This window comes from Scardinius erythrophthalmus (genome assembly GCF_964197995.2).
Source record: "Scardinius erythrophthalmus genome assembly, chromosome: 1".
In the NCBI taxonomy this organism is placed as follows: domain Eukaryota; kingdom Metazoa; phylum Chordata; class Actinopteri; order Cypriniformes; family Leuciscidae; genus Scardinius; species Scardinius erythrophthalmus.
Window position 1 is genome coordinate 61,625,720 of NC_138221.1, and position 57,161 is coordinate 61,682,880.

General features: G+C 43.1%; 1 protein-coding gene across 1 annotated transcript; it reads left to right on the forward strand.

Annotated features, from left to right (window-relative positions):
- The first annotated feature begins 9,210 nt into the window (after positions 1-9,210).
- Positions 9,211-50,221, forward strand: LOC308702648 (tripartite motif-containing protein 16-like). The gene is made up of 6 exons (XM_081385657.1): positions 9,211-9,883; positions 43,707-43,802; positions 43,898-44,131; positions 48,415-48,574; positions 48,875-48,922; positions 49,170-50,221. Exons 1-6 carry the CDS (start codon positions 9,311-9,313, stop codon positions 49,694-49,696), a joined length of 1,638 nt encoding a protein of 545 aa, XP_081241783.1. The 5' UTR covers positions 9,211-9,310; the 3' UTR covers positions 49,697-50,221.
- Positions 50,222-57,161: the final 6,940 nt, after the last annotated feature.

Below are 57,161 nucleotides of genomic sequence, written 5' to 3' on the forward strand. Positions count from 1 at the left end.
AGGTGACACATGATTTTTGCCTGGTGGACAATAAAACAGGCCAAAAAATCCTATAGACTCCTAGAAACAATCTTAGCAACACTCTGGTATCGCATTTGGATTGGCAAACATTTTCAGAAAATGTTCTGTATATTATTGGGTTTATTGAGAATTATTTGTTTAATTGGCAGCCTTGAGTGCCGGCGATGCAGAAAGCGGCCTGAAGAAGGCCCGTGAGCTCATGAAGGTGGTGAAGGAATGGTCTGAGCAGGTGCTGCCCAATAAGAGAGAAGTGCTTGGGAACCTGCACAGCTGCATTGGTAGAGTCTGGGAATCTCATCGGCCCAATACTTAAATATATAATATCAATAGCACAAGAATCAGAGATACAACATTTTCTTTTATGTCCTGTGTAGGCAATGCATTGATGGATCTTGGGAATATGGACAAGGCTCTGCATCATCATGAGAAAGATCTGGAGCTGGCCAAGAAAGGGTGAGCGCTCATGAGAGCAGGAAAACTGCATTTTGTTTTTCTTGGTTGGTTAATTTGGCCTAGCTTTAGCCTAGCATACACATAACACATTATAGACTTCTCATTTCATTTCATTTATGCATTTGGCAGACGCTTTTATCCAAAGCAACTTACATTGCATTTCAAGATACACATTTACATTCTTATCAGTTCTTGCTTTCCCTGGGAATCGAACCCATGATCTTGGCGTTGCAAGCGCCAACGCTCCACTGTTTGAGCTAGCCTACTTGTTACATGATAAGAAGGATGGCGTCTACGCTAATATTAGTCTCTCAGTGTATCCGAGGTTTACCGCAGTCCGCCGGATCCAGGCCGTATCTAGATCTGATGAAGGACCTGCGCCTGGACATGATGACAACGCAGTCCTGAAGTGTCAACCAGTCCCAGATAAAATGTTGTCGGGATAAATCCGGTTCGCGTGGCTATGCAGACGCGACAAAGAATTCTTTATTATAAATGTTTAAGGCCAGACAAGTAGTTTATTGAGGGTTGATTTGTAAAGAAGGACTGCACGCCTGCACACATATATATTCAAACGCGCATACCTTTGGACTGAACACGTAATGCTCATGTGCGTCTGTGTTTTCGCGGGTTTGCGCTTTTGAGGTTTGCGCAGAGATAACAGATAATCGTTTGCATATTCGAACCTATTTCAGGGAGTGCGTTCTCGAGACACCAGACACTGTTTTGTGCGGATGAGCGGTTGGAGCGCGTTAAGGGTTTTCCTGTTTTCCTGTTTTGTGTTAGCGGCCCCTAAGTTAATAACTAATGATCTTCGCAACGGAAGTGAATCAATCAATCAAAACTAACTTTATCTGGACAATAACTTTATCATAGAGCTGTTGTAGAGCCTAAACAATCTGTTACGTTAATTTCCTATTATCACTGTAAAGCTGCTTTGAAACAATCCATATTGTTTACAGCGCTATATAAATGAAGGTGACTTGACTTCATAAACTGCTATTCATCAGGTGTGTTTGGTTTGTGCTTCGTGTCATAGCGACCTGACGGACAGTAAATCCAGGGCTCTGGACAACATTGGCCGTGTGTACGCACGGATTGGCAAGTTCCAACAAGCTATAGAAGTGTAAGTGCATTTGCCTTTAATTAATATTGATGTACACAGACAAGTCTGTTGTAATAGTGATTTAATTTAGTTCTGTGTGTGTTTATGTATGTGTTTGCATAGCTGGGAGGAGAAGGTGCCTCTAGCATGTGGCGGGTTAGAGAAAGCCTGGTTGTTCCATGAGATCGGCCGCTGTTACCTTGAGCTGAAGCTCTATGGCGAAGCACGAGACTATGGCTCCCGCTCGCTCACGGCAGCGGATGACATCACTGATGAGAAATGGCAGCTCAATGCCAGTGTGCTCATGGCGCAGGCCGAATGTGAGTTCAAACTACATCGCCCAGAATCCCAGGAAGTCAGCAGTTTAATGCACTCTGTGACCATGAATAATCTGATTTCCCACAATGCTCAGAATCAATAGGATGTTAATGTGGTCGTTATGCATATTTGATCTACACCATGCTGTGCGATTACATCACTTTACATCCTCTTTCTCTCTTACATAGTGAAGCTGGGTAACTACAAGGCCAGTGTGTTACACTTTGAGAGAGCACTGGACCGGGCAAAACTGCTGCAGGACGACTCTGCCAGCGAAGCCATCCAGAAGGTCAACACAGACATCCCTATCCTGCTCTCTCCCTCATCCCTCATCCTTCTCACCATCCATCTCGCTCGCGCCCTTTTCTATAGTCCCCTTCAAACTACATTAAAATGACTGAGATTCTGAATCACACAGGATGCGTGCTATTGTTTCTGTGTATGTCACAGAGGACCAATATGGAAGTTATTGTCAGTTTGACTAAAGGTGCGGTCACATTTTAGCCTACATCAAGATGTTAGGTCTGGCAACTCACCATAGACACGGCTCAATCCGAGGGGCGGGATAAACGGCTGTCTTTCAAATTCGCTCTGCACGCAATAGGACAGCGCTACAACCAACCAGAGCGTTTTCCCAACAGCGGAGCTAGTTGAGAGATTAAACTTTTGCCGTATCTGGACGGCAAAACTACGAACACATCTTCTTGTTTTAAGAATGACTTAAGTGCCGTTCTTTGTTCTTTTCTCAAAGAAAAGCTTAACTCCAAGTCCTCCAGAGTCACGGACAAAGCCGAATTTCGAAAGACCGCTGTTCGCCAGCAGCAGCAGCCATTCTTTGTTTTCAAGTAGCAGGGAATTCTCGCGGAACCGTCACAACTCTGTTATCATTATGTAAAGCCCGCCCACCGACTCTATACACAATGTGATTGGCTTGACTAGAGTTTGGTTTTTCCAGCTCGAAAGTCAACGGAGAGTTGCTAGACTAATAATATATAAATAAATTTTGCTGCCGCTAGGGTGCATCTAGATTTCTAGGCTAGTCACATTTACCATTGTTCGGCAAATGTTTGCAGGCAAATTCCAGTCATTTCAACTAGAATCCATGCGATCAGAAATTTTGCAAGAACAAATGATTTCCCCTATGCAGATTTAGCATTGGGTTTATATTGGTCACACTTGGTTTGTAAAGCTGCTAGGTTTGAAAGTGTGAGCCTATGCTTCATACATTGCTACTGACAATGGACAACTGACCTAGCCTGGGAAAACCCAGACAACTTCCGGCAAATTTAGATTTGCTCTGCAAGTAGTCTGGCAAAGAGCTCATTCAAGCCCATTTCTAATCCGTCGTAATCGCGGCACCAATCAGAAATGTTGGGGCGGGCTTTACACGATGACGATCGCTCTGTTTTAGGTCTATCCAATTGCGCCCAGAGGCATTTGAGCGACGTCCGTTGGTGAAGCGCACCAACTTTTAAATGCATTATTATATTCAAATTGCAAACACATGAGGACAGTCTCTATGAAAGACCCACTGGCAGATGAACGTGCTACTACATTTCTCTCCGAAACGGTAGGAAATTAAATTAGATTTAATAGAGGATTTTAACTGTGACAAGATGATTGACAGGGTGACAGGATGCACGCGACAGATCTGTCCGATAAAGATGACAAAGTAGTATGTCCCAAAGCTTGCCTACTTTTTTGCTACACATTCAAAAGTAAATACATTTTCTTCACAAAAAGAGTACATACTTTTATGGCGTAGTGTAACTTAGGCGAATTGGGACGCAGCATATGGCTTTATACGATGACGATCGCTCTGATTGGTTTTAGGTCCATCCAATTGCGCCCAGAGGCATTTGAGCAACGTCCGTCGGTGACGCCCCTTTGGAAATGAGTTATTAATGAAGCTTTGCCAGACCATAACTCAGTTACTACTGAGAATGGTCTGGTTTTAACCAGGCTACAACTGACCCTTTTTGCCAGCAAAATTTTGCCGAAATTTCACTAACGTGAGCACACCTAAAGCCTCACACCTTGAGAGTCTGGTTAGTAATATTCTGCAATGTCTATCCTGTAAAATTCCCTTGAAACTGTTACTCATTGTTAGTCACTCATTTAAATGGTCTCCGTCAAGCCACACTACATTTTGTCTTTCGCTTAGTTTCTACTTCTATGGCATCACCCCGTGGGACTTGTGCATATTAAACATTAAAAGTGGATAAAAGGAGATTGATTATGGAAGCTAAGAAATATTAGCTTATATTATATGACAAAACCACCGTGACTTCCGTAAGAAAAGCAATGACAAAGATTATGCTTGGAGAAGCATTTTAGAAGTCATGAAAATAAAAAGTTACGAAAGTGTTGTCTTAATTTTATGGCAGGAAAACAGCTGTTCTGATGTTGCATTGCACGCATTACGTCTCTGGAATCTTGTTGTGTTGTGGGTAGTTAGTACTTGGTGACAGAATACTCATCAGTACTAGTTGTTTTGTCATAATACAAACTGATAATTGTAATATTTACATTTTCATTTTTTGCATGTTACCTGGTTCTTGACTATCCCGTTGCTCTAATATCATATTTCTTCATGTTGCTCTGCTATTATTTGACTCACTTTAATCAACTCCTCAATTTCTCGCCCTGCAGGCTCTTCGTGAAGCAAGACACAGAGTGACCCAGTAAGACGAGGAACCCATCTGAATAAAATGTCTGCAATCAAAGTCAGAACTGATGCATCCTTACTAGTGGAATAAAATCTGCCTGAGGAACATTGTGTTGGATTGCATTCGGGTGTCATTGGTTAAGGATTACTTTATGACTGCCTTCTCTGTGCTTGTTTGCATATGGTAAAAATATATTTTGCATAGTATTACATAAACAGACTGTCACAGTTTGAGTTATAACAAATCATGTCCAAGCGATGTTGCCCAGATACTGTTAAGGTTTTGCTATAGACACACACTTGTGCTGTTACCTTCTGTTGATAAAGAGAAATACTCATAATCCCAACATGTCTGAATTGAAAATCATTCAAATGAGTTTAGGTTACACTCCATCTATTGAGTCGATATTGACTTTGGTATGTGCTACAAAAATGAACACAAGTATATGCCTTGACAGATTGCGTACACAAATTGCTGCCAATTTGTTTGTGTGAGAGAGTACGTTTAGATTTGAATCCGATCGCTCAAACCACATCAGGAGATGATCTGGGCCGCATTCCAGACAAAACTGCCTACGTGCATCTGGTTGTTGAAACTACAAATTTTACTCCTCCCAACAATGCTTAAAAATAAATGTGTAATAGCGTGTTATATGACATGTTATAGCCAGATATGACGCCGTTGCTGCAACACACATCGCAGTAGATGAGCAGATGAGGATCTCTTCATCAAGCCAACGTGCAAACTACCGCAAATGAAAAATAAAACTGAAAGTAAGGCCCAACACGGACGGAACTGAGTCATAAAAACTGAATGGGGGAGAGCGAGGTATGTTGTCACACTTTTCACACTGTAACATTTACTGAGCATCACATTCACAATGGTACACATGTCATACCAAATGAAAGAAGGAAGTCTTGGGCACATATGTTGTATTTATAACATCTTAATATCTTATCTCATTATGGAGTTGTAGACTGTTGAATAGAGAGTGTGCACTTGTGACAATTTTCCCCATCGGCGGGTAAGTTGTCACACTAGATTATCTAAAAATAAGAACTCAACTACTTAATTGTGAATATTGATTTTCATTTTTAAATTCAAACCATAACTGGAAATATAAACAATCGTGCCTGGAGAATCTGGAAAAACAATTATTTCAATCAAAAGACATTAAGTGGCAAGAACACTTTACTTTGAACTTTAAACTCAAACGTTCTCTGGCTTGCACATAGATCCATGATAACTGAATGGAATGCTGCAGATAACTCACATAACTAAACATGTTTAAGCTCTGAACAAAACAGATGCCCTGTCTCTGACTAATCAGACTCATCTTCAGAGTCACAATTCTGGCACACATAAATTGCCTGGCCTGAGGTGCAAGCATCATGGGCCCAATTGTTGCATTTTACACATTTTACCCAGGTCTCTTTTGGACGACTGTTTAAAATTGGCTTTATACAGACGAGGCAGAAGCACTCTTCATCATCTTATGATGACTCTCATAACTGGGCATGCTAGGCAGAGCAGAGTTGGTGCTGGAGCCTGGCAGGGCAAGTCAAGTCAAGTCAAGTCACATTTATTTATATAGCGCTTTTTACAACACAGATTGTTTCAAAGCAGCTTCACAGTGATAACACGAAAATAATACAACATAGTTTGTTTCTAGAAGAAAATTGCGTCATCATCCACCTTAAGTAAGGGAGATCAATAATATTGTTGAATATTAAATGTCCCCAACTAAGCAAGCTAAAAGCCAAGGCAACAGTGGCAAGGAACCAAAACACCATCAGGTGACAGAATGGAGAAAAAAACCTTGGGAGAACCCAGGCTCAGTTGGGGGCCTGTTCTCCTCTGGCCAACGAGCGAACAGTGTATGATTATGATCCAGGCAGCATGGCAGAGTTGGTGCTGGAGCCTGACAGAGTAAAGTTGGTGCTGGGATCTGTCAAGTTAGTGCTGGAGCATGGCAGAGCAGAGTTGGTGCTGGGGCCTGGCAGGGCAGAGTTGGTGCTGGGATCTGTCAGGTTGGTGCTGGGGCCTGGCAGAGCAGAGTTGGTGCTGGGATCTGTCAGGTTGGTGCTGGGGCCTGGCAGAGCAGAGTTGGTGCTGGGATCTGTCAGGTTGGTGCTGGGGCCTGGCAGGGCAGAGTTGGTGCTGGGGCCTGGCAGAGTAGAGTTGGTGCTGGGATCTGTCAGGTTGGTGCTGGGGCCTGGCAGAGGAGAGTTGGTGCTGGAGCCTGGCAGGGCAGAGTTGGTGCTGGGATCTGTCAGGTTGGTGCTGGGGCCTGGCAGGGCAGAGTTGGTGCTGGAGCCTGGCAGAGTAGAGTTGGTGCTGGGATCTGTCAGGTTGGTGCTGGAGCCTGGCAGAGGAGAGTTGGTGCTGGAGCCTGGCAGAGGAGAGTTGGTGCTGGAGCCTGGCAGGGCAGAGTTGGTGCTGGGATCTGTCAGGTTGGTGCTGGGGCCTGGCAGAGTAGAGTTGGTGCTGGGATCTGTCAGGTTGGTGCTGGGGCCTGGCAGGGCAGAGTTGGTGCTGGAGCCTGGCAGAGTTGGTGCTGGAGCCTGGCAGAGTAGAGTTGGTGCTGGGGCCTGGCAGGGCAGAGTTGGTGCTGCTGGGATCTGGCAGAGTAGAGTTGGTGCTGGGATCTGTCAGATTGGTGCTGGAGCCTGACAGGGCAGAGTTTTGAATGGGGCGATCTGTGATGTAGGATGGTGCAAATGGCAAATGCCACAATCCCAGGAATGTCATAAATTGACATTGTCTTCCTGGGGTTGTTCCTCATCCAGGCATCACGCAATATTGATGTGCCTCTTTAGTGGCCCGTAGACAGACCTGTCTAATGGTTGGAGCCGATGTGAGCAGTGGGGTGGGAATGACAGCATGATTATGCCATTTTCTTTGGCATAATTAAGTCCATCAATGGACAGATGAGACTCGTGGTTGTCCAAAAGGAGTAAACAGGGCTTCTCCTTTGAGTACTTTGTATGTTCACTGAAATGTTTCAGGATGTCAACAAAGTGCGTGTCTTTCATCCATCCAGAGGAATTTGCCTCTCCTTTGCTGCCAGGTGGCCCGTTGATCAGGAAATGATTGCGGAAGTTGACACATGGGAAAATAAAGTATAGAGGTATACTATTCCCTGTGGCTGAGACAGCACAGGCCAGTGTGACAAGGGTTCCCCTTTCAGCAGAGGTCAGTGACCCTACTTGTTTGAATCCACGTCTGGCCACCACTTTGTCTGGTTGATGTACAGTATGTGACCCCAGTTTCATCAACATTACAAATGTCTCCTGGTCCAAACTCACACTTTCTCTAAGTTGTCAAAGAAAGCTTCTCTCTGTTAAAGCTACTTGCCCTGGCAAGGCTATTTTGCCTCTGGCTTTCTCAGTGATAGCGTTGTATGCCACTTTAAGAAGCCTGTAAACCACTCTTTGCTGACCTTTTCTTTTTCTGGCCACAAAGGCGCAAACTTCAGCTGGTGTGCCACAGCAAACTGGTAAGCAAGCTTTCTGACCTCACTTGGCGACAGACCAAAATAAATGTCAGCTGACCTAGTAATATACTCAACAAGCTGCTTTTCCAAATCAGGTGAAAAAATCTTCCATTGCATTGTATAACCAACCATTGTTGTTGGCATGGCTTTCTGACTTTCAATTTCTTCTCTGGTAATCTTTTGACATTACCTTTGCTGTACTTCTGATTGATTTGTTCTGCAACTTTACCTGCCTGACTGCTTTTAATATTATGTCAGGTGGTGTACTGCCATGCTCTTCTTTCATTGATAATTTCGAACCACCTTCCTTCCTTCCTTCCTTCCTTCCTTCCTTCCTTCCTTCAAAAACCTTATTGCAATTACAAATAAATTACAATATCACAATATTTTATCATGTTCTATGTGTTTGTTTTGTATGTCACATGTGACGACTTGCCCCAAAGTCATTGAGACAACTTGCCCCAAACTGACATGTGTGGTAATGTTGGCTAAATCTCAAGGTTAACTCAACATAGCACTTTAGTTAAAGTGTCAAAAGACACATTATTGTCTCCTCTATTTTGTGCAAAATAATCATTTTTAACATTCATACCTAACAAAGTTGTATTGCATAAAATGTAAAGTGCAAATGTTTTACTTTTTAGGCAGAAAATGTTGAAAATTATGCTAACCTCAGATTAGAGTGATCTTGACCACATATGAACATAAATTTGACTATAGAAGAAATCACACATAGTGGCTATTTGATTTTTGAGACAGAGCGCTCTCCCTACTGTATAACGCAAAATTTAAGGCAGTGGTTCTCAACTCCAGTCCTCGGGACCCACTGCTCTGCACATTTTGTATGTCTCCCTTATTTAACACACCTGAATCAGATCATCAGCTCATTAGGAGAGACTCCATGAACTGAACTGAGTGTGTCAGATAAGAGAGACATACAAAATGTGCAGAGCAGCGGGTCCTGAGGACTGGAGTTGAGAACCACTGATTTAAGGTATTGATTTATTCATGAGCTTGTAACTCGTAATTACAGTGTTTTTGACTCCACTAGAAGAGCACATAAACACAGCAGTAAAGTGACTCTCCTTCACCAGGAATGAGGAAGCTGCTTTACAGACACTCCTGTTTTACACACGTCACTCAAACACAGAAGCAGGAAACTATTTCAACTCCTCAGTTCAGAGAAACAGAAACTGAAGTATTGTTGAGCTGTTGTGTGTTTGTGTCTCTCTGTATTCATGCAGTAAAATGGCAGAAGCCAGAATATCTCAGGATGAGTTCACGTGTCCAGTGTGTCTGGATCTCCTGAAGGAACCAGTGGCTATTCCCTGTGGACACAGTTACTGTAAGATCTGTATTACAGACTGCTGGGATCAGGAGGATGAGAAGAGAGTCTACAGCTGCCCTCAGTGCAGACAGACCTTCAGTCCAAGACCTGCTTTAGCTAAAAACACCATTCTGGCTGAACTGGTGGAGAAACTGAAGAAGACTAAACTTCCTGCTGACTGTTACGCTGGAGCTGGAGACGTGCAGTGTGACGTCTGTACTGGAAGAAAATACAAAGCCGTCAAGTCCTGTCTGGTGTGTCAGGAATCTTACTGTCAAACTCATTTTGACCGTCATGAGGAATATCACTCTCGTAAGCCACACAAAGTGATTGATGCCACTGGACGACTGCAGGACATGATCTGCCGTAAACATGATAAAGAGCTAGAAATGTTCTGTGTCACTGATCAACAGTGCATCTGTGTGTGGTGTAAGGAGAGTGAACATAAAAACCACAACACTGTATCAACTGCAGCACAGAGGACAGAGAAACAGGTATGAACTGAGAGAGATTGATCACACAGAAATGAAAGTGTCTTTATTTACTCACTCATTTACTCATGTTGTCCCAAACCGGTTTGACTGAGTTTTTTCTGTTGATTGTAAAAGATGATATTTTGAAGAATGTCTCGTCTATTTTAGTTTATACATTGAAAGTCAGTGAGAAAGTCATTGTAAGTCAATGGAGTAAAAAAGTTTCAAGCTCCAAAAAGGAGAAAAAGCATAAAAGTAACCTAAAAAACTAGTGGTTAAAGAAAGAAGTGCGCTTAAGTCTATTGACATAAAGAATTGCTTCAAATTAAGTGTACTTCAAATTAAAAGTATATATAAAAAAAAAAAAACTGTACTTGCAGATAAATATAATATTAATGAAATGAAAGGCCACTTAAGTGCACTTAAAGAGAGTCAACTTTCATGACTGTTTCGTAAGTACACTTTATAAAGTACACTTTTTATAATATAAAATTAAAAGTTTTACTTTAAAGTACATTTTAATAATATTTAATATTTCAATTTAACTCAATAGAATTATGAAATTACATTATATACTTAAATCTTACTTAAGTGTGTCAAAAAGTCACTCTTAAGTTCAGCTAATTGCTTTATATTTACATTTAAACTATAATACATTTTCATTTAATAGCAATTAACATGCAATTATGTCGTGTCTGAAAACATTACGTTCAGTTCACAGTTATTTCACAATTATATTCTTTTAAAGTATATAATTTCCAAAATAAGTACACTCTTTAAAATATGTTACTTTTAAAAGAGCCTTTTATACTTCACAAATCAAATCATTGATAAACTCATGTATGTGGAGCCCAAATCAAATATGATGACATCAAAAACATCAAACTTCACTGGTGTTTGTGTCATGACATCATGGTGTTTAGTCATGTGACTGTGACATGAAAGAACCAATGAGGTTTGATGTTATTGACGTGTCACCATATTTTATTTGGCCTCTGTAAACCGCTTCTGTTGTGTTTCACAATAGACAGAAAGTCATACAGGTTTGGAGCGACGGGATGAGGGAGAGTAAATGATGATACTAATGATATAAAACTAGGCACTGATGAAATACTGCTGACATTCATTTCAGGAAACCATGAATCTGTGGTTTGAACCAGACAGTAAAAACTTACCATGCAAGATCTTTAACCACTTCACCAACTCTGGATTCATGTAACTTTAATGTTTGTGTGACAGTAGTTTTATCCCAGCAGGCACCGGACGTCAATATGACGTTAGATTGACGTTGGACCCAAACGTTGGAAAGACGTTGCATTTTGATTGAAAATGAAAATCGGGTTGACGTCATAACCCAACGTCAGTCTGACGTCAATATCCAACGTCTGTCCAACGTTATGTTATGACGCCAACACGATTGTCATTTTCAATCAAAATGCAACGTCTGTCCAACGTTGGATATTGACGTCAGACTGACGTTGGGTTATGACGTCAACCCAATTTTCATTTTCAACCAAAATGCAACGTCTTTCCTACGTTGGATATTGACGTCAGACTGACGTTGGGTTATGACGTCAACCCGATTTTCATTTTCAATCAAAATGCAACGTCTTTCCAACGTTGGATATTGACGTCAGACTGACGTTGGGTTATGACGTCAACCCGATTTTAATTTTCAACCAAAATGCAACGTCTTTCCTACGTTGGATATTGACGTCAGACTGACGTTGGGTTATGACGTCAACCCGATTTTCATTTTCAACCAAAATGCAACGTCTTTCCTACGTTGGATATTGACGTCAGACTGACGTTGGGTTATGACGTCAACCCGATTTTCATTTTCAATCAAAATGCAACGTCTATCCAACGTTTGATGTAGACATCAATCTAACGTTGAGTTATGATGTCAACCCGATTATCATTTTCAACCAAAATGCAATGTCTGTCCAACATTGAAAGTAAACGTCAGTCTGACGTTGGGTTATGACGTCAACTAGATGTTGGGTAAACCTCCCATGTTGGACATTGCATTTTGGTTGAAAATGGAAATCAGTTTGACATCAGAACCCAATGTTAAGCTAGACATCAAACTCACATGTTGGGCCAGATATCATTCAAATCACAACATCAGCTGTCAAATTCCAACTTAAAGAAATATATGGTTATTTTGTTGGCATTGGCATTGGCAAAGCCAGGTTCTCTTACGAGAGGTCTCTCGTACTGCGTAAGATATCTTACGCTAGGGGGGAAAATCCTTTTTCCGCGAGATATTGAAGCCAAAAATTATCCTTAATTTTGTAATAATGCAAAACGCGTTGCGGCAGCATGCAGACATAGGCGAGACAGCTCGCGCGCCTATTGGCTGCTCTGCGGCAACTGCAGCAGCCTATCGAGCGAGGCCTGGCGTGACGCCAGACCCAATCAGGGCACTTCGCGCCCGCTGCGTCACGTCCCGCCGAAATGGGCGTGGTCTAGGCCTATAAATACCGCTCGCAGGCAGCTATTATCTGATTTTTCATCCTTCAAGCGAAGCACACGCATCGCTGGAGCCGGAGAAGAAGCCGCGCCGTCTGAGAGAGAGCACCTTCAGCGGGACGAGTCACTGAAGTCGCTGGCCGCGCCGCCTTCCTGCCTTCCTGCTGCGCTTTCCGGCGCTTATATCCTTCCCTTTATTACTCTGTACTTTTGTGTGTGTGTGTCGCCGCCGCGACACACATTCTAAAAGAGCTAGCGTCTTTTTAAAGATGCCTTCCTGCGGCTCGTGCAGAGCCACACTCAGCGACGGGGACCGCCACGTGGTTTGCGTTTCCTGCCTGGGTGAGGAACATGCAGTTCTCGCGCTCGCTGACGGCGGCTGCCCTCACTGCGAGCTGATGGCAATGGCGACTCTGAGGACTCGCCTAGCCTTCTTCACCGAGACTGCTCCCCCGCCCGCCGCGGCGTCGCGCCGTAAAAAGCGCCGTGCCCAGCGGGCCCCGGAACCCTCCCTCAGCCGCCAAAGCTCGCCGGTTCGCCCGCTTGCTTCCCCGGCTTCGTCAGCCTCGCTTCCTGACGGACAGCGGCCGCCGTCTGCCGCCGCTTCCGTTGACATCGTGGATGAGGAAGCCCTGCTGGGAGAGGATGATTCCTGCTCTATCCTGGCGTCAGGCAGTGAGGATTGGGCGGGCTCTGAGGACCCCGCGCCCCCTGCCCGCATGTCTTCAGGCAAGAGAGCGTCCATCGAGACGGAGCTCATGCGAGTACTCGCACAGGCCGCGGCGAGCCTCGGTCTCGAGTGGTCTTCGCCTGAGCAGCCCGCTCACAACCGGCTGGATGGATTTTTCCTGCCTGGGGAGCGCGCTTCGCCTGCGTCCAGACCGGCGCCTTTTCTTCCTGAGTTACACGAAGAAGTCGCCAAGTCCTGGAACGCCCCCTATTCGGCTAGAGTGCGTCCTGCTGTTTCTTTGGCATTCTCCGCTGTTGACGATGCCAAGAACAAAGGATACCTTTCGCTGCCGCTGGTCGAAGAGGCGATAGCGGCCCACTTATGCCCGCCCTCTGCTGGACGGCGTGCTAAGTCGGCCCTACCCTCTAAAGCTTGCCGCACGACGTCAAGCCTGCTCCGCCGCGCTTTCTCCGCCGCCGGGCAAGCTGCGTCAGCGCTGCACACCATGGCAACGCTTCAGATCTTCCAGGCCGATCTCCTCCGTAAGCTGGATGAGGAAGGGCCTGACGCGATCTGCGTGCCGGACTTAAGGAGTGCCACGGACCTCGCTCTCCGTGCTACTAAGTCTGCAGCGCAAGCCATTGGACGGAATATGGCCTCTCTCACCGTGACTGAGAGACATCTTTGGCTGACGCTCTCGGAAATGGCCGAGTCTGAGCGCACCGCGTTCCTCGACGCCCCGCTTTCCGCCACAGGCCTCTTTGGATCCTCCGTCAAGGATTTCGCGGAGAGATTCGCAGAGGTACAGAAAGCGTCACAGGCTATGAAGCACTTCCTCCCGAAGCGCTCCAGCTCTGCAGCAGGCCGTGCGAAACCGTCTGCTCAGAGCTCACAGCCACAGCCACCGTCCACTGCCTCCACTTCACAGCGCCGCCAGGCCCGAAGCGCGAGACCGCGCTCCCGCTCATCCGGTCGCCGCCCCGCTGTACGTGGCCCGCGACCTAGGATTACGGTGAAGCCCGAGGCCCCGAAGTCGTCCTAGCACAGCTAGGAAAACGACGGTGTTTAAGTCCCGCTGCGGCCAGACTCACACCAAAGCTATTCGCTCGTCCAGTTCCAGCAAATGTGACTGTTCCAGTGTTTTCTGCAGCCAACAAGTCGGTTCTGTCACCCGCTTGCCTGCACACAAATGCCGTTTTCACGGCTACCCAGATAAATCCCCAAAAGAGTGTATTTTCTGGTGTCCCGGCCACGGCCGATGGTGTTTCATGTGTAGTAAGAATGCCCACTGCCCAGTGCCCATCCCTACACACAAGCACAGCCTGTCACACAGGGCTCGCGCACATAAAACCGACTCAGATCGGTTGCGCTTCAAACATGGTGAAAGTGCCCACTACCCAGTGCCCACTAACACCGCGTTGTGCATGTCTCACGGTTTCTGTAAAAACGAAACCAACGTGCACTCGCTTCACGCAAGCGAACGATGTTTTCGGTGTGATAAATGTGCCCGCTGTCCCGCGCCCACATCCACACATAGACATGACAGTTCCCACGGGAACCGCCCAGCCCTCCCCCTCGCGGCTGACCACCGCAGAGGAGTCGAGCGCGGGCAATCTGCCCGCTGTTATCAGCGCGCCCCATGCCTCAAATGTCACGAGCGCGATGCTTGTGTTGCAGCACGCCGAAGCCTCTCCATCGCTGAGCGAGCGGAGCGCGCTTCGTATTCAACCCCTAGCTATTCATGCAGACGCATGGGCAAAGCTGCCCGGGGTTTCGAAGTGGGTGCTGAACATTATAAAAAGAGGCTATTCGCTGCAGTTTCGCCGACGCCCTCGCCGCTATGTGGCGCGCGTCGAGACCACGGTAAAAACAGAAGTAGCACATTTACTTCGAGCCGAAGTGACGAAACTATTGAGCAAAGGGGCCATAGAGCCTCTCTCTCAAGTTCAGAGCGAAGGAGGGCTATACAGCAGATACTTCCTGGTACCGAAAAAAGACGGGGGTCTCAGACCCATACTAGATCTAAGGCAACTGAACAAAGTGCTTGTGAAGCGACAGTTCAGGATGCTCACGACCAGACAAATCCTTATGCAGATTCGCCAAGGAGATTGGTTTGTGTCAATAGATCTGAAAGACGCGTATTTTCAAATACAGATAGCGTCACGTCACAGGCGATATTTGAGATTCGCCTTCGAGGGCCAGGCATATCAGTACACAGTCCTGCCATTCGGTTTGTCCCTGGCACCCCGTACATTTACGAAGTGCATGGACGCGGCGCTCGCACCCCTCAGAATGAGAGGCATACGAGTGCTGAACTATTTGGACGATTGGCTGATTCTAGCGCAATCTCGCGCAGTGCTCATAGAACACACGACCATTTTACTCGATCACCTCGAGGATTTGGGTCTCAGTGTCAATTGGGCGAAGAGCTCTCTGTTACCCAGTCAGAAGATATCTTTCCTGGGCACAGAATTGGACTCGCTGTCCATGATAGCGCGACTATCACCACAGCGCGCGGTGGACATTCAACGCACAGCGAACGCGTTTCGCTGCGGCGCGTCTGTCCCGCTCAAGAAATTTCAGAAGATGCTAGGTCTCATGGCCTCCGCATCGTCAGTGCTCCAGCTGGGCCTGCTCCGCAGGCGCCCGCTGCAGTTTTGGCTGAAAGCGCGAGTCCCACGCAGAGCGTGGGCATCCGGTTCGCTTCGCCTCAGGGTCAATCAGAAGTGCGTCACAGCTCTGAAACCTTGGAGAGCGAACGACTGGTACCAATTAGGTGTAAGCCTGGGGACTTCCTCGAGGGTGAAAGTGGTGTCCACGGACGCGTCCACCTCGGGATGGGGAGCGCTGCTCGAGGGCAGACCGTTCTTCGGCCAGTGGTCGGAACGGGAGAAGCTCCTGCACATAAACTGCCTCGAAATGCTGGCAGTAGACAACGCGCTGACGCGTTTTTGTCCCCAGATAAAAGGACGCCACGTCTTGGTCCGTTCGGACAACATGTCTGTGGTGTCCTACATAAATCGCCAGGGCGGCCTCAGGTCCAAGAACCTGTACAGGCTGGCAGAACGCCTCCTGGTATGGGCTCAGTGCAACCTGCGCTCGCTCAGAGCAGCGCACGTGCCAGGGCTCCTGAACATAGGACCGGACAGACTGTCCAGGAACAATGTTCCGGCAGGCGAGTGGTCTCTACACCCACAGACAGTCCAACTGCTGTGGAAGAAATTCGGCAGAGCGGAAGTAGACCTGTTTGCGTCTCAAGAAAACGCTCACTGTCAGGAATTTTTCTCAAAGAGCAGGAGCGCGCTGGCCCATGTGTGGCCCCGCCGCCCGCTCTATGCTTTTCCCCCCGTCTCTCTCCTGCCTCAGGTGATAGAACGGATCAGGGAAGAAGGATGCTCAGTATTGCTGGTGGCACCGTTCTGGAAAAACCAACCTTGGTTCCCAGTCGTGATGCAGTTAGCAAGTACTGCCCCGTGGCCAGTACCAGTGAGGAGAGACCTCCTCTCACAGGCCCACGGTTCGATCTGGCATCCTCACCCGGAACTGTGGTCCCTTCATGTCTGGGCCATCAACGGGTACATGTTGGACTCCCTGAAGGAGTATTAAACACGATCACGCAGGCTAGAGCTCCGTCTACGAGACGACTCTATTCCTCGAAATGGTCAGTGTTTTCGGGCTGGTGCACAGCCCGTGGTGTGTCACCCACAGACTGTGGTGTGGCGGAGGTGCTTTCCTTCCTACAAGAGCTGTTGGATGGGGGCAGGGCCCCCTCCACGCTCAAAGTTTATGTGGCGGCTATAGCAGCGTTCTCAGAAACAACGCTTGGTCAGTCAATAGGAAGGAACGATTTAGTCATCCGCTTCCTTAGAGGGGCTAAGAGACTGAATCCTCCCAGACCTCCCTCAGTCCCCGTATGGGACCTTTCTACGGTTCTGGAAGCCATGAAAGGTGCGCCATTTGAGCCTTTACAGTCAATCGATTTGAAACACCTGTCTTTCAAGACGGTGTTTTTGCTGGCTCTCGCTTCGGTGAAGCGCATAGGGGATCTGCACGCGCTCTCTGTGAGCGCGGCGTGCATGGAGTTTGGGCCTAATGACTCAAAAGTTATACTCAAACCTAAGCACGGTTATGTTCCGAAATCCCTCAACACACCGTTTAGGGCGCAGGTTATCTCCCTGTCAGCCCTACCGGTCCCTGATGAGGAAAGAGACGCGAGCCTCCTCTGCCCAGTCAGGGCATTACGAGCTTATGTGTCTCGCTCGTCTGGTTTCAGACAGACGGAGCAGCTCTTTGTTTCGTTTAGCGGACGTTCTAAGGGACTAGCCGCGTCGAAACAGAGCCTATCCAGATGGATAGTTGATGCTATAGCGCTGGCATACGCCTCCAAGGGCATGCAGTGCCCGTTGGGTGTCAGAGCGCACTCCACGAGAGGCATGGCCTCTTCGTGGGCCTGGTCAAGTGGGATTGCCTTGCAAGATATTTGTATGGCGGCAGGCTGGGCCTCCCCGTCTACATTTATAAGGTTTTATAACCTAGAGGTTCCCGCCCTGCAGGCCAGGCTGCTGTCGGTCTAAGTTTACCAGTATTGTCTGACCTGATGCGATCAGCTCAGAATGCTGCGTCTACTGAGCACAGCTCAATGTTCGACAGTAAAAAAGTAGCAGCACGAGATGTGCCTGGGCAAACTGTGTAAGACCCACATTCCCCCATCAGTTCAGGCCGTACCCCGCCCTGTCTGTATGATGAAATTCGCGTCTCAGCGACGCTACCATATGTGGAAGAGTGCGGCTTCGCCCCTCCCTCTTCCTGGACTCCCTGTGAGTTCCCTGAGTGATTGTGCACTATATGTACCCCGGGCTTTCGCCCTTGGGTCTTTGGTGTCAGATCTCAGCATGCACGGCGTTTTGCATTGGGTCCCCTAGCGTAAGATATCTTACGCAGTACGAGAGACCTCTCGTAAGAGAACGTACTCGGTTACTAACGTAACCTCGGTTCTCTCTAGAAGAGGGAACGAGTACTGCGTATCTTGCCGTGCATGCGCACGCTCTGGTTGCTTCGATGATGAAAAACCAGATAATAGCTGCCTGCGAGCGGTATTTATAGGCCTAGACCACGCCCATTTCGGCGGGACGTGACGCAGCGGGCGCGAAGTGCCCTGATTGGGTCTGGCGTCACGCCAGGCCTCGCTCGATAGGCTGCTGCAGTTGCCGCAGAGCAGCCAATAGGCGCGCGAGCTGTCTCGCCTATGTCTGCATGCTGCCGCAACGCGTTTTGCATTATTACAAAATTAAGGATAATTTTTGGCTTCAATATCTCGCGGAAAAAGGATTTTCCCCCCTAGCGTAAGATATCTTACGCAGTACTCGTTCCCTCTTCTAGAGAGAACCGAGGTTACGTTAGTAACCGAGTACGTTTTCGTTGTAAAATAAAAATCAACATACAAAGAAACTTCATGTAACAACAAGATCGAACAGAGGGCAAGATCCAATGCGAGACAACCCAAAAGTATTTATCTTAAGACAAGAGCAAACAGAAAAGTAACTTAAAAATCTTAGTGAAACTGGAATCCACAAATGTTGTTTATTAGATAAATGACAAAGAAATTAAATGGATTATAAAATAACCTTTTATTTTATTTTATTTACATTATTTTAACAGAAGGATTTCAACAATAACCATTTATATTTAACATTATCCTTATTCTAAAATCGTACAAATGTTTTTCCTGCCATCTCCGCCCACCCTGTCTGGGGCATATTTTAAACATAAGGCGACAACCGCTCCAATGTTTGCCTCCGTCTCCTTTGAAGTCTTCTGGACACTCTCTGTAAGAAATATTAGAAAATTAAAATGTATGGGGAATATAGGATATGATGCACTACAGTAAGCATTAAAACAATAAATATTGCGAACAGTCTTAATGCTAGGGTAGGAAATTTTACAGAGGCTAGCAATAGCAAGCTAGCTTTGAAAGCATATGATCCCACCCTCCCTTCAGAGTGTCTCCAAAGCCATGCCTCCTCTGCAAAGAGCCAGGAGGAGAGACAGAGTTGGTGGAGGAAAGTGCAACGCTTTTAGATTACCTCATGTCTTATTCACTGGTGAGACATAACAATAATAATGAATGTAAATAATGAAAAAAAGGTTTAAAAAAAAACAAACATTTTGCAATAATATAATGTCATAAGTTTTTTTTTTTTAATAAAACCTTTTTCACTTGTTGGTTCAAGAGGAACTGCTAATGTTTGGCATGTATTCTCACTTTCTCTGCACAATGAACACGCTGATGACATGTTTGTTTTTGCAAACAAGTTGCGTAGAGGTATGCAAATGTATATATTGACAAACAGGTAGGACATCCTATATATATATATATATATATATATATATATATATATATATATCTACCAAGATAGGAACACACTTTCAACCAGTTTCTGGAAAAAAAATTCTACCCTAGCTTTAAGGGCCATACACATGTAACATTCTTGCATGTACATGCTGTAACTCATCAAAAGAGAGAAATTTTAACTTTTGATGCTGTTCACAAATAGCGATCAGACATTCTAAGCAGAAAAATGTGAATGCACAGGTGCAAAGCCTAAGTGTTTTTGCAGAGTGTCTTAAGCTAAAATGAACATTTAAAAGACATCAGAATGAATGTAAAAACAACAGTTAGAGTAGGGGTGGGGGATCTTACAAAAATTTCAAATCACGATCTTATAAGAAACAATCACGATCCATGATCATAATCGTGATCTTCCCAAATTTGAGATGAACTCTCATCAAGAAAATTCAGACTGGCATCGACCGATACCAATCTGATATACTAAGATATGAATTCATATTTAAATAAATAATCTGAAAATTAATTAAACAAGTTAAAAAAATTTATCTATAAATTAAACAGCCTTATTTTAGATTGTAACTTCTTAATTCTGTAATTATAGGCTATTACCGAATTTTTCACATATAAAAGAAATCGCTTTAAAAAAATGTGAATAAAAATAGTGTAATTAAAGGACAAGTTCTGTATTTTTCACTTAAAGGTGGTATCAGTGATTTCAAGCCCAAATTTTTTATTTTATTTTTTCCTAACGATCCGCTAGCTGCCCGCCCCATAAGCATGCCATCAAAAAAACGCGTCTCTGTAGGCAGCTTAGGCTCTGATATCTGCACACAAAAACAAATGGTTTCACCAAACACTCAAAACAAAAACAAATAGTGTTCCAACCAATCACCGACAGGGGGAGGGTGTTGTGAGGTTTTGTGCTCGTGCACGGCTGCACGCGAAGTCAGAGCTGAAGAAGAAGCTGGCTCAAAACCTCACAACACCCTCCCCCTTTCGGTGATTGGTTGGAACACTATTTGTTTTTGTTTTGAGTGTTTGGTGAAACCATTTGTTTTTGTGTGCAGATCTCAGAGCCTAGGCTGCCTACAGAGACGCGTTTTTTTGACGGCATGCTTATGGGGTGGGCAGCTAGCGGATCGTTAGGAAAAAAAAGATATATATTTTTGGGCCTGAAATCACTGATACCACCATTAAAGGTCCTGTTGTATGCCCCTTTTCACAAGATGTAAAATAAGTCTATGATGTCCCCAGAGTGTGTATGTGAAGTTTGAGCTCAAAATACCCAACAGATCATTTTTTACAGCATGTTTAAATTGACATTTTTTGGGGCTCAGAAAAACGAGCTGTTTCAGTGTGTGCCCTTTAAATGCAAATGAGCTGCTGCTGGACGACCCAGGGGGCGGAGCTTCATGAGCTCGCGCTCAGTCTGTCAGGACAAATTCATCTCATGGAATGATGATAATATCAGAAACTCTCAGTAACGGCGTTCATTTCGAGTCGGACAATAATGCCTACAGAGTCAGAGTGCTGTATAGAGATGAAACAGGTATGGTTTAGTAGTTTAATTACGGTTATTATAACGTATTGTCATCTGCTTGTATGTATCCATTATTTATTAACAGCCTACAAGTCTGCTGTTTCGGACCAGGTCCGAATGATGATCAAACATGTACTGATGAGTTTAATAAAGTTTATTGTACATCACACAAAAGATGAAGCGTCAGTTTTACTTCAGAAAATCATGGTAAGAGCTGAGTAAACACAGTAGCCTAAGTTATAAGAAGTGCGCAAGTAGCCAGTAGAGTTGAGGGAGCATTCCTGTGGGCGGAGGTTAGTCTAAACACGGTTCTGGTGATGTCACTAATGAAGGAAGTAGAGGGGTGTAGTCCAATCGAGCCGTTTTATGTAATCAACTTCTGTTAAATAAAATATCTCGCTTGGCATTGAACTTTGAGCTTTATAATTTTACAGATATTATTTATACTCTAACAACAACATTACACACTAACTAAAGTTTGAAACATGGGATCACGTAGAATGGGACCTTTAAAGCCCACCGAACTTGTCCTTTAACTGGGCACTCAGTAAGTTTGTGCGCACTAGGAATCATATTTTTTCAAATAAAGACATGGTGACACTCATTTTACATTTAGCACACAGTGTAAATTACATGAATATGACAGAGGGCAACTGAATATAGCCCCAGCATAGTTTGAAATCAAGGGTTTAAAGTTTGTCGATCATGTGTCCCCAGTGAAGCTGAACTAATTCACATGGACTGACCAGGACTGACCATCTATGCACACTTCAGAATATCTGACAGCTGGATTCGACTAAGTCTGCAAGGATTGTGAAATTAAATGTTTTTTAAATATTCAAAGATTTGTTAAATTATATAAATGCGTATATTTGCTGAATGCTCATGGTAAATGAGAAAGTATTAATAGTGTTTGCCTTTCTGTTACAAATAATATAAAAGCAAACACTATAATACTTTTTCATATACAGTTTACTTTTTGTTCTATCCAACAACAGGTTCTATCCAGTAACGTATTAGACAAAACTGTTAAACAGAGACCATAAACTAATGAAGACGAAGAATAAGAGCGCTGTGTGCTCAGGGTCGCCCGTAAAAATAAAAGTCAGCTTCACTGGGGACACATTATTGTCAAAATAAAAGTCCTGCTGTTATGAGGACATAAAAGTTTGCGATCTCTAAGACTCGCTTGAAAAGTAGAACGTGGACGTCTTCAAGATCGATCACGATATAAAATTGTCAGATTGCCCACCCCTACGTTAGAGTTCTGAAAAATTAAAGATATCAAACCGGAAAGGTACTATGAGGTTACTGTTTTTTTTTTACCTGTGACAACATTGTAAAGATGGAGCTTGGTGAAGGCAAGCTTCCCCTTCCCACACTTCATATTGAAACTGGCCATTACCTCATTTGTCATCAACCTGTGGATACAAAAGAAAGAGGATTTAAATGTCCAAATAATTAATTATATACAACACATTATGAAGCGGTTGTTATAGTTTAGTAGGTTTGTCATATCTTGATGTCACACTGGTTTTATAACATGTTAAAATTGATAATTTCGGGGGTGAGCAAAAACACAACGTTTCAGTGTGGGTCCTAAAAGGTTGAAAAAGTTAGAGAACAGACGCTACACTTAAAACCTGAAATTGTCTGCTCAATGCAGCGTTAGTGAGGAGCTGACTGACGAGATGATGACGGAAGATTTAGGTTTGAAAACGAAATGTAAAAGCGCCTATTTAAGCAAGTTTGTCATTGTACTGTATTATTTTGTTTTACATTAAGATCAATAATGAACCCACCATTCAAGCAATTGGCGCCAATTTGAAAGCAAAAGTAAAATGCACAAATCATATTTTTCCCTTATATTATAACTGAGGATGACATGGGCCCTTAAGTGGGTCTAAGTTTTTAACACTAACCCATTCAAATGATTTGACATTTCTACACACACATACACACACAACTACTACTATATACTTACTTGCTTCTGGGATTGGGTACGGGGAATGTTTCCCATGTGTTGGTTGACTTTGCATAGATTGCTGATCAACAGGTGAACCTGATCTTCAACTTTGTTTTGTTTGGAGAGATGGTCCTCCCTGAGAAGGTGGTCTGGTCTGCTTTTCTGAGATGGGCTTCTGAATTTGCCGGGGGGCTACAAAAATCAGAGAGTAAATTTACAGCTTAAGACAAATGATTAACTAATTGTAATTTGTCATTTTGGTTTTGACATCCACACTATGGATTTTACTATGACATATTACTTAACAATTAGTTAATGGACACATAATGATACCTTTGCAAATCATTAGCTTTGACCCATTGTGGTAATGAACACATTAATTGACACTAGTTAATAAAATATATTATTATGGAATTAATACATTATGACAGATTTAAATATTAATTCATCTGTATTAATCATTTAGACTCCATATTAGTTGCTGATGCAGTAATAATTGTGTCATACATTAACTCATGATTATCTGTGCATGAATTAATGCATATTAGTGCACCCGTTTGTAAAGTGTTACCACAACTCGTAAAAAAATAAATTGTTAAGCATGTTAAGGAAATAAAATGATAAATCACGGTCGCACCACATGACATTTTTTAAGGCTAAGACCAATTCATCTATATGAATAAACACTCGGTATTTATGTGTACACAACAGTCTTAATGTTAGAACAATTGCAATAGATATTATTATTTTTTGTATTTTAAAATTGGCATGTTGAAAATCTTTTGACCCTTTAAATTGACCCACTAGCACATTTTACACAATAAAGTGATCTAGAATCCACGGCAAAGGACACGTATGGCCACTATTATGCGTGTCATGTGGAGGGCTCCATAAAATTTATATAAATAAATGCATTTATTTCACGTGCTAGTCACGTTTCCCCGACTCCCTCAACAACAGCGGTAACTTACCCCCAGCGAACCGGACAGCCGGCTCACGTGCAGTTCAGTCAGAAAAATGTGGGCTGAGGCGACATTCCTATCACTACTTGCAGGGCCGGCTCTGTAAGTCTGGGGGCCCTAATCAGGATAATTTTGGGGCCCTTCCTTGCAGTGAATAGCCTAATGGAGTATTGCCACCACAAACCAGCAACTGCAATCTAACCCTTACATGTTTCATCTCTACCTCTTTTAACTGCCCACAATTATTTATTGTTTTATTAAAATTTTATTTTATTAATATTATTCTAGTTACAGGTGTTGCTGGAGTCTTGATCTTTGAACTTCTTTTCCCTTTTCCACACTTTAAAAAGAGGAAGAAGTTGGACCAGTAATTTCTTTGCTTCCTTTTAAAGTGATTTAAACATATTCTTATATATTGATGTATCAAAGAGATAAACAATTCTACAAAAGATTCTAGTTTGAGTTGGAATTTATATTTTTTATATATTCCAACTACAAAAACACTACTTCAGCGAACAATCATTAACCAAATGTGTATTTAAAATGTTTAGTTATAAAATATATACATAAATCTAATAAAAACTCTAGGTAACACTTTTTAACTAGGCTACATTTTACAGTAAAAAAAAAAAAATTAGTGTCATTGTTACACGTTACATGTAGTTCATACAAAAATAATTCCACAGTAAAAACTGCTTATGTGGATTTCGTTAGAGTAGTAGCTCTACTATAATGGGCTTATGTCCACTTTAACGCACACTCCGAGGCTGCCGTGAAACAGCGCCGCGAATTGTGCAGAAAATGCAATAGGCGGCTTTTTGTGCATTGTGTAATGTCAAGTTAAAAAATTCATAACAAAATAATTCTACAGTAAAAACTTCTTAAAATTTGGATTTAATTAGACTAGAGAATCAGCTCTACTATAATGGGCTTATGTCCACTTTAACGCACCCTCCGGCTCCGAGGCTGCCGTGAAATAGCAACGCGAATTGGGCTGAAGGCGCAATAAGCGGTTATTTGTGCATTGTATAATGTCAAGTTCAAAAACTCATAAAAAAATAATTCTACAGTGAAAACTGCTTAAAATTTGGATTTCGTTAGAGTAGTAGCTCTACTATAATGGGATTTTTTTCTTTCTTTTCTCTTGTTCCTTTTTTTTTTCTGCACCCGATGGATAGACTCGTTTCATTTTTGTGGTCAAATTTCCAAGTCCAGGGAAGACAACGATTTCTATACGGTTGGTTGACAGATTATTACTCGTGACAATAAAACAAAATATATGGATATGAGAATGTGTATACAACATAACTAAATTAACAATCTCATAGGCCTACATATTTTCTAATTTCACTAAAGTTTCTTGAACATTTTTATTAAACATGGACCTTTATGTTTAAAAATACTTTTTAAGCTATTGTATGTTCCTTTTTTTAATGTAAGCAACTAATTTAGACGTGCAAACTGGGTGCCGGTGTGGTGAGAAGTTCGAGCTCGGCCAGATTCGGCTCGAAGTCGGATCCGGATGTGGAGCCATAAAAACGGAGTGTTTGAGCAGTGTGGGGCACGGGCAGGCAGCAGTGTGTGTTCTGACAACGGTGGTGAAATAAGAAGGCTGAAGGTTTAATGCCGGATCGGAGTTCTACTGTGAGATTCCCCGAGGCATGCTCATTTAGTGAGTTTTCTGAAGAAACCACAGACAGCAACGCAATGAAGTAAGTGAGAGAGAAAACCACTGCAGGATGTTGAGTGACTCACCGAGGAAAAGTTAAGTGCACCCTTCCATTTATTACCCGTTGAGAAAACCACATTTGAAGATTGACCATCACCAGTGTGCAACTAACCTTTGTTTGCGGGCAGTGTGTGTGATCTTGTTGACAGAACGAAGCGTAGTAACTGAAACAGCTGGGAGGATCGTTGATGTGTTCATGCTGATCTTCTGAAAACATTATTCCTCGAGTCATCCACCCTACAGAGAGAAGAGAAACGAGTCGATTAATCACTGTGGAGATGAAGTGAGTTTGCAGTGTCTGAAAGAGTGAAGCGCACACGTGTGAAGATTTATAAGAGTGATTTATGCACAAGTGTGGTGAGATCAAACGACTGCGTTTCCTCTGAAACTTTGATGGATGAATATTGACTTATGACTGTGAAGATTCTTTCAAATTGATCTGCCTAAAGCTGTGTCCAGGTTCCCACTTGAGTGTATGGTGGGAGGAAAGAGCTCAACGCACCCCGAGTACCACACTCCACGAGCACTGTCTCTCAAGTCCACGAAAGTCCAGTCTCACGAACTCTCCCAACGACGCCGCTCTGCTACGCACGGAACGAGAGTAAAGGCGGGTAAATTACCACAGTCCTGTCTCACTTGTTATTGCTTGATCCACCGTTACTGTCTGTCCCTCAGAAGAGGTGAGGAAGCTGCTGTCATTCGATCGGCTGTTCCATGAACAAGTCCCCAAGCCGAGTCTGAGCACCGTCACTGTCTGTCCCTCCGAAGAGGTGAGGAAGCTGCTGTCATTCGATCGGCTGTTCCATGAACACGTCCCCAAGCCGAGTCTGAGCACCGTCACTGTCTGTCCCTCCGAAGAGGTGAGGAAGCTGCTGTCATTCGATCGGCTGTTCCATGAACACGTCCCCAAGCCGAGTCTGAGCACCGTCACTGTCTGTCCCTCCGAAGAGGTGAGGAAGCTGCTGTCATTCGATCGGCTGTTCCATGAACACGTCCCCAAGCCGAGTCTGAGCACCGTCACTGTCTGTCCCTCCGAAGAGAAGAGGTGAGGAAGCTGCTGTCATTCGATCGGCTGTTCCATGAACACGTCCCCAAGCCGAGGCTGAGCACCGTCACTGTCTGTCCCTCCGAAGAGGTGAGGAAGCTGCTGTTATTCGATCAGCTGTCCTAAGAACATCTTCACGAGCCGAATACTTACCTGCTCTGTCCGTGGGGAAAGCTGAAGGCGAGAAGCCTCGGTCCGTCCTACAGGTACACTTCGAGTCAAGGAAACGAGAAGAAATTTCTGTCTGTCCCATAAGCACCTTTCTGACGAGTCGAAAAGACGAGAAGAAGCCATTGTCCCACCCACGAGCCAGTAGAGAAGAGGAATATTTCCCCCCCAGTTCCTCTTCCCCAACCGGGTTCCAGCCACGAATATTCTCAGCACTGTTTTTATTCTTTTAAATTAATAAAAACCTACCTTTAAAAGTCATTCTGTTGTCTGCCTCTGGTGTCTGCTCCTCCGGAGTGTGGTAATTGTCCCTCGGCCCTAACATCGGTTACATAACTTTTGGCGTAAGTCGGCAGGGTTACCACTCGGAGTTGAGCGGCCAGAGGACCCAGGATGGCGGACGAAGATTTGCCAGCTGCCCGACAACCAATGGCGTCTATGTTTATGGGAGTCCCGTGGGCCCAGAAGTATGGTGGGTCTGGCTCAGAGTTAAGTTTAACGGACTGAAGAGCGCAAGTAGAATACTTGGCCGGACTGCAAGGGCTCCGCGAAGCCCAGAAGATACAATTCATATTGAATTCGCTTGAGGGGGAGGCGAAGAGGGAAGTCCGAGCAGCACCTGAAGCCGTCCGAGCCACCACACAGGCCATATTTGAATTCTTGTCTGGGCAGTATGGTGATTCCACTCCAGTGGCAGTGCTACGAACACAGTTCTTTAACTGTAAGCAGGGACCTGGACAGACTCTACGAGCATTCGCTCTGCGATTACGAGAGCAGTTCTCTAGACTGAAGAGTCGAGAGCATCATGGACTGGGTGAGGAAGAGACACTACTCAGAGATCAGTTCCTCTTGGGGTTACGAGAAGGTCCAATACGACAGAGTCTGAGACTGCAGCTTCGAAGGGATGCCGCCTTGACATTCGAAGATTTACGTAAGGAGGCCTTAGCCCTGGAACAGGATCACCACCAGACCGTAGAGACACCGGTGTGTATGGCTGCAAGTGGAACGAGTGCCCCAACACAGCCCGAACTGACAGACTGGAAGCAAGCACTACGTGCAGAGTTGATGAAAGACGTCCGGGAAGAGATGGCCGAATTCTCAAAATCCATTCTTGGGGAACTCCGCCGCGGGCGGCCAGAGCCCTTGCCTCTACCTCGGGAACGGTCGTATTCTGACGGAGGAAGGGACCCGGGAAGACGCACCAGCCGCCCGTCCAGTTCCAGGTTCCAGTGGGATGAACAGGGGCGTCCGATCTGTAACACCTGCAGAGAGTCAGGACATTATAGCCGCCAATGCGGCTCCCGACGGAACTCGCAGGGGGTTTTTTAGAACGACCGGCCACTGTGGGTCAAGTGGTCGGGACCCCCCGGATGGACCCTCCCGTTAATCCAGCTCCACGAGATGGCTTGGTGGGACGTTGCCCCCTCGTGGAGATCAAAATCAATGGTGTTACTGTTCGGTGCCTGGTAGACACAGGATCCCAGGTTACCATGCTTGCTGAGAGTCTGTCCAAAGATCTGTTCGATGCTCATCACTTACCTGAAGCTGAAGTCCCCTGGCTCACCCTGCGAGGAGCAAATGGCCTGAACATCCCCTACATCGGATATCAGGTTACCAACTTCGAGATCCATGGCACCACGATCCCACAAAAGGGAGTCGTGATTGTGCGAGACTCCTGTCTGGGGGAACATCGAGCCCTGTTGGGGATGAATGTGATTATGGACTGTTGGGAAGAGCTGTTTCGGGCTGGTCCTCTCCGTTACACCTCCGCAGCCGAGAAGAATGAGTGGGAGCGTGTTGTGACCGACTGTCGGCGAGTGCAGGTCGCAAGCTCCCAACGAGATTGGGAAGACGTTGGTCGGGTAGCCTGTCGCTATGCTGTCTCTGTCCCTGCCCAGAGCGAGGCTATGGTCTGGGTTCGGCTTCCAGGGTGGGCCTATGGCCCCGAAGATTGCATCCTTGTTGAGCCCCACTGGGAGTGCCAGACTATTGAAGTCGCTCGGGGGTTAACAGTAGCCCGTCGGGGCCGAATTGTAGTCAAAGTGAGGAACACGAATACTTACCCTGTTCATCTCTACCGGCACCAACGACTGACCCGTATCACGCCAGTAAGTCCCCATCAGGTGAGGGAGGAGCAGGAGGTCCACTTCTGCCAGGTGAGCGCAACAGTGGTCGAAGTCGGTTTGGCAAGGGAAGAGTCTTGCCCTGGTCCCGTTACACGAGGCATGCCGATCCACCTACTGAGCGAGTCCCTGCAGGGGGAGGGCCTATTGGAGGAACAAACCCGCCGACTTCAGAGTTTACTGGCCAAGTGGCAACACGTCTTTTCCACCCATGATGAGGACTATGGGTGCACCGATATAGTCAAACACGCTATACCTACCGGAGACGCTCCACCCAGTCGAGAGCGGTACCGTCCGGTACCCCCGACTTTATATACAGAAGTCCGTGCCTTATTAAAAGGAATGTTAGGACGTGGAGTCATTCGAGAGAGCAGCAGTCCATGGGCCGCCCCAATTGTCCTAGTCCGTAAGAAGACGGGCTCTTGGAGATTTTGCGTAGACTATCGCAAACTGAACTTGGTGACGAAGAAGGATGCCTTCCCCCTGCCCCGGATCGAGGATTCCCTTACGGGGCTGACCAACGCCAGCTGGTATTCCACCTTGGACTTGGCGAGTGGCTACTGGCAGGTGAGAGTGGAGGAACAAGACCGCGAGAAGACTGCCTTTACCACCCCCTTCGGCCTGTTTGAATGGGACCGTATGCCCTTCGGCCTCTGCAACGCCCCTGCGACCTTCCAGAGGCTTATGCAGCGATGCCTGGGAGGGCAGCTGATGGACTCCACCCTGGTCTATTTAGATGATGTGATCGTCTATTCCCCCGACTTCAATTCCCACTTGTTACATCTGGAGCAAGTCTTCCGGGCAATGGAGCGGTACGGGCTGAAGCTCCAGCCAGGGAAATGCCAGCTCCTCAAAAAGGAGGTTCAGTTCCTGGGGCACCGAGTGAGCGCTGCAGGGGTGGCCGTCGATCCAGAGAAGGTGTCCGCGGTGCAGGGTTGGGTCCCACCGAAAACCGTGAGGCAGGTGCGATCCTTTCTGGGATTCGTCGGCTATTACAGGCGTTTCATAAAAGTCTTCTCAAAAATTGCAAAACCCCTGAATCAGCTGTTGGCCGGGGCTGGTGTGTCACGGAGCCGGAGTTCCCCCACCATCACCTGGAGTCCGGAGTGCGAGACCGCCTTCCACCGACTTAAGCAGGAGTTGTTACAGGCCCCCATTCTGGCTTATGCCGATTTCACCCAACCTTTCATCCTCTACACCGACGCTAGCAACAGCGGATTGGGAGCCGTACTAGCCCAACGACAAGATGGAGCGGAAAGGGTCATTGCTTACGCCAGCCGGAGCCTCCACCCTGCTGAACGGAACGATGCTAATTACAGCTCTTTCAAAATCGAGCTGTTGGCCCTGAAGTGGGCTTTATGTGAGAAGTTTAAGGATTACCTGTGGGGAGCCGAAGTACTGGCGGTAACCGATAACAGTCCACTGGTGCATCTCCAAACCGCGAAGCTAGGGGCGGTGGAGCAGCGGTGGGTGGCCCAGCTCGCCAACTTCAACTATCGGCTACAATATCGACCAGGCCGAGAGCACATAAATGCCGATGTCCTGTCCCGATTACCACCAGCTAGAGAAGGGGGAATGCCAGGGCCAGAACCAGAAGAAGGGCTGATGGTGGGAGTAGTGGAAGCACCTGGAGCACGAGCGGAGGGAGTACCAGTAAGTTGGGGATGGGACCCCCGTCGATGGAGGGAACGGCAAGAACAGGATGCAGGGTTGGCTACCCTACGTACCTACCTGGAGCGGAACGAACTCCCTGGGGCGGAAGAACGACGGGAACATCCGGGGAGAGTAAGGAAGCTTCTGGGGCAGTGGAAAAGATTGAAGTTGCGAGATGGTGTGATCTGCAGGTCCGTTCTGGACTCCAGGACCCACGAGCTGGTATCCCAAGTGGTGGTGCCCGAAACCCAAATCCAGCCGTTGCTCCAGGCCTATCATGACCAGCTAGGACATCAGGGCCAAGAACGGACGGTGTCACTACTGCGCCGGCACTTCTTTTGGAGTGGGATAGAAGAGTCGGTGGGGAGGTATGTACAAGGATGCCCCCGTTGTACGCTGTTCAAGTCCCGGCGAGACGTGAGGGCCCCCATGGTCTCAGTGAGACCTAGAGCCCCGTTACATATGGTGGCTATGGATTTTTTGACCTTAAGTCGCCCTACCGATCGCTACCAGAACATCTTGGTAGTCACCGATTTATTCACCAAATATGCCTGGGCCATACCAACCTTAGATCAGACCGCCACCACCACTGCCAGTGCTCTATGGAGACACGTCTTCCAGCCCTTTGGATGCCCTGAGACGCTCCATTCCGACCAAGGGCCGAACTTTGAGTCCCGTGTCGTCCAGGAGCTATGCAATCTGTACGGATGCCGGAAGACCCGCACCACGCCTTATCACCCACAGGGGAACGGGGGGTGTGAACGTTTTAATCAGACGCTCCTGAGTCTGTTAGGGACTTTGGATGCGGACCACCAAGGGTACTGGACGGACAGTCTACCGGCCCTGGTACAGGCCTACAATAACAGTATCCACAGCACAACGGGGTATGCCCCTACTTACCTGATGTTTGGGAGACATGTACGTCTGCCCACGGATCTGCTGTTGGGGACGGCTCCAGCTGAGGCCCCCGCCACCACTACCGAATGGGTACATCGACACCACCGCCAACTCCACTCTGCCTATGACAAGGTATCCAAACATCTCGATGTAGCAGCCAAGAAAAACAAGCGCTTGTACGACCGCACTGCCCGAGAGGCCCCTTTGTTGCCCGGAGAACGGGTGCTGGTGCGGGATAACCGGCGCCAAGGGAAGGGGAAACTTAGCGACCGGTGGGAGACCACCCCCTACGTAGTGGAGCGACGGCAGAGGCCTGACCAGCCCGTGTACACCATCCGTCCCGAGGGTAAGCCCGGCCCCGTGAGAGTCCTGCACCGAAACTTGCTGCGCCCCTGCCCCAATTACCCGAGACAAGAGCCAGAGGCACCAGCGCCTGTGGCCCCTGCACCACCTTGGGTGGGCTGGGCTATGATCCGTAGAGCCCCCACTCCGGAGCCAAGAGAGGAAGAACCCGCTGCCCCAGCTCGACGCTCCCAACGGGAGACCCGAGGAGTACCCCCTGCAAGATACGGAGAGTGGGAGTCTGAGCCCCGTTCTCGGGACTAGAACGGATCCGGTGGGGGGGGGTGTCACCGGGTGAAAACCTGGCAAATCCAAAAAGATTCCTCATTGGTTCTAATTCTGGCTCTGTTGAGTGTTGGCCATAACGAGCGCCAGCTGAATCAAATCAGCTGCGCTTCATTGAAGCATGTGCTCAGGAAAAGGAGCATAAAAACGGAGTGTTTGAGCAGTGTGGGGCACGGGCAGGCAGCAGTGTGTGTTCTGACAACGGTGGTGAAATAAGAAGGCTGAAGGTTTAATGCCGGATCGGAGTTCTACTGTGAGATTCCCCGAGGCATGCTCATTTAGTGAGTTTTCTGAAGAAACCACAGACAGCAACGCAATGAAGTAAGTGAGAGAGAAAACCACTGCAGGATGTTGAGTGACTCACCGAGGAAAAGTTAAGTGCACCCTTCCATTTATTACCCGTTGAGAAAACCACATTTGAAGATTGACCATCACCAGTGTGCAACTAACCTTTGTTTGCGGGCAGTGTGTGTGATCTTGTTGACAGAACGAAGCGTAGTAACTGAAACAGCTGGGAGGATCGTTGATGTGTTCATGCTGATCTTCTGAAAACATTATTCCTCGAGTCATCCACCCTACAGAGAGAAGAGAAACGAGTCGATTAATCACTGTGGAGATGAAGTGAGTTTGCAGTGTCTGAAAGAGTGAAGCGCACACGTGTGAAGATTTATAAGAGTGATTTATGCACAAGTGTGGTGAGATCAAACGACTGCGTTTCCTCTGAAACTTTGATGGATGAATATTGACTTATGACTGTGAAGATTCTTTCAAATTGATCTGCCTAAAGCTGTGTCCAGGTTCCCACTTGAGTGTATGGTGGGAGGAAAGAGCTCAACGCACCCCGAGTACCACACTCCACGAGCACTGTCTCTCAAGTCCACGAAAGTCCAGTCTCACGAACTCTCCCAACGACGCCGCTCTGCTACGCACGGAACGAGAGTAAAGGCGGGTAAATTACCACAGTCCTGTCTCACTTGTTATTGCTTGATCCACCGTTACTGTCTGTCCCTCAGAAGAGGTGAGGAAGCTGCTGTCATTCGATCGGCTGTTCCATGAACACGTCCCCAAGCCGAGTCTGAGCACCGTCACTGTCTGTCCCTCCGAAGAGGTGAGGAAGCTGCTGTCATTCGATCGGCTGTTCCATGAACACGTCCCCAAGCCGAGTCTGAGCACCGTCACTGTCTGTCCCTCCGAAGAGGTGAGGAAGCTGCTGTCATTCGATCGGCTGTTCCATGAACACGTCCCCAAGCCGAGTCTGAGCACCGTCACTGTCTGTCCCTCCGAAGAGGTGAGGAAGCTGCTGTCATTCGATCGGCTGTTCCATGAACACGTCCCCAAGCCGAGTCTGAGCACCGTCACTGTCTGTCCCTCCGAAGAGAAGAGGTGAGGAAGCTGCTGTCATTCGATCGGCTGTTCCATGAACACGTCCCCAAGCCGAGGCTGAGCACCGTCACTGTCTGTCCCTCCGAAGAGGTGAGGAAGCTGCTGTTATTCGATCAGCTGTCCTAAGAACATCTTCACGAGCCGAATACTTACCTGCTCTGTCCGTGGGGAAAGCTGAAGGCGAGAAGCCTCGGTCCGTCCTACAGGTACACTTCGAGTCAAGGAAACGAGAAGAAATTTCTGTCTGTCCCATAAGCACCTTTCTGACGAGTCGAAAAGACGAGAAGAAGCCATTGTCCCACCCACGAGCCAGTAGAGAAGAGGAATATTTCCCCCCCAGTTCCTCTTCCCCAACCGGGTTCCAGCCACGAATATTCTCAGCACTGTTTTTATTCTTTTAAATTAATAAAAACCTACCTTTAAAAGTCATTCTGTTGTCTGCCTCTGGTGTCTGCTCCTCCGGAGTGTGGTAATTGTCCCTCGGCCCTAACATCGGTTACACTTATGGTTAGGTTGTGAATAACTGCATTTTTTAAATAATCTGAAGCATATTGTTACATACATGTAGCAATAACTCTGCTAATGATAGTGCAGTAGCAAGTTTGATTCTGTATTGTCCTAGCAGCATACATTTTTTTATAAAACAATATATCTTAAAGTCAAATATAAACAGGTCATATCCATTCACTTGAGAATAAAAAATACTTCAAATAAAAAAGCACATTTCACAAAAATTTTTTAATTCATTATGTCATAGACTAAATAAATTAGGGCATTTTACATGATTTATTCAGGTAGATTTCATGAATGAAATCAAGCTTTAACTACTCAAAAATATTATGTGTAATTTGTTACCATAATTTTTTTAAGTAAATAGCAGTAACATTTTTTACGCAAAGGGCCTCTGATACAATATAGACAGTTGACAAATCAAAAGAGGTCGATATTTCAGCAACTTAACTCTAGAACAACTCGATGCGCAGCAATGTAAGTGAATGGGGTCCAACGCCCAAATGACAGTGTTTGGAACTATTCCGATCTTCAAATCCCGGAAGTAGGCGGTTAAAAGCGCCGCCATTTTTTACAACGGAGGTCTATGGGAGTGTCGCAACTCTTTCTCTCTATGGCTCTGGTCAGTCTGGTGTGCACTGTGTGTGCAGTGCACAGCCCGCCAGTACAACAGCTGGAGAGGAAACGTGAGGTCTTTGATGTCTAACTGTGATTGGTTAGGAATTATTTTCAAATTGATGCCTAACTGTGATTGGTTAGGAATTACTTTCAAATTTCTTGGGTTACCTGCAACATTCTACAATTTGTTTTTACACACGTCAATAGGCTAAATTGATTTTATTATTATTGTTGTTCATATTATCATCATTATTGTATACTAATAATAATTACTGCGTTTGTCTGACAGCTGCACTGTTAAGCACAACTTGATAAATAAATTATGGGTGCAATGTATGTCTGTGTCTCATGGAATCCAAATTAAGGCCATGTGTTATAAACGCTATAACCAAAATTTCAGTGCCATGAGGTCCAACTCACCTGATAAGTAGCCCTGATAAAACAGCTAAAACTTTTGTCTGGTGGTTGACGTCTGCTGTATTCATTAGTCGCTGACAAACTGCTGTATTGTGACTTAGGAGATTTTGATCATTACCAAAAGGCACAACTTAAACATTTCACCCACACAGTGTATTTGCTGTTCCATAATGTAGATCATCCCAATTTGAACCATTTTCTCTTGTGAGAATGAACACCTTACTGGGAGTGTGCTGCTCCAAAATGAATATAGTGTATACACCTGCAAACAACATAATTTTGAGCAGCAACCCAGCTGATATATTTATATAAAAAAATGCAAAACAACACAAGGTGGTTTAGGATTCATTATATAATTGTAGAAATAAGTATAAACCATTAATAAATCCCGAACCAATGTGTGTTGTTGTGCGCACAACAGTCTTTCAGTTGCTTGCAGGTAGTTCATTCATTTTAGATCAGCACACTCCTGGTGAAGTCGAGCTTGTTCTTCTGACAGGGAACACACTGGGTCAACTTGATCTATTACACTTGCATGGACCAGAAAATCTATGGATAATCTGAACTATCACCTTAAATAAAATAAAGAGCCATGCTTACAGGAAGCTTGAAGTTGGGGTATTTGAGACATTGATTTATCTTACCCAACACCATAACTGAAATCGTATCAAATTTGTCTAATGTTGCCTGTATCCTATTTTAGATGTATGTACATTAGCATGCTGACGTTTGTGTTTTGGTTAGTAACCATGATGTGCAGTCAACAAAACAACAACATCTAATAATGGAATGTTGTTTGCCTAGATGTTAACATTGTCTCATAGCGGGGTTTAGACCACCATACCTCACAACAATTTAGAAGTGAGATTGTGACCCAACAACACATTCACCCAGCAAACATTTGGACGTGTAATGACCGTCGAAAAGACGTCCGTCCGACACGTCCCGTCATGGTTGAAAAATAGTTCCAAAATGAAAGTTGAACCGACGTCTTTGACGTCATCTGGCCGTGAATTCCACGTCTCTTCAGCGCGTCCCTGGACGTCAGAATTAGTCTTCTTCTGGATGTTTATAAGGTGCGTTGCTGCCAAATGTAGGTGTATATATAAGCCTACAAATAAAATAAATCGCACCTATACTGGTTTTACACATCTGAACTTGACAAAGGTTCTAAAAAGGTCCAAAATCGGTCCGGTCAGACCTGGACGTCTATAGAACGGTTTTAACACGTGTACATCAACACATTATTTGTGGACTAAAGCAAACAAAAAGAATGTCGTAATGTAGCACAACATTTTATTGTGAATATTACACTTGAAATTGTCTCCCAGTTGTTAAACAGCCAGGATTAAAAGAAAGATACTAAAAATAGTTCAATGTGGTAAATTCTGTGGCAATGGCATTTCTCTAACAGTTTTACATTAAGGTTAAGCAGTCATGCAATCAAACTAGAATATAACAAAAGTACAGGAACAGTCAACACATTATACGTTACAGTCTTTCTATAATATTCCATCACTGTGTCAGAGCCTTGGCAGTATTAACTTCCAGTTACTAGCAGTCTTGCATTACTGTTAAACAGCCATAAATAAAAGTTTTTAGAGTCTATGAAATTGGTTTATGGCTTTATGGTTTTGTTTATGGCTCATTTTTTATATCCACCACCCCCAACTCTTCTTGGAGTGTGCTTCAGGTGTTCTGCCATTGCTGCATCAATGTCTGAGTCTAGCATTTGGGCTCCTCATCTTCACAGCATCTGAGGGAAGAGAATATGGTTAAACAACAAACAAACAAAAAGGTTCATTTTGAGGTAAATGACATGAACTTAAAAAAAAAAAGCCCTCTTCAATACTGTGGTGCCCTTAAGAGAGACCCTTAACTAGGTATGCAACTGTGTAAATGTGAAAAGGACATTTCTGATAAAGACAGGTGGTCTTTTAAAGAATGTCCCCTGAATAGATACAAGTTAATAAAAATTACATTAATATTATACAAAGATTTTTTTTGAATGTCATAAGGCCAAAATTACATCATACAAAGGTGTAGCTTTGAATGGCTTCTTTTGACCACAACCCCTCATATTGAAATTTGCTATTAAGGCATTTTACATGATTCACACACACACATTTTTCACCATAAATAGTATGCAGCAATACACTCAAACAATTAAAGGTAAAAACAGACCTGTTCATGACTTTGTTTACAGATCCACCAACTCTGGACAGCTGCTGAATCTAAATGTGACACCACAATCAAAATAATGAAAGTTAATATATTTTAAAAAGAGCATATATATATATATATATATATATATATATATACAGTACAGTACCAGTCAAAAGTTTGGAAACATTACTATTTTTAATGTTTTTGAAAGAAGTCTCTTATGCTCATCAAGCCTGCAGTTTAAAAAAAAACAAAAACAAAAAAAAAAAAACAGTAATATTATGAAATATTATTACAATTTAAAATAATGGTTCTCTTTTTTAATATACTTTAAAATGTAATTTATTTTTGTGATGCAAAGCTGAATTTTCATCAGCAAGTACTCCAGTCTTTGGTGTCTTATGATCCTTCAGAATTCATTCTAATATGATGATTTATGATCAATGTTGGAAACAGTTGTGCTGCTTAATATTTTTTTTATAACCTGAGATACTTTTTTCAGGATTATTTGATGAATAAAAAGTTAAAAAGAACTGTATTTATTTAGAATAGAAATCTTTTGTAACAATATACACTACCGTTCAAAAGTTTGGGAAAAATAACTATTTTTTTTAAAGAAACTAGTACTTTAATTCAACAAGGATGCGTTAAATTGATAAAAGGTGATGGTAACGATTTATATTGTTAGAAATGTTTTTATTTGGAATAAATGCTGTTTTTATGAATAAATGCTGTTTTTATGAATAAATGCTGTTAACGTTTTACTCATCAATGAATCCTGAAAAAAGTATTCAAAAAAAATATATTAAACAGCACAACTGTTTCCATCATTGATAATAACTGAGTATCAAATCATCATATTAGACTGATTTCTGAAGGATCATAAGACACCAAAGACTGGAGTACTTGCTGATGAAAATTCAGCTTTGCATCACAAAAATAAATTACATTTTAAAATATATTAAAAAAGAGAACCATTATTTTAAATTGTAATAATATTTCATAATATTACTGTTTTTTTTTTTGTTTTGTTTTTTTTAACTGCAGGCTTGATGAGCATAAGAGACTTCTTTCAAAAACATTAAAAATAGTAATGTTCCCAAACTTTTGACTGGTACTAATATATATATGTGTTTTCCTACAAGCAGAGAATGTCTAATATGGCGAGAAGTTTCACTCTCAGTACACTTCCGGCTTCTGAACTGGTTGCAGTTCCTCTCTGATTCCATATGAGGGCGCTCACAGGACGAGTGCAGAATGAATGGAGGTCTATGGAGCTATACCAATAAAAATCCACTTTTCTCAGGATATAATTTTTTGTCTAGTAATTTGAATGTTGTATTCGAAAGGAGATGCAAATAAATTACACATTGCTGGGTGTTAGATTTTTTTGAGTCACTTATTTGCTTTAAAAAGTGTTTTAAAGTGTCAATGACGTCATACACATGTACGACCAGAGATACTGCTTAACGGCAATCCTTCACTCACTCTGGTGCGTTCGCGCTCTGCACTTTCTTTTCACTCGAGGCATCGACAACACAGCTGACACAGGTAAACACACGTGCTAGAAGAGTTTTTGTTTTGTTTGTTTCTGGTCCCGCTGCGGATGACACGATGCCATCAAGCGGTATCTCTGGTCGTAATCAGTCCTTCACTGACCAATCAGTGTTCATTAGCAGAATGCTAGCGTGTTATGGGCAACAACAACTCAACCTGTAAGAAATCAAAAGGACATAAGTACTCGTTCGTTCAACTTTCGACCTAAAACCCATGTTGAACTTGCAAAATCTACAATCAGATCTGAGATTTCTCAACGGCAATCGGGTGAAAGAGACAAATTTAGCTGTCTAGCCCCATTGACTCCCATTCATTCTGCACTCATGGCGATCGCCCCCAGTGGAACTCTGGTGGTACTACAACCAAAATTCGGTACAATAGAGCTTAATAGGGAGTGGGTAGGCTCTCCGTAGACGGGCTCTGCTACAAGTTTAAATGATTTGTGGACTATTATTGGTCCGAACCAATAAACTGTCCGTGAAGCACAAACGAGTAGCGTAGTTTCGTTCCGCTTTCATTTTGTTTACCATTCGCTGCTGGGCAACGTTGCGGTCGCGCCAGCGCGACATATAACACAATTTGGTCACACCAGCAGGAAAAATAGTCGCAAAATGTATAGAACCCTGCCTTTAACCCGATTAACTTTTAGCCTACTAGCTAATTTTATCCAAACTCAAACTACATCTCAGTTGACAATGTGTGAATCATTTATTTTGGTTCCTTCGAGTAAAACAAGTAAAACTCAATCACATTTATAAAATAACACAAAATGTACTTACCCAAAAGCAGATTTTTTTTGTAATTCGTCGACTTTCTGTAATTCTGCAACACACGATGCACCCTCAAGTCCTGCTCGCCTCGTGGTACGGTGGTTGTTCAAAAAGAAAACGCCCCAAATCGCGAGATAATACACTACATCCTATCGCGGGATTTTGCAATATCGCGAGATTTGTTACAACATCTCGGCAGCAGTTTTGACGTCAGTGTACGTCTTTTCAGAACCTCTTAAAAACTACTTGGGGCACTTAAATTAACTACTGTAGTGTTGACCAAGGTGTATGCATAATTGCTTTAGCATATTTCATAGGATTTCATAGAGGGTCATGATGGACTATAAATGCACGTGTAAAGGACGTCACCTAGTGGACGTCCACTTGTGACTGTTTTTGGCCAGGGACACGACGTACGTGCAGTCGGACCAATGTGTGCTGGGTTATTGCAGTATTAATCATGCAAGGATTAAGCATATTTTTTTTGCATATTTCAACACGGATTTCATAGAGGGTCATGATGGACTATAAACGCACGTGTAAAAGACGTCGCCAGGTGACGTCCTCTCACAACCGATACACAACTAGGGTAGATATTGAACTGCACGTAGCTAAAAGTCAAAATAACAACTATACATGCAACCCCAGATAACTGTAGACATGTACAAATGTATCTGAATGCATTTTTAGGAAATGTTCTGTGTTACATATTTTTACCAATTTATGCCGTCCTACCGCGACTATTTTTGGCCAGGGACACGACGTTGCCGTCGGACCAATGTTTGCTGGGCATTCACATTTAGTATTTGACATCAATATGACGTTAGCTTGAGACATTGGCACAATGTCGGATTTTACAACACAACTTAAAACCAAGAAAATATCTAGGCGTATGTTAGAATTAGCAGATGTTGACATTGGAAAGATGTTGAATATTTGTTACTTTACAACACAACTTAAAACCCCCCAAAATATCAGTGTCTAATGATGTTAGAATTTCATGTTGTGTGGATGTTAACATTGTTGTTTAGGAGACGTTGGGTTTTGGTCACCATACCTCATGACGAAATGTCAGTGTTTGACGTGAATATGACGTTGGCTTGACGTTTGATTTTGGTAAGTTAATGTCACAAGTAAATTGTAAAATGTCACATCTAATGATGTTAGAATTTGATGTTGTGTGGATGTTACCATAATGACATCAAGGAGACGTTGGGTTTTGGTCACCATACCTCACGACTAAATGTCAGTATTTAGCACTTCTACATGCAATGGACAACGTAAGGTTGCTTGCGCATTTAGATGTTGCTCCACTTTTTTGCCTACCGTTTCAACGATCATCTTAAGGTCAGGTATAAGACACAATTAAGTTATAGGATGTACTGAAGTTACAGTGATGAGTGATTGACATTTCAGCGTGTAGAAAAGGATATGAGGTATGGTGACCACAACATATTAGGTTGTGGTCACCATACCTCATGACTAAATGTCAGTGTTTGACGTAAATATGAAGTTGTTTGGAGACGTTGGCTTGACGTTGTATTTTGGGTAGTTAATACCACAACCTAAAACCAACAAAATATCAACGTCTAATGATGTTAGAATTTGACGTTGTATGGACGTCAACATTATGACGTCAAGGTGACGTTGGGGTTTGGTCACCATACCTCACAACTAAATGTCAGTGTTTGACGCAAATATAACGTTGTCAGGAGACGTTGGCTTGACGTTGTATTTTGGTTAGTTAATACCACAACCTAAAACCAACAAAATATCAACGTCTAATGATGTTAGAATTTGACGTTGTGCGGATGTCAACATTATGACGTTAAGGTGACGTTGGGATTTGGTCACCATACCTCACAACTAAATGTCAGTGATTGACGCAAATATAACGTTCTCAGGAGATGTTGGCTTGACGTTGTATTTTGGTTAGTTAATACCACAACCTAAAACCAACAAAATATCAACGTCTAATGATGTTAGAATTTGACGTTGTGCGGATGTCAACATTATGACGTTAAGGTGACGTTGGGGTTTGGTCACCATACCTCACGTCTAAAAATCAGTGTTTGACGCAAATAAGACGTTGTCAGGAGACGTTGGCTTGACGTTGTATTTTGGTTAGTTAATATCACAACCTAAAACCAACTAAATATCAACGTCTAATGATGTTAGAATTTGACGTTGTGCGGACATCAACATTATGGGCCCTATCTTGCACCCAGCGCAATTGACTTTGTACACCGCATGTACACCGCATGTATCATTCCTATTTTGCACCCGCGCAAAGCGGACTTTTCCCTCCACAGATGCACGTCGGTTAACTAAGAAATACACTTGCGCTCCACGGGGCGGTTCAGCGCAAAGAGGAGGCGTGTTCCGGTGCAAACGTTCCCTCATGCTATTTTACAGGTTTTGAAAACAATTGCGCCACTGACCGAAAAAACAGTTTAAAGTCAGTGGCGCGTTGCGCATGTTATTCATATGCTATTTTAAGGGCGCATGCTTGGCCTTAAACAATGTAGCGTGTGCACAATGCGCATACACTTTGATTCTCTCATCTACACACAGACGCAGCAGTTATCATACATTATTATGATAGATAGATAGAGAGATAGATAGATAGACATTTTATTATAAAAGCATACATCTAGCTTACACATTTACCCAAATTATCATACGCCTGTTTAACCGAAGTTAATTTGGGTGTGTTTCTCCATCCCCAACGTCCCTGACGAGAACGTCGGTCTCCTCGGCCTTGAACCGCTCCTGTCGTGCGCCTGGCAAATCCGCCGTTATAATAGGAATCCGCTTTAGAACAAGCGTGCCTGCTCTTAAAGGGAATGTGAGATGTCGCTCTGATTGGTTTATTTCATGTTACGCCCAAACCACACCTATGAATAATGAAGCTACTTCAGACCAACCCCTTTTAGATTTGCGCCAGGCGCAAGAGTCATTTATCCCGCCGGGAAAATAGCAACAGCGCCAAGACCCGCCCACAAAGTTACTTGCGCTTTGCGCTTTGCCACTTGCGTTTCAGATCGTTAAAATAGGACCCCATGACGTTAAGGTGACGTTGGGGTTTGGTCACCATACCTCACAACTAAATGTCAGTGTTTGACGCAAATTTCACGAGTTCACACTTACGAATGATCAGAGAATAAATAGTTATGCGTATTTGGCGTGCTGTCCGGGGGGAGGGCTCCGAGCTCGGAAATTGGGCCGAACCCAGAGTACTCCCCCCGTATCTCTTGGTTAGGAAGATAACCAGGTAAGTGTGAGGAGATGGGGTGGTGGAGGGATGCTGAAAACTGTCAAGGATAATGGGTGAGTCGACTGTGAGTATTTATAGGCCTTTAATCATGCTGATTGAGTGGACCTGTTGATTACTGATTGCTGACAGCTGGTTGGAATGACTTGATTGTTTGATCATTAGAACGTGTTCCTCCCGAACTTTGTTAATAAAACATCATATAACGTTGTCAGGAGACGTTGGCTTGACGTTGTATTTTGGTTAGTTAATACCACAACCTAAAACCAACAAAATATCAACGTCCAATGATGTTAAAATTTGACGTTGTGCGGACGTCAACATTAAGACGTCAAGGTGACGTTGGGGTTTGGTCACCATACCTCACGACTAAATGTCAGTGTTTGACGTAAATATGACGTTGTCTTGAGACGTTGGCTTGACGTTGTATTTTGGTTAGTTAATACCACAACCTAAAACCAACAAAATATCAACGTCTAATGGTGTTAGAATTTGACGTTGTGTGGACGTCAACATTATGACGTCAAGGTGACGTTGGGGTTTGGTCACCATACCTCACGACTGAATGTCAGCGTTTGACGTAAATATGACGTTGTCTTGAGACGTTGGCTTGACGTTGTATTTTGGTTAGTAAATACCACAACCTAAAACCAACAAAACTTCTACGTCTAATGATGTTAGAATTTGACATTGTGTGGACGTTACCATTACGACGTCAAAGAGACGTTGGATTTTGGTAACTTTACAACACAACCTAAAAACAACAAAATATCAACGTCAGCTGACGTCGGTATTGGACGTCAGATTAACGTTGACATTAGACGTTGAGTTGATGTTGGATTTTAGTCATCCGACGTCGCAACCAAAATTCAACCGAATATCAACGTCATATGACGTTGTGTGCCTGCTGGGATGTGTCATTCCTGTCATTGGTTTGTCCTCCAGAAACAGCTGAAGGAGACGCAGATGAAGATCCGTCAGAGAATCCAGCAGAGACAGAAAGATCTTCAGCATCTGAGAGAGGCTGTGAAGTCTCATAAGGTGAGTCTGGAGAAGAAGAGAAGTTTGAGACGTCTCAGTTTGGATTCTGTCAGTCGTGCTGAAGCCACTGTGTGATTGTGATGTGTGTGTAACAGCGCTCTGCACAGACAGCAGTGGAGGACAGTGAGAGGATCTTCACTGAGATCATCCGCTCCATTGAGAGAAGCCGCTCTGAGGTCACACAGCGGATCAGAGATCAGGAAAAGACTGCAGTGAGTCGAGCTGAAGGACGACTGGAGCGACTGGAGCAGGAGATCAATGATCTGAGGAGGAGAGACGCTGAGCTGGAGCAGCTTTCACACACACAAGATCACATCCAGTTCCTGCAGGTAACAGAGATCTAGAAGAACAGGATCATAGTGGACTTGAGCAAGATCCTGCTATGACAGAGAAACATTTCATGAGAGCAGAATGAGCCGTTGACTGAGATGTTGTCAGGAATTCAGTCAGATTCAGTCAAGTGTTGTGTTATCATATAATCATCAGTCAGACTCTCATCTGATCATCTTCTGTTTAAAGAGACACACTTACAAAGCCCTTGGAAATTTACCATTAAATATTAACTCATTTTTCCTTCTGGTTTCTTCTGTCTTGATGAAATCAGTGAACTTGATGGTATCACTATCCAGCCAACTAGATTTTTCATCCTCATTTAAATGAAATCTTTTATTTATACTAAAATAATTTCAGTGATTGGCACCAAAATTGGGCCAGGTGATCTTCAAAGGTGATAGTATTGATAATGTTGATAAAATTAAACATCATAAATGTGTGTCAGTTCATTCAGCAGTAACTTTAAAGGTGCATTGCGCAACATTTCATGTTAAAAATACCAGTTTTTCTAACCCATACATGCTTAAACAATTGCCTGATGGGCTGAATGAGCCCTTCTCTGATCACTGCGATTGCCTCTATAATCCTGTACAGTTAAATAAATAAGAGGGATTCGGGTCGGAATTTGAGACTGGGCGTGACTTCATGCCTACATCGTGTTATCCTGTCGATTGTTGATTTCACGTGCGTGATCATAGTTAACTAAGCAACAGTATGAGTTCGACAATCGACTACTGTGGACTTCGACCGAAAACAGGAAGTAAATACAGGTATGTGCACTGGCTGAATTAACATCACTTTTATTCATATCTTTCACATCTACTGCAGTCAGATTCACCCGTGTTCACTCTGAAGGAATCACTCACATGGCTGGTGCACTTGTACCCAGCAAACATTGGTCCGACGGCAACGTCGTGTCCCTGGCCAAAAATAGTCGCGGTATGACGGCATAAATCGGTAAAAATATGTAACACAGAACATTTCCTAAAAATGCATTCAGATACATGTGTGCATGTCTACAGTTATCTGAGGTTGCATGTATAATTGTTATTTTGACTTTTAGCTACGTGTAGTTCAATATATACCATGTTGTGTTTCGGGTGAGAGAGGACGTCACCATGGCGACGTCTTTTACACGTGCATTTATAGTCCATCATGACCCTCTATGAAATCAATTGTGATAAAGCTGTGCTTAATCCTTGCGTGGTTAATACTGCAATAATTAATTAAATTTTTTATTAAATTAAAGTTTTAATAAGTTGTGTGAATACGTCCACTGACGTCCTTTACACGTCTATAGTATCGGGTGAGAGGACGTCACCTGGCGACGTCTTTTACACGTGCATTTATAGTCCATCATGACCCTCCATCATGGAATCCTTGTGAAATATGCAAAAGCTGTGCTTAATCCTTGCATGGTTAATACTGCAAAAATTCATTTAATTGCCCAAGTAGTTTTTAAGAGGTTGTGAAGACGTCCACTGACGTCCTTTACACGTCAAGGCTGTGAATACACGTCCACTGACGTCCTTTACACATCTAGTCAAGCAAGACAGAAAAAAAAAACCCAGGAATTATCTTTATGAAATACACGAATTGTATACAAAGTAAATATATTTACTTTATCTTGTTTAAATAAATTATAATCACACAGTTCCCAGTGTGGTTAAGTGAATGCAAAGCCTCTGCATTTTAGTCATTATTTCAACCTGTAGCCTACCTGATACGTTGTGGTTTTTTTTTTTTTTTTATGGAATGTATGCATGTAAAACAGAAATATATCTGGTCACCATTTATGTCTGAGTTGGATGTAATTGCCAAAACTGTGCTGCCAAGATGTAACAAAAGATCTCCCGACATTACCAAATCCCGCGATAGGTTAGATTATCTCACGAGATGTTAACGCATTTTCCCCATAGACTCACTCCGGAACACTGAAGTTTGAACAACCACGAAGAGAGGAGGAATTGAGGCCCATATTATTAAAAATCTACTGTTGGGTACGTACATTTTGTATTATTAGATTCACGTGCTAGAGTTTTACTTGTTTGACATGAATGAACCGAAAGAAATGATGCCCCACATTGTCAACTGAAATTGGCTAACTGAGTTTGGCTAAAATTAGCTAGTAGGCTAAAAGTTACTTTGAACTTATACAACGGTATACCATAGTATAAAGTATGTTTAATGATACAGTCAAAGTTATTACTGTAAATTATTAATGTAGCCTTTTGAGAGTTTCTTTCAGAAAGTAAATTATCTGAAGTAGAATGAAATGTTTAGCTGGATTTGAACATGTATGTTTTCAGTAACTGCTTTAAAATTTTTGTAATTTTAGAATTGCCAAACATGTCTATTCAGGGGACATCACAGCCCACCTGTCTTTATCAGAAATGTCCTGTTCACTTTCTCACTGTTACACACCTAGTTAAGGGTCTTTCTCAAGGGCACCACAGTGGTATTGAAGAGGCAGGGGACAAATGCTGTTTTGAATTTAGCTGAAGACCATACAAATATTTTGAAAATAAGTGCATGTCATTTACCTCATTTTTAATTTTCATTTATTTTAAAAAGAAATATATTCTCTTCCCTTAGATGCTGTGAAGAGGTGGAGCCCACATGCTACAGACACTGAAATTGATGCAGCAATGGCAGAACACCTGAAACACACTCCAGGAAGAGCTGGGGGTGGTGGATACAAAAAATGAGCCAAACAATGTGTTTAAGGGATAGTTCACCCAAAAATGAAAATTGTCATCATTTACTCAACCTCATGTTTCAAACCTGTATACCTTTCTATGCTAAACACAAAGATGTTTAGAAGAATGTTTGTAACCAAGCAGATGTCGCTTCCCATTTATAATCATTTTTTCTCCAACAATGGTAGTCAGTGGATGCTCTATTTGCTTGGTTACAAACATTCTTCAAAATATCTTCTTTTGTGTTCAGCAGAAGAAAGAAACTCATACAGGTTTGGAATTTGGTGAGTAAATTACATAATTTTCATTTTTGGGTGAACTATCTTTATATAATAATTCAGTATTTTGCAATTGTTATTTTAGTTTGGTTAACAAATCGAGAGCTTAGAATTATAAGGTTCTATCTCCGTTTATTGTAGTTTATTGAGCATCAAAGTTTTTAAACTCGGTTTATGTTTTGTGAGATGGAACCTTTTATTTTATTAATAACTACTAACAATTTTTTTTTTTTTTTACAAAAATAACACCACACAGGCATTAATAAACACCTAATGGATCAGATTGTCAAAAACTCAATTTCAACCAAAAGTGGAGATAGAACCTTAAAATTCTAAGCTCACGAAATGTTAAACATTGAAAAAAATAAAGAGAAATTTTGGCTGTTCAATATCAATAAAATGTTGTGCTTAATCAGAACATGCTTCTTTTTTGCTTATGTCCACAAATAATGTGTTATTGTTTTTGATGTACACGTGATTAAAACGTTTTATTGACGTTCAGGTCTGACTGGACCAATTTTGAACCTTTTTAGAACCTTTGTCAAGATGTGTAGGCTAAACCTCAAGACTTGATTGTCTTTCACGATGTTACACAATAGGTGTGTGATTATTTTATATGCAGGCTTATATATACACTTAAATTATGCAGCAACACATTTAAACACATATGACGACGCATTTAGACGTCCAGGGACGCGCAGAAGAGACGTGGAATTCACGGCCAGAAAAGACGTGGAATTCACGGCCAGAAATGACGTCGGTTCAACTTCCATTTTGGAACTATTTTTCAACCATGACGGGACGTCTCGGACGGACGTCTTTTCAACGGTCATTAAACGTCCAAATGTTTGCTGGGTAATGACACATCAAGGATGTTAAGAGGCTAAAAGCAGGTTTAAAACTTGCCCCATTGAAGTCAACAGGGTGCAAATTTTAAAAAGAGGATAACACGGTGTAGGCAACACCGATTTTTGTTGTTGTTCTCTGTACTGACAGCACTCCAAATGTACAAAAAAATGAGCTCATGGTTAAAATTGACCGGAGTTCTCCTTTAAGTAAAAATTTAATTTACAATTAAATAATAAAAGTTAAATTTAAATGATATTATTATTAAGTGTCAAATACTAGAGTTTGTAGCATTAAATGATGAATATGAGAAGAATGTGCTGATTGTGTGAAAGTGCTGGATTGAAGCGAGTCACTGAAGAGAAGTCAAGTCAACAAGAGCCGCTCAGATCTGATATAGTGCAGGTTATTGGCTGAAGTGTGGAGATGATGAGTTTTGATTTCTGTTTTCTGTAGAGTTTCCAGTCTCTCTCAGCACCTCCTGAATCTACAGACGAACCCGACGTTTCCTTCAGTTCTCTCTCCTCTTTTGATGGCGTGAGAGAATCTGTCCGTCAGCTGAGAGACAAACTGGAGGATTTCTGCAAAGAGGAGATCAAGAAGATCTCAGACGGAGGTAAAGTCCTGCGCCTCGTTTATACAGACGTGTGGAGAAAGATCCCAAATCTGAACGTACAACCGTTTCCGAAATGTTCCTACGATTGTTAAAACATACACACAAATAATTTTCCAAAACGCATCCCACTTTATAAATATAGTGCATCAACAGCCACAAATGCTGTAAGCATTTGATGGTTGATGGTTTAGAAGTAATAAATACTTATGTATGTATTGAAACTGGAATCAGATAGTAGAAATGAATGTATTTTATCTTGTCATTTCTCTTCACACTGTTCATGTCTGTTTATTTCCACAGTTACTTTCACCAACATGAATCCCAAGACCAGGAACGACTTCCTACAATGTGAGTCACTAGAAAACAAGCAGAAAAACTCACTGAATGTGTTCATGTTCTTCCTGTAGAAGGAGAAATAAATCATGATAGAAGAGTTTTATAATTGATCATGTAAATGATGATTTGCACAGGATATTTGGTCAGCTGTACTGAGACACTGATGATACACTGAACATTGATTCATGAAGAGTTCAGATACATTAAAAGATCAGACAGATTCATAATTCCTGTTTCTGATGTGTTTTCTCTCCATCAGATTCCCATCAGCTCACTCTGGATCTGAACACAGTGAATGAACATCTCAGTTTGTCTGAGAGTAACAGAGTGATTACTTACACTGACACACGACAGCCGTATCCTGATCATCCAGACAGATTTGATCAGAGGTCGCAGGTGTTGTGTAGAGAGAGTGTGTGTGGACGCTGTTACTGGGAGATTGAGTGCAGTGGTGAATATGGTCCGTTTATATCAGTGTCATATAAGAGCATCAGCAGGAAGGGATGGGGTTATGAGTGTTTGTTTGGACGTAATGGTCAGTCCTGGAGTTTGTCCTGCTCTTCCTCCAGTTACTCTTTCATGCACAATAACAAACACACTGTTCTCCCTGTAAAGCCCATCAGCAGAAGAATAGGAGTGTATGTGGATCACAGTGCAGGAACTCTGTCCTTCTACAGCGTCTCTGACACAATGAGCCTCATCCACACAGTCCAGACCACATTCACTCAGACGCTCTATCCTTGGTTTTGGGTTTATTCCTTAGGATCATCAGTGAAACTGTGTTGATGTTTCAGAACAGATTGTAAAGAGATTTTACCCCAAATACTTAAGAAATAACAGAAATGGTTGTGAACAATGTAAGGAGTGAAGATGTGGAAAATGACATTAGTAGTGGAGAAAATAGTGCTGGAAAACAATCACAGTTCAAAATGTGAGGAAAATTGTGATGCAGAAGATGAGGGATGAAGAAGCACTTTCTGAGATTTCAGATATTGGGTCACAAGGGATGGAAATCATGAACTCTTTACAAGAAATAAATGACTTTCACAACGTTTGATAAAGTTGTTGATGTAAAATAGTTCTTTCCAGATATGTAGAAATGAATCAGTGTTGTTGCAAAAAGCAGTGAGCTCTAGTTCTGGATAAAAAGAAAAGATTCCAGCTGAAAAAGATAATGAAATTAAAGAAAAGAAAAGTGCAGCTTCACGAAAATATTTACTCTGTGCTTTTTCTTTTCTCTCTCTGTCTTCTTCTTGCTTATATATATTTGCTTGACTCAAACAAACAATAAATAGACAGATAATTTCACACAAAGCTCTTGCTGAAGAAGCTGACATTGTTTTTTTTTTAAAAGTCTTTTTAGTTTTTTTTAAAAGTTTTTTTAAATTTATTTATTTAGTTCAATTACAGACAATGCAACAAAAAACAAGACAAATACAAGGCATTGTAAAATAGTTCAGAATGTATAAAACAAAGAATAACAACAACAACTAAAGTATAAAATGAACATGTAAAATAATAATAATAATAATAATAATACAAAATAATAAAAATAACACTCTCAGAAAAAAAAGGTACAAAAGCTGTCGCTGGGTACACCTTTGTACCTAAAAAGTGCATTTTAGTCCCTCCAAGGTACATATTGGTACCTAAATGAAGCGTACTGCTTTTGTACTTTTTTTCTGAAAGTGAATAATAATAATAATAATAATAATATAATAATAAAAAGTATAGTAACAAAATACAGAAATAAAAGTGCTTTATAATATCAGGGCAGTTATATGAATTTGAAAAGGTTTAAATATTTTATTGTTTTTAATAAGCTTATTGTTTTGTGATCTCATGTTTGGAAGAGTTTCAAAGTATATTGTGAGATCGGTGTAACAGTCACAGCCTATTACAAGGCAGGCTATCTTTTTCTTGGGGTATGTTCATCCTAGCCACTAGGTGTCACTAATAGGACCCCATGTTTAGAGTTAAAAGGGGAAGTAGTAGAAGGAAAATTATACCACAGCACACCTTCACCTGTTCACTGCTGTCGTGGAAAATCCTGACTTGGGAAACTTATTGTTTGCTGCCCAAATAGGATTTTTTGTGCTATTATGATTCTGCTGGACTACTTACCAGAAGAACAATTTTATTGACTGTCTTTGGAGGCAGAAGTGCCCTTATCCAAAGAAAGACATTATGCGACCATTTAAAGACTAATGACCAAGTCTAGTCTCATCCTGTGGGAAATGACATTGACTCAGTATCCTCTTTTGCTCACCTACAGTTTTGATTTGGACAGTTTATTTGGCTGATGACTGTTTGGCACATGCTTGTGTCTATACTTCAATACATGTTTAAAAAGAGTTTATGCTCTTTTGAGTGTTTATTTCCATTACTTTTTTGTTTGATTTCTTGAAAAACGTTATATCCTTCACAGGTCTTGTTTTGCAAATATGATCCCCCCTTTTTTCTTATAACTCATCAGTTCTAAATAGCTGGGACAGTTATAGAGTGGCGCCCGAACAGGGACTTTTTTGCAATTTAAGAATTTCAAGAATCTTTTGTACATTTTTTTTTTGAAATTATGCTGTAAAATGTCAGTCTGTTCAGATCTTATGGGGGATGAGTGTGAGCTCAATCCAGATTTCACAGCTGGACCTTTTGTCACACGAAGAGATCCAAAACCTGCACGAGAACTCAATCCAGATTTCACAGCTGGATCTTTTGTCACACGAAGAGATCCACAGCCTGTACGAGAGCTAATTACTACTTTCAGTGAACTGTACATCAACTCCGAAGATGACAATGACTCTGAGACCCCACTGGATAGTCCACTTCCTCCACCACCACCTCCTGATGTATTTGATCCTCCATTCTCGGCTCAGTCAATGGATGAGATAACACGTCGCATTACAACCCTGGAAGAAGACCTTCATGACTGTGTGCAGAAAGTGAATTTATGTTGCCAAAATGAAGAGTTTAAGGATCAATGCCGGTTTTTGGAGGAGAGATTAACCTATAAAATAGAACGAGAGTGTGAGAGAGTCAAAAACACTCTTGAGTTGAGTATTCAGGATTTGGGCAAGTCAGTAGTGGATTGTTTGAAGAGGAGAGATATGCAAATTGAAGCCAAACTAAAATCTCAAGCTCCTTTTTTATCTACTCCTATTGTGCCTCCAATGGTTACTTCTACCTTACCACACCACAGACAATTCAGTACTCAAATTCAACCTCATGTACCTACTAACACAGATAGTGGTCATGTTTCTCAATATCGTCCTCCTGTTAGAGTTGAATTTCCACAGTTCGGCTCTGATGAAGAAAATGATCCCATTTCATTTATTGAACATTGTGAAGATTATCTTGCTCTTGGACCTCTCACGGATTGTGAAATTTTAGCTTCTCTCACCTCAGTTTTGAAGGGAACGGCTAAGGATTGGTGGCTAGCAGAACGACGATTCATCTCCACATGGAACCAGTTCAAGCAAACTTTTCGTCAAGCTTTCTTAAATGACGACTATGAAACCGAAGCTGCTAAACGGTTGTTGGAGAGGAAGCAAGGTCCCAAAGAGTCTATACGTGATTTTGCCTACCATTACAGAGCCCTGTGTTTACGGTGGAAAAAGGAGATGACAGAGAAAGAAATTGTGCAGTCCATTTTAAGAAATTGCAACCCTCGCCTCGCCAGTCTTCTGAGAGGAACAGTCAAGGAAGTAGGTGAGTTGGTGCGGATTGGAACTCAAATTGAAAGAGATCTGGAGGAAGCCAAGAAATATTGGAGTCAGGCCAATGCAGATTTACAGAAACGGAAAACCCAAACTGAGAGAGACATTCCCACAAAGTCATATCCCTCAAACACACGTGTTATTCAACCTGTTCCCACCCCTGCTCAGATCAATTTGACGGTGGTGACCCTACCGATGGTGATCCGTGGAAGATATTTCCAGGCCATGATCGACACAGGGAGTTCACTGACTCTAATGCAAGAATCTTGTTGGAATCAGTTGAAGCATAGAGAACAGTTGGATTCTAGCCGTGGACAGACTTTCCAACAGGCCAATGGTCAAGTGTTGAGTGCCTTGGGTTTGTGGAGATGTGATGGTGAGATACAGCAGAGAAAATTTGCACTGTCCTTGTATATAATGAGGGATGTTGATCTCTCTGTGCCTATAATTTTAGGAATGGATTTTCTAATGTCATCTGGAATTTGTCTGGATTTTCATAAAGTCCAATATATACTGCCTGCCACAAATGGATGCCAAAAAGAAGTATTTTCATTCACCCCTGTCCATTCTCCCAATGCTTTGTTGTCATTCTATCTAGCCTTACCCATACCAGAAGAGTCATCTGAAACCCGCTCTCTTATCCATCAACTAGTGGACAATGCAGACACATCTTCAGGATTGAAGTCACAACTTGAACAGCTCATGAAAGAATGGCCCACAGTGTGCACCAATGAAATTGGGCACACCAATATAGTGAAACATCGCATCATAACCACTAATGAAGTACCCATCCGCCGGAAAGCCTACAGAGTATCTCCTGAAAAACAGCTTTTTGTCGATCAGGAGATAAAGGGGATGCTTGATAAGAAAATTATTCGACCCTCGACGTCTCCCTGGGCTGCTCCAATTGTCCTAGTACCCAAGAAAGGAGGAGGACAAAGATTCTGTGTTGACTTTAGAGGGCTGAACTCAAAGACTTTTCTGGATGCGTACCCTATGCCACAAATACAGGATATTCTTGAGTCTCTCCATGGAGCAGGAATCTTCAGTACCCTAGATCTAAAAAGTGGGTATTGGCAGGTGGAAATGGAACCTGACAGTATCTCCAAGACTGCTTTTGTCACATCATCTGGCCTATTTGAATTTCTTCGTTTACCTTTTGGCCTCAAAAATGCTGCTGCTTCATTTCAACGATTGATGGAGATAGTGCTGAAGGATTTTAGGGGGAAGAGTTGTTTTGTGTACATTGATGACATTGTGGTGTACTCGAAGACGGAAGAAGAGCATTTGACACACCTGCAAGCAATATTTCATTGTCTCTACAAAGCAGGGCTCACTGTCAATCTCCAGAAGTGCAACCTCATGCAAAAGTCTTTGCTGTTTTTAGGACATGTGGTATCTAGTGAAGGAATACAAACAGACCCTGCAAAGGTGGAAGCTGTTACTAAATTCCCCGTCCCTCAAGGTTTGAAGGAGGTACAACGGTTCCTAGGTCTTGCAGGATGGTACCAAAGATTTATTAATAAGTTTTCTGAGAAGGCTGCACCACTGCATGCTTTAAAGAGAAAAGGAGCAACATGGTCTTGGACTGAGGAATGTCAGAAATCTTTTGAATTGATCAAACAAGATCTGACCAAAGCACCTGTCTTGATGGCCCCTGATTTGACAAAACCTTTCAAAGTCCAGACTGATGCTAGTGACGTGGGCTTAGGAGCTGTCCTAACACAAGAGTTAGACGGATCAGAACATGTAATAGCCTACGCTTCACGCTTGCTACAAGGAGCTGAGAAGTCCTATTCAGTTTCAGAGAAGGAGTGTTGTGCCGTCATATGGGCCATTGAGAAATGGAGGCCCTATCTTGAAGGTAGACCTTTTGAAATCATCACTGATCATGCAGCTCTCACGTGGGTGTTTAATCACCCAAAGCCGTCTTCCAGATTGACTCGATGGGCCATCCGACTACAAGAATTTGACTTCAGTGTCAAATATCGAAAAGGTCAGTGCAACATTGTGCCCGATACCCTATCACGTAGTCACTTGGATGTCTCTTCACTTTCTCTATTGGCCCATGTCAAATCACAGGACTCATCTACCACTTTTTCCAGTTTCCCGATAGAATGGTCTGACATTGCCAAATCCCAAAACGTTGACCCAGATATGCAAGAACTCATGAACCAAGCCAGGTCACTCACAGATCCCAATCCATTACGTATACATTACCTGTTAAAGAATGGCTTTCTTTTCCGCAGTATGCCAGATGGACAGAAAGGGCCCAAGTTACAACTAGTCATTCCTGCTAGCCTGCGAAAGGACTTCCTCAAGTATGCGCACGACAACCCGTTAAGTGGCCATCTTGGTAGACTTAAGACTCTGCTGAGGTTAGTAGATATCTGTTATTGGCCTACCTTACGCTCAGACGTCTGGAAGTATTGTAAAGAATGTCAGATCTGTCAGCAATACAAACCCTCCATTTCCAAGTTAGCCGGTCATATGCAGTCGACTCCTGTGGTGGAACCCGGACATATGTTGGGGATCGACCTCATGGGCCCATTTCCTAGGAGTTCTAAACGAAATGAGCATCTCCTTGTGGTAGTGGACTACTGTTCAAAGTGGGTAGAGTTGTTCCCTCTGCGTGTGGCCAAAACACCTCAAATCGCTCGTATCTTGGTAGAAGAAATCTTCACCAGGTGGGGGACTCCAATGTATTTGGTATCCGATCGAGGAACCCAGTTCACTTCCCAACTCCTGCGGCTAGTTTGCAAGCAATGGAGTGTCGTCCAAAAATTGACTACCACAGCACACCCTCAAACTAACCTCACTGAAAGAGTCAACCGTACTCTTAAGACTATGATCTCATCCTATGTTCAAGATCACCACCGGCATTGGGACAGATGGTTGGCGGAGTTCCGTTTTGCCATAAACACAGCTTGGCAGGAAAGCACAGGATTCACTCCAGCTGAAGTCGCACTGGGCAGGAAATTGAAAGGACCTCTAGAAAGAGCCATTCAAAGACATTCAGATACAGACAGTCCTGCGTACCCAGTGTTAGAGAGACAGAAGGACTTGATAATAACTGTGCAAAGGAACGTGGAGCGAGCTCAGGCAAAACAGAGAAGGTATTACGACCGTCGGAGAAGACCTGTGAGTTACCAGATTGGGGATTTGGTTTGGGTTCGCACTCATCCTTTGTCACGAGCTAGTGAGGGATTTATGGCTAAACTTGCTGTGAAATGGAAAGGTCCTGCTAAGATTGAGAAATGTCTTGGTCCTGTTAATTGTTCTGTGTCATTTTTAGATGATCCCAATCATGTTGATACATTTCATGTACAAAATTTGAAGCCTTTCTATGGAACTTGAACTTGTTGATAATCTTTCTAATTGAGGGGGGGGATATGTAACAGTCACAGCCTATTTATTACAAGGCAGGCTATCTTTTTCTTGGGGTATGTTCATCCTAGCCACTAGGTGTCACTAATAGGACCCCATGTTTAGAGTTAAAAGGGGAAGTAGTAGAAGGAAAATTATACCACAGCACACCTTCACCTGTTCACTGCTGTCGTGGAAAATCCTGACTTGGGAAACTTATTGTTTGCTGCCCAAATAGGATTTTTTGTGCTATTATGATTCTGCTGGACTACTTACCAGAAGAACAATTTCATTGACTGTCTTTGGAGGCAGAAGTGCCCTTATCCAAAGAAAGACATTATGCCATTTAATATTAGCCATTTAAAGACTAATGACCAAGTCTAGTCTCATCCTGTGGGAAATGACATTGACTCAGTATCCTCTTTTGCTCACCTACAGTTTTGATTTGGACAGTTTATTTGGCTGATGACTGTTTGGCACATGCTTGTGTCTATACTTCAATACATGTTTAAAAAGAGTTTATGCTCTTTTGAGTGTTTATTTCCATTACTTTTTTGTTTGATTTCTTGAAAAACGTTATATCCTTCACAGGTCTTGTTTTGCAAATATGATCCCCCCTTTTTTCTTATAACTCATCAGTTCTAAATAGCTGGGACAGTTATACGGTGTTATAAAAGGTAATATACGAGGGTTTCTTTTGAGTTATTTTTGACTTATGAATATAAAACTTCTCCAAAATAATTAAAAGATTAATAATATAATTTTGTTTTTCAGAAAAATATGGGTTTTGAAAACGAAGTAAAATGTCATGAGGTTCTAAATTAAGATTTCTGTTTAATTTGTTTGCCATGTCTATTTTAAAGTCAGTCCAGAAAGAAATAGAAAAAGGGCAACACAAAAATAAATGTTCAATATCTTCAAGTGATGTGTTACAAAAAGTACATTTATCACAAACAGTATGAATATATCTAATGGCTGCATTTACAGGATATGAGTAATTTTGTACATTACTTCTTTTACTTTATTAGAAATAACTTATTTACAGGGTAATGTCCAACTGCTGTGCCAAGATATACAATAAGGTTTAAGCCATTTTGATTTACATGGAGGACTGGATCCGACATTAAAGGAATTTCTCATAAAATTGTTATTAAAACCTTTATCAAATA

What these genes read in the sequence shown, in the direction of transcription:
- LOC308702648 (XM_081385657.1), top strand. Translation starts at nt 9,311, where the DNA reads ATGGCAGAAGCCAGAATATCTCAGGATGAGTTCACGTGTCCAGTGTGT. An exon ending in CACAGAGGACAGAGAAACAG is followed by an intron (nt 9,884 to 43,706) that starts GTATGAACTGAG and finishes TTTGTCCTCCAG; the next exon opens with AAACAGCTGAAGGAGACGCA. An exon ending in ATCACATCCAGTTCCTGCAG is followed by an intron (nt 44,132 to 48,414) that starts GTAACAGAGATC and finishes TGTTTTCTGTAG; the next exon opens with AGTTTCCAGTCTCTCTCAGC.